Source organism: Cottoperca gobio, chromosome 2 (assembly GCF_900634415.1).
Source record: "Cottoperca gobio chromosome 2, fCotGob3.1, whole genome shotgun sequence".
NCBI lineage: Eukaryota > Metazoa > Chordata > Actinopteri > Perciformes > Bovichtidae > Cottoperca > Cottoperca gobio.
The window spans coordinates 6,417,731-6,482,617 of record NC_041356.1 but is presented as its reverse complement, the minus strand read 5'-3'; the positions used below and the strand labels follow the sequence as shown (position 1 = coordinate 6,482,617).

At 39.9% G+C, this 64,887-nt stretch overlaps 5 protein-coding genes, 1 long non-coding RNA gene and 1 other non-coding gene across 9 annotated transcripts; 3 read left to right on the top strand and 4 right to left on the bottom strand.

The window, feature by feature from the left end:
- Nucleotides 1-5,664: 5,664 nt before the first annotated feature.
- Nucleotides 5,665-8,000, bottom strand: smim11 (small integral membrane protein 11). The gene is made up of 3 exons (XM_029448919.1): nt 7,849-8,000; nt 6,670-6,886; nt 5,665-6,010 (listed from the first exon to the last, which is right to left on the bottom strand). The coding sequence occupies exons 1-2, from the start codon at nt 7,861-7,863 to the stop codon at nt 6,698-6,700; spliced, it is 204 nt and encodes a 67-aa protein (XP_029304779.1). The 5' UTR covers nt 7,864-8,000; the 3' UTR covers nt 5,665-6,010; nt 6,670-6,697.
- Nucleotides 8,001-8,477: 477 nt separating this feature from the next.
- Nucleotides 8,478-8,559, top strand: trnas-cga (transfer RNA serine (anticodon CGA)). Its single transcript has one exon. It is a non-coding gene; the product is annotated as a tRNA-Ser (tRNA).
- A 333-nt stretch (nt 8,560-8,892) lies between these two features.
- Nucleotides 8,893-14,501, bottom strand: gpr180 (G protein-coupled receptor 180). The gene is made up of 10 exons (XM_029448762.1): nt 14,134-14,501; nt 13,589-13,732; nt 13,379-13,473; nt 12,978-13,083; nt 12,472-12,652; nt 12,065-12,114; nt 11,788-11,945; nt 10,961-11,158; nt 10,802-10,879; nt 8,893-10,683 (listed from the first exon to the last, which is right to left on the bottom strand). Exons 1-10 carry the CDS (start codon nt 14,270-14,272, stop codon nt 10,528-10,530), a joined length of 1,305 nt encoding a protein of 434 aa, XP_029304622.1. The 5' UTR covers nt 14,273-14,501; the 3' UTR covers nt 8,893-10,527.
- On the top strand, nt 10,558-13,162 carry LOC115019430 (uncharacterized). Its single transcript, XR_003833482.1, has 4 exons — nt 10,558-10,698; nt 10,827-11,232; nt 11,773-11,999; nt 12,998-13,162. It is a non-coding gene; the product is annotated as an uncharacterized LOC115019430 (long non-coding RNA).
- Nucleotides 13,263-20,496, top strand: tgds (TDP-glucose 4,6-dehydratase). Of its 2 annotated transcripts, XM_029448789.1 has the most exons (13): nt 13,263-13,500; nt 14,945-14,994; nt 15,617-15,683; nt 15,768-15,836; nt 15,950-16,040; nt 16,411-16,559; nt 17,098-17,196; nt 17,498-17,557; nt 18,083-18,126; nt 18,258-18,423; nt 18,502-18,557; nt 18,688-18,785; nt 18,945-20,496. In XM_029448789.1, exons 2-13 carry the CDS (start codon nt 14,948-14,950, stop codon nt 19,097-19,099), a joined length of 1,101 nt encoding a protein of 366 aa, XP_029304649.1. In that variant the 5' UTR covers nt 13,263-13,500; nt 14,945-14,947; the 3' UTR covers nt 19,100-20,496. The 2 variants fall into 2 exon arrangements, with proteins under 2 accessions (XP_029304649.1, XP_029304639.1); XM_029448779.1 differs by lacking the exon at nt 13,263-13,500 and having other exon boundaries at nt 14,680-14,994.
- A 189-nt stretch (nt 20,497-20,685) lies between these two features.
- LOC115019215 (ATP-dependent RNA helicase DDX3X-like) lies at nt 20,686-38,679 on the bottom strand. Of its 2 annotated transcripts, XM_029448662.1 has the most exons (19): nt 38,324-38,679; nt 36,773-36,824; nt 36,047-36,103; nt 35,490-35,696; nt 35,268-35,370; nt 34,304-34,462; nt 33,644-33,743; nt 33,401-33,536; nt 33,169-33,266; nt 32,385-32,483; nt 32,142-32,302; nt 31,838-31,982; nt 31,458-31,602; nt 30,895-30,945; nt 29,195-29,376; nt 28,850-28,967; nt 28,547-28,700; nt 27,994-28,118; nt 20,686-27,885 (listed from the first exon to the last, which is right to left on the bottom strand). In XM_029448662.1, exons 1-19 carry the CDS (start codon nt 38,366-38,368, stop codon nt 27,806-27,808), a joined length of 2,217 nt encoding a protein of 738 aa, XP_029304522.1. In that variant the 5' UTR covers nt 38,369-38,679; the 3' UTR covers nt 20,686-27,805. The 2 variants fall into 2 exon arrangements, with proteins under 2 accessions (XP_029304522.1, XP_029304530.1); XM_029448670.1 differs by lacking the exon at nt 30,895-30,945 and having other exon boundaries at nt 38,324-38,677.
- Nucleotides 38,680-48,827: 10,148 nt separating this feature from the next.
- LOC115019231 (sodium/myo-inositol cotransporter-like) lies at nt 48,828-56,553 on the bottom strand. The gene is made up of 5 exons (XM_029448692.1): nt 56,529-56,553; nt 52,716-53,742; nt 52,416-52,611; nt 51,819-51,946; nt 48,828-51,725 (listed from the first exon to the last, which is right to left on the bottom strand). Exons 2-5 carry the CDS (start codon nt 53,350-53,352, stop codon nt 50,500-50,502), a joined length of 2,187 nt encoding a protein of 728 aa, XP_029304552.1. The 5' UTR covers nt 53,353-53,742; nt 56,529-56,553; the 3' UTR covers nt 48,828-50,499.
- Nucleotides 56,554-64,887: the final 8,334 nt, after the last annotated feature.

Genomic DNA, 64,887 nt, shown 5'->3' with positions numbered 1-64,887 from the left:
CAAAATGAGGTGTTAGGTATTTTCTCTTAATAGATCACTTTGTATAGATCTGGATGAAAAGGATAAAACTTGTATAGCACAAAAGAATAAGTGAAAACAAAGGTGTTTTTGAGCAACTGTTCCCACAATGTGAATCTGGTATAAGGGCAAAGAAATCAACTGATTTTATTAATTTATATATATATATATATATATATATATATATATATATATATATATATATATATATATATATATATATATATATATATACATATTAGAGTCAGTTGATTTCTTTGCCCACATTCCCCGTGAATCTCTTTGTTATATACTGTTTGTTAATGGGTTGAAACATCAAGACTGCAAATGAAAAAGAAAGTTTTTAAGCGCGTAATGTGACTGTTTACAAGCACGCTTATCTGTCTCATTCTGCCCCACAGCATAAATCCCATTGGTTGATTGAACAAGGAGCCATTTCCCATTTAATTTAAACCAACCAATGTTGAGCTGGGCTGCTTGAGACAATCAGAAGGGATTTCCAGACGAGCGTCCCAACACTTAAATTATGAGAGATGTTTTCCCTTTTGAGTTGTGGAATTAGATCGGAACAAAGATAACGCCACGCTCACTCACAGACCTCAAAATAAAATTTAAAAAGTCCGTCCTGGCTTTATTTTACTTTTGTTCCACCTTTACCTATGGCCACAAGGAAATGCATTCCTAATTTTATTTTCTAAGGATTAAATCTCAAAGTGACCACAAAATAGAGAATTTATAGGGAGGATTTTATTTGGTAAAGTGTAAAACAAAAGAGGAAAAAAACAAAAGAAGCAAAAGAACAAATATTTATTCCAGTAGAAAAGTAATAGATGAATATTTGCTGGCGATTATTTTTATAACAAATAAATGTACATAATGTCTTTGAGAGATGCTATTTGCTGTATACATGTGCTGAAATGAGACGACGACCCATGTGGGACACTTGGAACAACAGCAAGGTCCAGTATACAAAGTTTCAGTAATGTGCAATACAAAACGGCATGCTGTTTTAAAATGAGGAACTTCATGTACTGTACTATGCAACCGCAAACTGTGTACATCGCTTCATGCTGTGGCTTCTCCAACCACCCTTTTCCAAGCAGCTTCATCTGGACTTCTAAGGGATTTTTGTGTTTTATCTTTTTTGTTCTGTGGAAGATGAAAACCTAAGCGGCTAATGCGGTATTGCATGCATAATATACCATTCTAATTTATAAAAAGGAATTAAAGAAAAATACATGAAATTGGAGGTGATTGTGTTTAAGGCAAAGCTACAAGTGACTTAAAACATTTCTTTTTCAAAATAAAAGAGTCGTTCTAAAGTTGTCAACAGTATTTTTTCTTTTTTTTAGTGTAATGAATGTTGTACTGTTGTGTATTTTGTGGATGCTTTTATTCTCTTTATTGTCATTAACAAGGAGATGGACATATTTGGGGACTTGGTGGCACCACTACTATATAATCAGTGTATTTTAGCCAATTACTAAACTAAACTGGACCTTTTGTGAAACCTAATATCTGTTGTTTTAATGTATTTATTCTTCTTTCTATAGTCCAATTGGCATTTAGATCATATAATGTCATAATTCTGCACACTCCAACACAGTATGTGGCGGTCTGCACCTTTTAAAGTTGGTTCGCGATCCGGCAATAAAAACGTAGACGAAGTTATGTTGCTCATTTTCTTTACTTTTTTTGCAAATTGGCACAATTAAAAGTATGCCGAATAAGCTATGAGCGGTTCCTGTTTGGAATGTATACATGAATGTACAGTCAACTGTCACTGTATTACTTTAATACTGAGGAAAACTTAGAAATGTAATGAATTATCAGGTAAGTCCCGAAGTTCTAAGACGCGTCTTTTTAAAGTGATTTATGAACGTTTATTCGTAATGCACAGTCCCCATTTTGGTATTCACAATTCCCTTTAACTAAGGGGTTTGAAGTGCACATCCAAACCACATGTACCAACATGATGACTGATGAATTATAGATTTTGATAATACACCTTCCTGTGCTGGTAATTTCGCTGAGGCTCTACTTTGCTCGCGTCTGTGAACTGACCGGATGACGCATCCGCGACGGTTGACAAACACCTGAGTGGATATTTCGCACTGAAAGCTGCTTGATACAGATGTATGGAGGACGAGATGTAAAATAAGAGAGACTAGAGGTAAACAACATAAATAAATTGAGTTTCTTGTGAATTATGAGGTCAGTCAGAGGCTGAACGAACAAACAAACAAACAAACACGGGGTCGCAGCGTCCGTCTCTAGCTAGCTTACAGCTAACTGATGCTAACGGTTGTTCAGTTGGTACTTTTGGCTGTTTGGGGCGAATAAACAAACAATTCAGCGATGAAATTCACCCCAATGATGTAAGACAACAACTAGAGATTATTGTGATTAGAAACATGGCCTTTTATATTGGGTTTGTTATACTTTTCCTACTGTTGTCAGAGGTAATTAACGCCACCTGTGGCTGAGCTGTCGAACAACATCAGCAGGAAAACACCTGGTAATAAACACAAAACTCACAATTAGTGTAACAATAAAGTAAATAACAAAGCTCCTCGCAGTTAAATGGTTAGTGTGATAATGTATTGTACATACATGATTCTGTTGATATATTTAATACATCTTAGTGTGTGACATGTTCACATACCTGTCAACCCTCCCGTTTTTCCCGGGATTATCCCGTATTTTTCTTTCTATCCCGCTGTCCTCCCGTTTAAATATTTTACCGTAATTATCCCGTATTTTTAACCTTTCAAAAATTAAAATAGGCCTAATTTAAAAAAGTGTACAGTGGTAAAGTGGCCTCCGGTAGAGCAGGTGGCAGTATTATGTTTAACTTTAGCTGAAAAACGTTATCCGCCAGTAAACACACAGAAGAAGAAAACAGGAACAATAACACAGAAGAAGAAAACAGGAACAATAACACAGAAGAAGAAGAAGAAGAAGAAGAAGAAGAAGAAGAGGAGAACATATGATGAGAGTCACAGTGAACGGGAGATAGATGGAGACGCAGTTGTACCTGCCAAACAAGTTAAAACTTTATGCAAGTACCTGCCAAATGAGAGGAGACCTGCGCTTATTTAATAAATAAACATGTATATACCCGTCCTTTATGTGTTCAAATTTACATTATCTAGAGCAGGGCTATTCAACTTCATTAGCAAGTGGGCCGAATAGGAAAATCACTCGGGGTTTGTGGGCCACACAATACTTTGTCAATGAATCACTACAAATAACTCTTACTTACAGTAGTGTTGATAGTTACTAATACATGAAATGAACTAGTCACGTGCATCCCCTTTTTTCACTTTAATTGTAGCACCTTAATTCATTACAGAAAGCAACCAGTCCATTCAGAACAGTAGGAAAGCTATGGCTACAAGGCTTCACACAAAAGTGCAAAATGTTGCATCTTTAAAACCAAGTAGACATGAGTTGTTTTCCCAACAGCTCCATGTCCACTAATGTAGAAAAAAAGATGAATATAATAAAACAATATTCACCACATTACCAGTAAGTAGCCCTGTTTATAATATCCTCAACACTTCCAAACATACATAAGGTGCTTTGAAAACAAGTCCATATCCATAAAATGAAATACTAAATGCAAATAGAACATAGTAAAACAGTAGCATCAGACTCACAATAACATACATATCTTATACATTTTTACATAAAGCAAATGTGTCTTTGCATTTACACTAAGAATGCATTACATTAAGTCAGGTGATGTACTCCTACAGAACTACAAACATATCACGTCATGTTGAGCCTGTTTGAGTCAGTGAGAGAAATTACACTTTTGGGGTTTTTTTATATTCAGAACTCAGTTTTCACATTGAACAGGTCTTTTATTAAATGATATGTATCCTGTTTATGTGCACGTGTCTGTGTTTACTGCGTTACTTGCGCGTTCACATTCTCTCCTCTGCTTCTCGGGGCTCAGTCAGACACAGAGGAGGAGAGGAGAGAACTGGCAGAAAACGAGCCGTGACTTGACCTGTAGTGTCGCTTCACATTGTATTCTTTCATCACGGAAATACATTCGTTGCACGATAAACACACCAGTTTTTTACTTATTGCGGCTGGCAAAGTAAATCAATATGTGTCCGTCCATTCGCTCTGGAAGTGACACTTTTCAGAATCAACTCTAGGTTTCTTTGGCTTGGAGAGAAACATCTTTAAGCGTGTTGTTAGCGTGCCGAGCTAAAGTAAGGGAGTGACTTTCTCTGTGGCCCGCCAACACAGTGTGCAGCGTGAGCTTGACTGAGCCGATGGCACGTGCGGACAGAGTGCGTTTTTTTCCGGACGCCGCTGCAGCTCGGAGTGGGATAGAAACACCTGCGTTTTCGCCGCATTTGGTATGAATCAGGCTTTAGTTTTATTTATGCTATATATGCCAGCCCGATTTGCAGGCAACCTCTTGCCGGCCCAAAACAGTTCAGAAGGGCCGAAGGTGAAGGTACCCAGCTGTGCGTAAATTACGCATATTGGAGAGGTCTGAGTGTGCGCCAATGCCAAAGAGTAAAACACAAACAAACTGAAACAAATCAGACCAAAGTTACACCCACTCCTCTCCAATATGATCTTCTACCAATGATGACACATGTTTCCTGACTGATTATTGATACATGAATGAACTTGAGATTAAACTGAGCTTTGATACCACAAACATCCATAAACGCTGCCAATCAGCCATAACTGCTTTAAATAGCCTGAGCACACTGAAACAGACTGGTGTTCTTGTTTTGAATGTTTTCTGTACAGACTGAAACGAATGTCCTACATAGAGGATAATAAAGAATGAATCTGAATCATTCCACCACTGTATCTGGCAGAAACATATATTTCTTCTTGAGGCAATTCATAGGCAACAACATTTTGTTTTTAATGTGATACAAATGGCCGAAATGAAAAAAATTATAATTTCTCAGTGCAAATATCCACTTGATGACACATTTAATATTTATTTTGTGTTTCAGTGTATAGATGGCTGCAGCTGGACTGGTGTTGATACAGTCTGTGGAAACTGGAACTGCAATTGTCCATTTTCCAGTGTTAATGCTAACTATAAATTGTATAAAAGTGTATTATTGTTGTATGATATTTATTTGTCACACACTTGTAGATCTGCGGCCTCAAAGGATGACGTGTGAAGAGGAAGAACGTTTGACAGACTGAAGGAGCATTTCTCTTCTGAAGCTCTGAGGTAGGATATCTTTCTCATTAGCTGCTGTGTATTTTCTTTAGCGTCGTTATGAACGTCTTGAAAATTCATGAAGTTATAGGTTATGGTCTGTAACGGACCTTCAGACAACATGCAGTGTGATTTACACTAATATCATTGTCTGACGAGACGAGGTCGAAGACTATAAGAATATAAATGGACACACATCCCTATGATGGATCATGTAGTGAAACCAGAAAAATAACTTAGTAAGGAATATTTGTACAGTACTCACAATGCTGGAACACATTATTATGGCCCAGTTTGAGACTGATAAAAGCAGATGCAAGGTGACACTTGTGGCTTAAAAAACAAATAAGGACTTGACTCAACAACTAAGGAGCCCATCAGGGTTTTTTCCCCCTCAGGAATTCTGGGAAATGAAGGCAAAACAACATTGCAACAAGTGGAACAAACTATTTAATACAATTACAAAAGTTTGGCACAAAGCTGGTTCACAATTTACAAGGAATATTAAAGAATAAATACCGTGCTGTATTGTATATTACTGATTTAAGTAAAGTAGTTAATCTCTGTTTCAAAAGAGAAAACAGGCCCTCATCTTTTCTGCGGTCATTTAAATTTGATAAAAAAACCTGGTGTGGTTAAACATTTGCAGAATATATAGAAAACCGATATAGGAAACCAGTACCGCAAACAATTTCCTAAGGGACAGGAAGGCCCTGCTGTTGCCCCCACTCAGACATCTGGCTCATATGTGGAGAAAGTGGTCCGTAACATGTTCCCCTGGGGAAGAGAGAAGGGAAGTTAGTGAGACGCATCACATCGATATGACTGATTTACTTCATATGTTTATGACCCAACATTTCCGCAATTAAATTGTCTTAAAATGACCTATGCGATATATTTTCTCGAGTGTACCAACATTATCCCAAATGTTTCTGAAAATGTTCAAACTTTAAGAAATCCATCATTTTAAATCAAGGTAGCAGTTTGTTTCATTTAATGACGACACATCTCTTTTGCACATGCGTCAGCGTTGTGTTAGTCTACCAGAAGCTGTCATAAAGGTTTTTAGCAACATTTTTACAAAAACAAATGTTTGGAATTGATTTGAAGTTATTAGTGAAACAACATTAGCAGCAACTCGGCTCGCAGCCCCTCTGGGATGTTATTTGTCTGCAGCAACGTCAGAAAATGCTGATTTTAACGTGAAACCTCTGCAGATAATTTGGCTCCTTTTAATAATAATAATAATAATAATAATAATAATAATAATAATAATAATAATACATTAAATATTGTGCGTCTAAGAGACCCGTTGTCGTGGTAGCCGATTCATAGTAAGTAGAGTATAATGAATGAAATCACTACTGCCTGAAAATCAGCGGATCACTTTATTAAGCATCTTGACTTTTTAATTTATGGCTAGTCTAATGCAGTACCTGTGTACAGCAGGCTTCTCCTCTATGCTCAGTCATCCTTCTTGTTGTCTATGAGCTCCTGGGCCTGCTGGGCTATCCTCAACTTCTCAGCACGCTCCTTCTTCAGGGCCGCTTCTATCTTATTACTCTGGTAGATCTTCACCCCGGCGAACGCCAAACACAGCAGCAGTGTCTTCAGGGCCAGAATGTACAGCAGGACGGGGACATTGTCCAAAGCCTGAGGATATACAGAGTTTATGGTTAAGGGGGGCTTTGCATTTTTTCTGCCTCCAGACAAGATCAATGCACATTTCTGTGGAGGTTATTGCTGCTCTGATTTCATAACCGTTTTTAATTTAACTTGTTTATTTAATTATTTGTTTTTCTTCCAGACATACCTTTAACACTAACTACGGGACACAAAAAATAACGTTTTCTCCTTGCTAAAGTTGACTGTGACTGGTCAATAGGAATAAAAGGTGGAAAAGAAAGCTCTGGAACATTCAGGGTTCCTGAAGATGTCCTCCCTCCCCCCCCCTCCCTCGCCTCTTACCCACCAGGGGCCTCAGCTGTCCAAATGGGAGGTGGAAGTAAATTTAGTCACATAGAGAGGAGGTGGTGTGGGAAAGAGATGACAGCTGCAAACCATGTGCATTCTGGGCTTTTGGTTGTACCAGGCCATCTCCGCAGTTTTCGTTGCCCAAAGTTTATTGATAAAGATTGCTCACATTACTAACACCTCATGACGTTTCAAATCACATTGTCCAATTTACAGTACACCCTTTAATTCGGCACACGTATACTCCATAAAGAGCCATTTATTTAAATTGTAACATTTACAACTGCTTACCTGTCCTTAACTATGGGTTAGTGTTAACGCATCTCCAAGTGGAGTGTCGCAAAAGTGTCCCGTTTGTTAAATGTTACACATTCACTGCTTGCACACGAAAATAAATGAAGGAATAGAAAGACGGCATTACAGGCATAGACACTGTGTAACTTGTGGTTAATATTTAGTATTGTAGTTAAGTGTGTGACAGTTGAGAGTGAGACATAACGCGAAACACGCAAACTCACTGAGCTGTAGCAACGTTAGAATCATGCTAGTGACAGTTGAGACCACGTACGCTTTAAAACAAAGGAACCAGTTACGAAACATGCATCCGATATCTATAAAACATTAAATTAAAGTATATTTACCTTCCAATTGATCATATTGCGTCTGTAGTGTCGAAGTTTCTTGTTTACTGTGACAACCAGGGTTGACGTTAAGGTATTAACGCTCCTCGGAAGAAGGCGGGGCTTGACGTGAAGAGCCAATCCGTTGGACGTAAATTGTGCTGCATTCAAGAAATGCGTGGACTCAAGCGTTAAAAGTATATGAAGTCGTTTTTTACCAAATCCAAAATTCAATTGTAGCTATCTAAATAGTAGTACAAACACTAGATACATGCTTACCCTGCTGGTTGTTTTATTTGAATGCAGATAGAGTCCTGTAAGAAATGTATTTTGCAATACACTAAGGTCACTTTGGATTCCTCGGTATCCGGCAACAGTCCCTGCAGAAGGCCCGCCTCTCAATTCATCCGATTGGACAGTGGTAAAAAAAAACAACCCGCCGATGACGTTGGCATTTTTCCGTTACGTCAGCTCGTTTCTGCAATAACGCAAGGCTCGTAGAATGAAAAAACGCGACGCACTTTGCGACGCAACAGCAGCGAGCAAAGCTCTTCACTGTCAAATTAAAATGGAAAAGAGATAATTATCATACGCAGGTTGTGTCAGGAGCATATTTCATGTAGAAACATGACCACCTTGAGGCATGCGTAGTCACGGTGGCCGAGAGGTTAAGGCGTTGGACTCGAAATCCAATGGGGTTTCCCCGCACAGGTTCGAATCCTGTTCGTGACGATCATTTTTCGTTTTTATTTTAAATGAATATTGCTTTGACCGACAGTAAAGCAACACTATAGGTTTCGTGATGTACGTTTCACGACCCATATAAAAGTTTTCCAGACAGGGATTTAGATCTCCCCTAAGCACATTGCACCACAGATAAGATGGATAGGATATGGATATGGTTTATTCACTGGGTGAATGGGATACATGTAGATTAATGAAATAATTTCCTCCAGTATAGTGGGTTAAATCTAATGTGTCTATACATCTTTCACAGCTGTCTGGCAAATACATGTACAAACAGGAAGAGGACTCAACAAATAAAGAGAAAGGACATACTGCAAATATTTATGTTAATGTTTTAAAATGTAAATGTATGCAAGATTTTGGCCAGACCCAAAACAGAGCACTATAAACATACTTTTAGGATCAGCAACACTGTAAACTAGTTTAACATTGAACCTGGCTGCCCCACTGTTCCTTCCTCTCTATTTAAGGCTCTACAGACTGGTCTTGCTTTTTATAAGACACGCTAACTAAATCACTACAGCCATAGGAATTATGTTGTGGTAACACCCTCACATGTAATATGTAATGCAACCTTCTTGAACAATCTGGAAGTAAATGTTTAGTACACAATACAAACAGAGGCATCATATTTTGTTGTTTTGTAATTAGAATAAGATTGTCATTGTGAGACAAAGTAAAAACACAGTAGATGCATTCTCTTGCACCGACATACCATACGTACCATTTCCATACAAATGGAACATGAAAAATAAAAAAAGATGCAGTGCATGCAGTGCATCTCCAGCTACATATAGTTTATATGATTTCAAAAAAGGTGCACATGCTGTCAGCTCAGAAACACATGTTGAGAATGAAGAAATAACTTAAAGTACAGCTTGATCTGTGATGTACAGCGAGCACACACTGATCTTTTGGCTCACTGTGCATGTGCAAAGACAGAAGTCCACTAATCCTTTATATTTAGGTGACTGGAAATCAATTTCTGTACCTGTCTACTTACTGTAACCATCTGTCCAAACGTTATCCATCCATCCTCCATCTGTTTATCCAAAATAACATATCAATCCTACCACATACTGAACCCTTCACCTACACATATTTATGTATTCTCTTATTGTAAATACATCCCATGAAAAACTACAATGTATTTTCTGTGTAGCCAAAGTCAGCTATATCTTATTTATTGGTGTCATAGAGCTCCATTGTTGTCCAAATACTATTTAAAGCAACACATCAACACACTCAGTCACACATACATGTGCCTGCTGCCAGAAATACTCATGTGGATTAATAGTCCCCACTCCCCAATGTAATATTTCCTCATGTTTGACAAAAATCCTATACTCACTTAAATCTATCTGATAAGCTTTCACTTTGGCAATTTGATCCAAGTATAGTTCAGTGACAAGGATCCAGTAACATCCCTGCATCTCTAAATGTAACAGCAGTGGTGCAACGCTTCCCTGTGCTTTATATTTTCCTTTATAGTAATAGTGATCATGTATCCTCAAGGTCCAAACCACCATCTCAACCTTCGGCCTGCTGCACCGTGTGCAAGTAAGCTTCCATCGGGAGTCAATCTTTTCTTCATTTGCAGATCTAGAACCTTGATGCGAGCGATGCTTCTTCATCATGCTTGTGTCGGTCTGTTTTGAAATAGTACTGTTTTGCTTGTGTCCCTTCTCTGGGTGGTATTTGCATTAAATATCGTCCTGCCTGCGTTTCGTTTCCTGTCTTAAAGTATTTGCAACTAGAGGTAGGGTGTTGCTGTAAATATCTTCCCCTGTTCTTTTTGTAAGCCGTGCCAGTAACAGCAAAAGAGGACAGTCCCTGCAGCGTTACAGCACTTCCTGTCTTCATGCTCAGTGAGAGCAGTGAGAGGTTAAGGGAGGTGAAGCTTCGGTGTTGTAGCGTTTTCTCTCTCGCTCATAAGCGTGAGAGTGGAAGTGCTCAGTAGCGCCCCCTGTGGTTCGTCCTGGACATGGTGAGGGGCAGAGAGACGGAGGAGAGAGAGGAGACCTCCCAGTAGAGAGAGCGAGACAGGAAGAGCTGGTAGAGGATCACCATGGAGATGGACTGGCAGAGGATCACACCAATGGTCACCACCTGCAGAGAGGGAAGGTGAGGTCGAGTTACGTTATTAAATTATAATAATTGTCCAAATCCTTGTTGATTTTATTTATTATATATTCACTTCAATGCTAGAATGTTTGCGTGTTCATACCTTCTCCCCCTGGTGCGCGCTGAAGATAGCGGACGTGAGGAAGAGGACGGGATGGCAGAGGAACCACAGGAAGCATCCCTGCAGAGAACACAAGGGTGACCACCTGATAGGAACATATTCGTGTGTCTGGAGCGTACACTCGTGTACTGTGTGTTGTACCTTGGCGAAGCAGAGGTAGAAGTCTCTCTTCAGGGTGCTCCTCTCGGTGGAGATGATCTGGTAGAGGACAGACGCCAGCAGGAGGGCCAGGCCCACTCTCAGAGCTATGAGGAGGAGACCTGCCAGATTCTGCTGGGTGTGGTAGCTGTGATGTTGACTGTCTAACTCCGAGTACTGCTCCCACAGCAGCAACCCTCCCTGAAAATGACACAGTTTCATTCTCAAACGTTCCACTATCATCTGATCCTGATGTATTTATGTCAAAACCACAGGTAGGTTTGACCACGTTCTTACTTTTTCCTTAAATGCTGTCCTTCTTCTTCACTCATCCTGAACCATATCAGTGTTACCACATTTCATTTACACTCAAATTCTCCATCAAACTGAAGTATTAGTATAAAAACTAGGGCTTTACATTTGAAGCTTCTTCTAAAGGTTTTTGAATGTAGCTTAGAATGTGTTCAACAAAATCCAAACAAAACTTGATTCAGCGTAATAAATGAGTAAGTCTTTCTTTAATGAATGTAACTCGTCAGTGCATGCCCCTCTTTGTGTGCAGCAGTGGGAGAGTCAACAGTTTATGACAACAAATATGGATTGAAGCAGAATATTTGCTGAGATATTGGAAATGTTTGGATCACGCGAGTCGGAAACAATGCTACGCAGCCACCGCAGGAATCTAATTCTACAAATAGTAAAATACTTATATTAGTGTAGCCTCATTTTTATCTGCAACTGTGCAGAAAAAAAAGTGCAGCATTCGAAAGAGGATTACAAATTTGAACGTCAATGTCTTAATAATTACGTTTCAGTGTAACCCTGCGTACCTGCACAACGACTCCTCCAACAGCGACAGCCGTGGACTTGGGAGTCTGTTCCCACTGCAGAGGTCTGGACTGAGGCTTCCTTCCGCGGCTCAGAGTCCAGCCCACACACAGACTCAGTAACATGTACAGCATGGACACCTGGGACACCATATCCCAGACTGCACATGGAACAGGAAGTGGAAAAGAAGAGGGCACATAACATAACAAGACAGGTAAGTTAACTAAATCAAGCTTCAGAAGCATTTATAAATATAGAACGTATTTAAGTGGAACTTACACTCGGCCAGGCTGCCCATCAGAGGAATACCAATACCATCTCTGGAGTACCTGCAGAGCACAAGAGGAGCGAGCAGGAACTCGAGTACATAAGATAAATACAGAATGGCAAAATAACACACTGTAAATCACAAAGCTGAAAACATTCAAAGGCTACTTGCCTAGAAACTACATGTGTACTGGTATTGGCGATAAACGTGACATTTAATCGTGCAGTGAAAATCTGATATCGTGCCAGACATAAAATGAATATAATAAGAGGAGGATGAAGACTCTCCACTTCACCTACATTAACCTACATTTGGCTGAACTGCTCACAAGCTAAAAAAGGTTGGAAACGACGCTGCTAAATATTTAAATTGCAAGTCATTTTCATTCACACTTCCAGGCAGGTTTGTCAGATTCTACCTGGCCAAGTGGATGAAGTTGCAGAGAGCGGAGCAGCCCTGTAATGCCAGCACCATGGTCAGCACTTTGAGGATAGTGTGCATGGGGCCTCCTTTCCTCAGAGCCTGGTACAGAGGCTGGAAGTAGATACAGCAGGCTATGAAGTAGGCCAGCAGCAGGAGGAAGTAAAAAGTATGGAGACCTGGGAGAGAGAGAATAAAACGAGTTAAGGGGAAACATTTAGTCACACATGAATGATGCAGATCTCTGGAACAATCCGCACATCTTCCAAAGACTGACTTTTACATATTTGGCACAGCATGTTGCCAACCCTTATGCACACTCTACCCTTTAAATATTTAACATCTTTTTTTTATACAAGCATAAAGCAGTGGATGTGGTAACCTCAATTTAGACAGTAAATAAGGTTTAATAAACCTTTAATGCAGATTTGTGGAAAACAAACTCCCCACTTTGATGTATTAATGATTGAATACAAAATGAAAGTATTATTCGGGATGTCTGACCTGCCTCCTCTGCGCTAAAGTGCTCCAGAGGATTTCCAGCCGAGTCGGCGTTGAACAGCAAGACAGTGAAACTGAGATCAGCGTGAGAAGGGATCACTACGTTTTCCTGGAGACAGAGAGAGAAGAACAACAAACTCAGTACCAATATAACTACTGAAACTAAATAAAACTTTTGTCCAGCTCAATTTTTGTGCTTTGTGTTTATTTATTTGGAGTTAAAGTTTTCACACTGGCAGTTTTTATCATGTGTGTTTTCATGAGCTGCCAGTTGGATTATTACTACAAGGAGGTTATGTAGGTAATACACCCTCTGGGGATAAATACCTCATACAACCACACTTTAAAACATCCACACTATCCCTTTAAAGTGGGGTTAGTTCCATAGCAGTCTATGATGTTACCTGACATGTATATCTGTCAGCGTACAGGACCAGCCAGGCCGTAGGAGAGGCCTGGCGAGGGATCGTCTGGTTGTGTTCGTCTTCACTGAGAGAAACTGAAGCAGGAGGACACACACAGTGAGGTGAGGAATACAATACAGTACATTCAATACAGCTGCATCACATCCATGACATCAGCTCTGTGTGTTAGTGAGCGCTGGTTCTTCTTACTGGTGAATTCTGCTTTGACGAGCCTCTCAGAGCAGCTGAGGTTGTCCATGTCTAGGTCCATGTCCTGATACAGCAGCAATCTGGACTCCTTCTCTGTAGCCAGAGCAGAGTTCTCCAGCCTGCACACCAGCAGCCCATTGTAACCTGCAGACAGACAGAAACAGGACATATATTCATTTATTAGATTTCATAAGAAAGACTGTGTTTAATCCACTATGCTTTTCACAGATATAGTAATAGTTAAGTAGCCTGGTTTGTAATTTATAAGTCTAGTTTCAACCTCAAAAACACGTGTCCTGCAGCAAGTCACTAAAGCGCTCTCTGAAAGTGACACTAAAAAATCTGATGTTAACTGTGACAAAGAAAGAAACAGGATAAGTAAGGTTATTAAAAGGACTATCCCATGGGTGAGCCAGTGGCACAAAAAAACAGTGATTTGAATCAACACATCATCATTACGCCATGTTAACAACGAATACTGGATATCAGCTAACCCTGTCACCGCTGAAATGACACGTTAGCATCATTAGTATCGTTGACGTTACCTTGGTACATGAATTTAGTGATGAACTGGCCATTCTGCTGTCTCGCTGCTTCGCTCCTAAAATGTCCCGTTACACTTTTACCAGAAGCCCCAGAATTAAGCAGCACTACAGCTACAAGTGTGGCGAATAAATACGACATTGTTCTCCTTCTGCTGTTCAACGTTATCGAGAAATAAACGTTAGCTCATGAATTCAATGAGCCACGAAGCCAGAAGTGAACCAGCTTGACGTCAAGTAGGTCAACATTACCGAAGACGTGACTGGAAGTTAGGTGTTTCTTTACACAAATAAAAGCTCCATATGTCACACTTTGGGTAAGTGCAGAGTAATGTTAGAGTATCGACTCACTCGAAACACCTAAACGGCTCTTCCCAAAATATGCTTAATTTAGGGCACGTCCAAAATGTGTGACTATGGTTGCCAATTGGTGTCCCACAATTTCTTCCACATTTATTTTGAAAGTATTTTCCGGACGTTCCACATCTATTACAGCTCACTTGACTGTGTTGCCAGTCCATGTCGGCACTGTTGACAGTTTGATTGATTTGGGATTCACACAATCAAACAGCGCGTCATATAAAACAACCAATCAGAGAGCAGAAACCAGTTTATACGGAATAAATATCCCGCCCCTTTTCAACGTGTCAACACTGCCGTAAAACGTGCAGTGACTGTCGCACAGCACACCTTGTATCTAGTGTACTGAACTGTTCTTTTAATACATTCATGGTATTACCTGTTAGCTAGGAGGCGCGGCAACGGAAAATAAAAACGATTAATATGTCGTTATTATGTCTGTTGTGATGATCAGAAGATGGACTTCAGCATGACTGTTTTGGTGACTGGAGGCTCTGGATTCATGTGAGTTCATGTTATGAATTGAGAATGATAAAGATGTGACTGTTATCCATTAAAGAGTTATAATTATAAGGCACTCCCTCGCTCTTCAGTTACTAACGTTACACGACGACCCCTTAAAACAAACTATTACAGTTTTCTTCTATAATTTCTGTCTTTGTTAATGATTTTTCAAACTCTTCATACAGTGGGCTACACTGAGTTCAGTTCCTAAATGCGGAATATATGAATACTGTTACTATTGTAAATCATATTACTGGTGCATTAACATGTAAGCAGCAGTTTCTTGTACCATGCATCTGTACGCAGTGATGGGAAGTAACTAAGTAACGTATATTTACTTAAGGTACTTGTACTTTACTTGAGAATTCCCACTTTCTATTGTACTGATATTGTACTTTTTAGTCCACTACATTTATTTGACAACATTAGTTACTTGTTACTTTGCAGAAAGACATTTTTGATCTCAATGGGACTTCTTGGTAGAATAAATAAGATCTGATTCTGTCATTTTATATACTGCTGGGTGTTTTTTGCAGTATCAATACGGCTTTCTGGTGCGCAGTACAGTGCAGTATTGAACATAAGTACAGAAGGGTAAGTGTATCTCTCTCTCTCCCTCCAGTGGCTCCCATCTTGTGTGTTCGCTGGTCAACAGACACCCTGACTGGAGGATTATCAACCTGGATGATGTAAGTCTTCCCTGGTGTGTGTGGTGGGGCTATATATACCAAATATATAGATGTATGTATTTCAGTATGTTGTCTGTCCTGTAGCTGGATTACTGCTGCAGCCCTAAGAGTCTGGAGAGTGTTGAAGACAGAGCGAACTACACCTTTATCAAGGTGAGAGATACTGACAGTATTAGTAGATTTTAGTTTGTTATTCAGGGTAACAGTTACTATTACTGTTAGAATAACTAGAGGTTTAACTTCTATTCTACTCCTTTCTTCAACAGGGGGATGTGTGTAACTCACAGCTGGTAAATCACATTTTAAACACAGAAAACATCGACGTGATCTTTCACCTTGCCGCCAAAACACACGTCGGTGAGCAGCAGGAGTTTGATTGCGGATTTTACTGTTCTATTAATAATCAGCCTTTTGGTGGAAGAACTAATCAGATCCTTTACTTAAGTAAACGTAGAAATGTTATGGTCTTAAAATACTCCATAAAAATTAAAAGTCCCAAATGGAAAATGTTACTTAGGTAGAAGTATTACCAGCTAAATGTATTTAAAGTATCAAAAGTAAAAGTACACAGTATGCAGAATGGCTCTTTTTACAGTATTATAGAATATTATTATTCTGTTTTTATCACCAACACAAGTCATATCTTTTTAATGTTGTAGTTTGTACAATACTTGAGTAAATGTACTTTGTTACATCGTGGTCTTTTTCTTCCCCTTCCCTCGCTCAGAGTCCTCATTTGAAACTCCGTCTAGCTTCCAGCGTGTTAACATCGATGGGACCAGAGTTTTACTGGGAGCCGCCCATCAGGCGCGACACCAGCTGCAGCGCTTCATCTACGTCAGCACTGATGAAGTGTACGGAGCCAGCGTGGATCAGGTCCGTGAACAGGGATTCATGGGATGCCCTGTTGGGATGGTTTAGAGCAGGGGTGTCAAACTCATTTTAGTTCAGGGGACACATGCAGCTCCATTTGATCTCAAGTGGGCCGGACCAGTAAAATCAGAGCATAATAACCTCTAAATAACAACAACTCTACATTTTTCCCTTCGTTTTAGTGCAAAAAAAGTACATTCTGAAAATGTTCACATTTAATCTTTTTACAAAACATTATGAACCTGAAATTTCTTAAGAAAAAAAGGTGCAATTTCAACAATATTATGCCTCATTTTATCATTTACACATGTGCATTTACAGATCACAGTGTATCTACAAAGACACACAACATTTTGTCACAGGCATTCGGAACAGTATTTTACTTTATGATCAAAACAACTCATTTTTACACTTTGCAAAGACATCCCGCGGGCCGGATTGGACCCTCTGGCGGGCTGGTTTTGGCCCGCGGGCCACATGTTTGACACCCCTGGTTTAGAGTCAGCTAGTGATTTGGATATTTTGGGTTTGTTGTCGGCAGGTGTTTGATGAAAGCAGCCCGGTGAGGCCCTCCAACCCGTACTCTGCTACTAAAGCGGCTGCAGAGTACCTGGTCAGATCCTACTGGGACAAATATAAGGTACGCACGCACACAGGCAGGGAGGAAGCATCTAATGCAGGGGGGGGGGGGGGACAGATTCCTTACATGCTTTGAGATTAAGTTAAGGTGCAAACTAAATATTGTGTAGTCGTACACAATGTGTCAGTGGGACTTATTTGCTTCAGTAGGAACACGCTTTTGGTTTCAGAGCAAGACTATCTACAAAGTGTCTGATTGGAAATACACTGGATTTGCAATTTTACTCAGATTACAAACAACAGATCCAAATGTTGTTCCTCACAGTTCTTTGTATGTTAAATCCTGCTCTGTGTATTACCAGCTTCCCATCATCATTACCAGGAGCAACAACATCTACGGGCCGAGGCAGTTCACCGAGAAGGTACAGCGCCCTGACTCTCCTGATCACCGATTGGTCCATTTGTACAATTCTTTTTGTGAGGAGGCTTGTGTCTGATTTATGTTGCAAACAGGTGGGACCTCCGGTAGCATGAAAGCAATCGTTTGACATGTAAACCTGTTAATTGTAAAGCAAAATCTAATTATTTCAGCAACACTGACGGTATTTGGATTCAAGTCTGCTGATCATTTTTCACGACGCTTGATTGGTTGTAATTATGTTGCATCTGACACGACTCACCTGTTGGAGAGGTTGGACAGTCACTGAGCCGTTGTTACGCTTCTGCATTGCAAAAGAATAAAGAGGTGCAACTTTAAAAGGCATTTTTACTTTGAAATGTCGAGAATAAAGTCTAACTTTCAGTATATGCTATTAGTAATGCTAGTTTGGTTTATTCTCAAAAGTTCAACTTTAAAATGTAACTTTCTGAAATTGCAAAACAATGTTGTAATATTCGCTGCCTGTAACTAACTTCTAAAACCAGCAGACATCTTCTCGATCTTGCAGGTTATTCCGAGGTTTCTCACCCTCTTGCAAATGAACAGGAAATGGTAGGTTTATTTGAACTTTATTTTGAAATGCTTTTACTGATAAACCAGCTTCAGTTTTTGTTCGTCATTTAGAGAAAAACTAAACTGAGTAAATCTAGTTTCAACTCTTAAGTTTCTCCGCTCTGCCGCAGCACCATCCAGGGAACCCTCCCTAAATCCCGCCATTTCCTGTTTGTCGATGACGCCATCAACGCTTTCTGGCTTGTTCTGGAGAAAGGGATTGTGGGGGAAATCTACAATGTGGGAACAGGCTGTGAGATTCCCATCATGCAACTGGCCAGGGAACTTGTTAAGATGGTGGGTTTAGGTCATTTGTAATTCAACCAAATCACAGCAGGTAGCAGATGTTCAGAAAACTCAACGTTTGCGTTTCAGGTGAAGAATGTGCCGGACTCTGAGGTGAACGAATGGCTCGAGTTCGTGCCCGACAGGTGAGAAAACTAGTGCTGGCAAATAAACTGACATATATTGCTATTTTTACTTAAGTTAAAGATGAGTATTTTGTCCACCACTGCTTATTGAAAACAGTGAGCTAAGTGACCTTTGACCTCTGCTCTACAGGCCGTGTGTCGACCTGCGCTACCCCATCAAATGTGAGAAGCTGCAGCAGCTGGGCTGGAGAGCGGAGGTTTCCTGGGCTGAAGGGATCAGACAGACTGGTACAGAAACACACACACACACACACACATTAAACGCCCTAATACACAGCAGTTGGACGTTTTAGCCCAAATTATCTGTAAAAAATAAATACTCAGATTAAGAACATTTTTACACAATGGTTCCCTCTTTATAATGTGCGCCATGCGTGTGTCTTTTAGTGAAATGGTACCAAGACAATCCAGACTTCTGGTCTGACGCAAGCGAGGACCAAGAAGAAATCAGGATCCATGTAAATAAAGACAGCGGCAAAGCGGTGGGCTCACCTGTGCCCTGCTGCTTGACTGACGGGACGCAGAGAGACGCCGAGCAGTGACCTTTCTTCTACAAACTAATCATTTCAAACGACTGATTAACGTCAACAAACAAATACTGAAGACATGAGCACACGTCGGTCTCGCTGTACAGAATAGTTTATTATTCTCAATTGTTTCTAAATGATTGTTGGACCAACAGGACCTGAAGTGCCTGACAACAGGAAGCCTCCCTTTAACCAAAGCAACGTTTCCCCTGGAAATGAAGGCACTTTATTTAGATATTAATTACAGATTCAGCTGCTGTTAACAAGCATCAAACGTGTGACAGTTCCTGAATGTATGGTGACACTTTTTGAATGAATTGTGAACTTCACACGGTGCGTTTAAGGCTGTAAATCAGTGACTGAATTGGGGGAAAAGATTGATTGAACAGGTAGCTTGTAAATCCAATGACCGCATACTGTAGTGGTGGTGCGTTCAAAACAGGGGACACAAGTTTTACATGTACTGAAGGTCACTCAGGAAACTCAGGACGCCAGCGCTGCCAACATTCAGCAAAGTTAGGTAGCAAGTTGTAGCAACTGTAGGTGCAACTTTAGTCACTTTTTAATTTAAAAGATATTTCTATTTTGTAAACGCAGTCGCCTTATAATGAAAGGATGAGAAGGGAACTCAGTCTTTGTTTATACACATTCTAAAGAGTATTTTATACAATGATGTAAACTGTATTTAACTGCAAATAAACGTGATTATTAATAACTTCAAGGTGCTTTTCTCAAACATCTAAAATACAACACTTTTAAAAGACACAGAAGAAGAAGAAGTCAAAACCATGTTTACATTTGCAAATCCAAACCTTTATTTGTGGTAAAATCAGAATAGATGCACAATTATTTTTTTCTCTTCGTGCAGTGCTCCTCTTCGTGCACAACTGCTAAACTAATACATAAAGCAAATCCTACCTACCAGGCCGGAGGTGCCGTGTGTCCACATTGAGGGGTCTGGCCAGTCAGTAATGATGACAACACTGAGCTTTATCTCATTTCAATTCAGTCACTAAACAGCAATCATTCCTAAATACATCTACACGCTTTTTATTTTTTTGTAATAACCCTCTAATGTTTATTGAATTGAAAGTAAAAAATAAAGCTGCACGGTGTTGCATTTGTTTGGTGTCCCCACCTTGTTTTCCAGAAGAGCCCAAACTTATTGTCGCAAAATGTTTTGTTTATGCATACAAAAGGCGGTTAGTCGCTTTGCTTGGGCCGCATTGCATTCTGGTCCATTGAGGCTGTAACTGCAGAATGTCATTCTCATGTGAGAGCTGGATGAAGACTCACGGATCAGCTACAAGTTGCAATAAAAATTCATGTAAAAGACACCTGGATGGACGTCATCAGGTCATAGTTTCCCCATTTCTGACTGGCCAGAAGCTCCCCACATGAGCATCAACACACAGACGCCTGAAAATATGCAAATCACAACAACATAGCAATAGAACCACAGTTAATTCTGTGTTATGAAGACTTTAAAGATCACCACTTGCCAGACATTCACAACAAGGGTATTAACGGGAAGGAAAAGTGTAAAGACTCAAACGAAAATAAAAACAAAACAAAAAAAACAACATCTGACTTGGAGAGAATCTGGACACTTGTTTTTTGTACTGCATGTTTTTTTTTTTTACAAAATGGTCTTTGATCGTAACGTTTTTGTTATTTTTTTTTTTTTAATCCAAACCTTGGCATATATGGTGGTATTGTCTCAAATTTTGTTTGCCAATTCAAAATGGCTGTTTATGGTTGATTATCATTATTGGCAATGGAACCTGTCACACAAACAGGTTTTTATGGATCTGATACTGAGTCCAATGTGACTTTAAAGGTAACCCGTGTAGGATCTTTCTCTTAATATGTCACAGTCGCATCAACTGTAATACAACCGTCAGTGCCTGACTCTGGCCTCGTGCGACTCCACGTGCACATCTTTACGTATTGTTGTGGTTGACAGAAAAGGGACGAGCCCGTTGTGGCTACGACATGGGGTTAGTAGTATATTTAAACAATATTTCTACTGATAAGGAAGGAATATGAGGAGTACTGTCACCTCGTAAGAGGTATTCAAGGTCCAATCTTGCTTGGATAAAAGACAGTTTCAACTTTCAGAAAATGGACTGGATCAGCAAAAAGAGTGGTTAAACACGAGAAGCTGTGCGCGCAGCATGGGTATGCTTTGAGAATTGGTGTTTTGGGATTTCTAGCGAACAAATTTGAATCAGTCTGGGCACCAGTGACAGTTTTGGATTTTTAAAAGTTAGTTTGCATTCGAAACATAACCACAAGTTGCTGCGGTGACATATTCAAAGTGAAATCCCTACACGTTGCATCTTTAACATTAAAAAGCTCACACTACCCCAGAAAAATAGAAATTTTCACTCATACCAATGACATTCAACATTCAAGTGCCAGTGTTTTTGTTTACTGTCTTTTGGTCAAGTCACTTTGTAAAATATCAACTTTTGTATTAGGCTTATAAAAATAAATATTTCTCAGAAATGCTTGATAAATTACACAAACTAGCAGCGAAAGTAGACTCGAGAACTCTGTGTGCAAACAGCGGATTCCTACGGTTGCTGTTAACTACAACTCCACCTGGTCCCAAAAAAAACGGTTTCATATCTGGAAGAACCTTTCCAAACAACACGCACGCACACACTCACACACGCACACACTCTCTCACACACACACTCTCTCACACACACACACACACATGCACACTAAACTGTGGAGAAACCTCTCTTTTTGACACCTGGCTGCGCTACACTTCAAACACTCACTCGCTCCTCCATACCTCTCTGAGGTCATGAAGGACAGGTACTACAGAAGACTTTAGTTGAACATTAAACTGAGTAACTGAAGTGTTTCCTGTAAAACTCGATGGGATTTCTACAACAGAGGGGCCTGCAGGCCGCAGCAATGGGAGCATAGCACCATTAATTGTTCACCGACAATCGAAGCACTCCTGCGGGAAAAGTCAGTTACCGTAGTGACGGCGTGACGCAGAATCATTCGCCATGGTGACACCGTCAGTGTCTCTGTTGCCATGGTAATGCTGTATACAGTGTAACCAACTCCACTATCTGCTCCTTTAGGGCTGGGTATCACCGTGGAATTTAAGGCATCAAAAAAGGTTTTTAAAATATTCAAAAACTAAAGTGCTGGATTTCTTAAATGACAACTTTTCTCTCAGAGGAAATAACTTTTGATTAGTAAAGCTGGTGGCCCAAACAAATGTTACATTTAGGCTCATTTACTGTAGAGGGTATGGAGTTATTCACATGATGCCACCGCAAAACCAGGACCGCTGTGGCAAACAACTAACAGCAAGAGACTCTACACTCCACCATGTATGTAGACACAGCTAAATGCTAACACCAGCATGCTAACACGCTCATAAGAAAGTGCTGTTATCACCGTCTTAGTTTTGCATGCTAGTAGTTGCTAATTAGCGCTAAAGACAAAGTACACGAGGCTGTTGCTAATGGCATTAGTTTTGCAGGCATTTGACCATAAACCAAAGTGTTGGAAATGTTTTAATTATTGGTTGAAGCGATGTTTTAAATGCGTTTCGTCTTTGTGAACGCTACGACCAACACTTGCCATTAGGGGGCGAATGAGCGTGGCGACTTTCACGTACAGTGATGTCACGTGCATACCCACTACTGCAACAGTTTCTACATTTATACTATTAAAAGAAACAGTTTGGATTTTTCATCTGATATTGATAAAAAATACCCAGCCCTAACCAACACTTTCCAGTCTCCAGTCACTTCAAGGCACCGCGCACATATCGGACCGTGGGCTAATTTCACTTGTGCCAGTTTCTGCTCGAATCCAAACGGCGCGTGCACACAGAAAACGGCTCATGCAAAGAATCTTGGTGACAGCAAAGTGAAAGCAAGCCACAAGAAATTGATCTCTATTGCACTTACTGCAGAAGTTCTGTGCCCAGGGGACATTTTGATGAAGGGGGGGGGGATGGGGGGTTTTGGGGCACAGTGGTAGTTACGTGTTGCTCCAGCACAGTTCAATGGTAATTACAGCTGACAGATATGATCCGTCTGCGCTAGAAAAAGACCTAAATACATTGCATATATATGTGCGTACTCTGAACAACACTACTTGACATGATTGCTTTACAAACAAGATGAAAAGTGAGGTAAACTGAAGGTTTACCTTCCACGACTCCCTGCTGTATAACTCACAAAGTCTGCAACAATTGGCTCATATCTTACAATGTATCAGCAATGCCTAGCATCTTCATCGCTGCGGGTGACATGCTCAGTCGTTCCTTCATTTATTCCCAATTATTCTATCTGCCCTCTAGTGGCCGTTAGAAGGCACAGCATCGTGTACACACTGAACCAGATTTATTCAAAGTGGCTTTGCCGCTCACTGTACGTCCTTCTTAAAAAGGTTTGCCTTTGATTTGAGGCAGCAAGAACAGCGTTTCAGCATACTTAGCGTTATTACTAAAACACAAGAGCCCGCACTAGCTGCAAACTAAGTTTCTGGCTGGCAACAGCCATGGATTCAAGTAACAAATGCTGTAATCTACTCTCACACAGGGAATAGTTGACCATTCAGTCAGGCATTACAACTGTGTTGTTCAGTAAATATTTAAAGGTTGATTTTGTAACAAAATCCGAGTGTATATTCAACTGTAAGGTCATGAGCTTCAGTTTGGCATTGGTCTGCCTGTGCAGATCTGTCTCCATGATAGAGGACACAAGTTAGGTGTTTAAAATTTGACAGTTTTGAAACAACTGCCAACAAAACAGCTGGTTAAGAAAACTTCTACATGTAAAGGTGTCCCCAAGACCATTAAAAAAAGTGCAACTTAAAGAGTTGTGTTGATGTGTAAAAAAGTGAGTTTAAACTAAGCAAATGCTTCATCATTGATTGTCATTTGCAGTGTCAACTTATTGTCCTGTTACTGATTTTGTTTTATCCTCCTGCTGGTTATTCTTTCATACGGCAACAGCTCTCTCCAAGATGGAGGCTATCCACCATTGCTGCAGGAGAAATTAAAGTGTGGTATTATATCATGGCCGCATAAAAGTTTTCCGATTGGTTACCTGGTGGGACGCTGGTGCTGAATTTGACTGCGAGTTGAACAATAGCGACTACACAATGCTTTGTGCTGCAATGACGATCAATCAGAGTTGAACCACACAACCCCAAATATAATGCAAACTCATTTCCTGTATTTGGTTCCTTTTTACATGGCTATAGGGATCAGTTGGACATGGTGGAGTTTCAATTTTGTTTCTAACATTGCATCTTATGACAACGGTCCTTGAACGTAGCATCCCTTTAAACTGGCCCCTCATTTTAACTACTAGAAGGCGAACCAGGTTTAGTGAGATAACACTGAACTTATAAAGTCTGACACAAGAAGCTGGTGTCTCTGCACCGAGAAGCTTTAATAAAATAAAAAATCAATCTAGTTTGTTTGATGTAACCTGCTGTCTGCTTGAATCTGGAGTCCTTCAGCATTACTGAAACTCTTCAAAAAACAATGTCAAAACCAACTAGTTTCCCTAAGCTCCCTTCTAACTGTACTCGAGGGAAATAGAGCGACACAAACACAACCTCCGAATAAAAAAAGTGGTCTAAAAATCATAGATGACGGGAAAAATCAGAGTTTTAACATAACTAAAGCCTGCTGTAGAATTGTATTTATTTGCTTGGCATTTTTTAACTCCTTGACCAAAAAACAACAACACTTGCATATGTTTTATTGTCTTGGTCCAGCTTTGTCATTTGTCAAAGCCAGTGGGCAATTTGAGGGAATCTGCCTCGTGAGCAATAATTGTTAAATCAATTCCCATCGTTGGTTTAGGTTTGTGTAAACACACGGAATCGTCCATAAATAATATCTCTAAAGAATAAATCTGCCGTTTCAAATTGCCCACTGAGCTCACCAGACACCGCCTGGCCCAACGTCGAGTGATCAAAAGTGTTGTTCACTTGTAATTCACATTCATCTTCACTGGAGATTCTTCTCTTTTTGTTTTAAGAAGAGTTGAACTATTTACATTTAATCTATCTTCACTTCGCTAAAGTTGCTCATGTAAACAAAACTAATTAAGACCCTGATGAAAGTTAACAATTGTCCCCACCTGGGAGCAACAGAGCTTTTTGTTTTGGCTTATTCTGCTGCTGATTAACTCAGTGGGGGGGGGGGGGGGGGTGGGACTGCCACTTTAACGGCCAGATGTACAGTGGAGTTCCTTTTAGAAGTTCAATCAGGGATGAAACACAGCAGGGCCGAGTGGGGCTAACCAGGGAGCATTCAAAACATCTCCTTCCTGTGTCGAGCTGCTCGGTGTCTTTTGACAACCACACAGACAACGAGGCTCGCATCTGTCGAATTCAAATTAAAACTAGGTGTTTGATCATCTTAAGCAGAAGCTAAGTAGTTATATTTGTCGTGCTAATATTGGACGACAGAATGGTTAATGTGCTGCGGAGGTGTCGCCCCCGCTGTCCCTGCTGTGAAACGGGTTCGGCTAGATTATCCTTTACTTTTATCCATGACCTCAACAGATCCTAAAGACCGAACGAATAAACTGGAATGACTTATTTTAGAGAAGACTCTTCATGTAACTCTCCAGGATAGAGTGAGCGAGAACATTTTGAACTCTTTAAGCCTTTTCTTATTTATTTATTTTAAAGTTGTATATCCCCTTGAAAGAAGCTTTTGGCAAACAAGGGTTTCAATGTTTGTGGTGGAAGCGGAGCGCGTCTCTCAAGAGCACGTTGGCACTAAGAGTCAACTGAACAGCCACGGATAACGTGTGGTAACCTTTCAGCAGCAGCCACGTAGGGATTCAAAAACTGCAGTAGCGTCGCTTTCATCACTGCAGGATGTGGTCACAATAGTCTTTCCTGTTTCACAGCGAGATACCAAAAGCTTTTGCCACATGTGTATCTTACTAGTGGAAGGTTAAAGATACGCTTTACCAATTATTGTAACATCTCTCTAATAATGACTCGAGTATAGTGCGTCACGAGGATCTATATTAGGTAAGAGAAGTAACGTAACATGACTGCTGCTGCGTGGATGGGCCGAATTCTCTCTGTAACTGACGTAATATGACCCAACAATTAGTGACAAGATGCCTTTGAGAAATTCCAGCTCAAACCAGAGCTGTAGATGTGACATATAGGTCAATTAGTGGGACTCCCAAAAGCATAACACCACTGTCTTTTCTGCTCACTGGCTAGTAAAGCAAAGAAGTCTTTTTAAATGAATACAACTTCTCTTTTGAAAAAGACAAACGCGTCGTTATTTGACCCATTTCCGTCACTCTGGATGAGGGCGTATCAAAAGAATCTATAAATATGGTTACAGTGGTAATAAGCGTTTGGGAATCAGCTCATCAGAGACCTTCTCACGAATTTGAACTCCAATAGACAGATAAGGAATCGCTTTGAGTTTCCTCATCGCAGTTTTTGTTTTAGTTTTTTTTTTTTTGCCAAGGTTTGATTTAGTTCAAGCCTAGTTTGTTTCCTTCCAAATATAAATAAAGAAAAACATGTTTAAACCCATACATGACATTAAATACACATTTTTTTTTAGTCACAGTTGGCCAATACTTGTAGCCACTTACGTATTATGGCAATTAAAACAACGGAAATAAGAGACAAAGTTCAAATTCTTAAAGGCACAGTACAGAAACAAATGATCCTCCAATATGTTTTGTTTCAAACAAAGAAAATGCTGTTTGCAGCCCTAAGACTGTTTGCTAGCATCATCGCTAATGGGCGACAACGTCTGCTGGCGCCCAGTGGCTGGTGCTTGTCCAGCCCCTAGTACCTTCGGTCTCTGTTAGACATCTTTCTCAGATCTCTGGAAATCAAGACTTCAATATGTTTTAAAAAGGTGAAAATAAAAAAACGTTTTTCCGTTTCTGTGGCCGCTTTTAAGTATCTATCATGTAAATGTAGGAGACTTCAGCCAGTTCCCATTTTTGAATTTATATGCGGACATATTTTTGCTCAGATTTGACATCTTGCCCATCTCTGCGCTATATTTTAGAAAAGTTTTTGGCCGGTGATTTACAACATGGCCATGCGTTACATACAAAGATGACATGTGAAGGTACACAGGATGCCTGGCTGGCTTTGGGTGAATGCAGACAAAATCACAATGAAGCCAAAACTCAAATCTAAAGTGAAAAATAAACTGGATTCCCCCTGGTCTTCTACAGCCGTTTTGTAGGACTCACTCACTGTAAATGTTAAATGTCCATCTAATCTTAGGGGGTTAAAGGAACACCAAGAACTTTAATTCAATTGGTTATTTTTCTTTAAGCATTAAAAATAGTTTGAAATGTCCTCACTGAAACCAAACGATGTTGCTAGCTAGGGTTGAAAAATAACCAACTAAAATTTAAGAATCCCTTTATACTGTGGCCTATTGTAAGAGGTGAGATTTACCAGAAATGAAGAAATCAAAAGAAGAAAAGATGGGGGACTGTAAAGACAAAGGTGGAGAAAAGGAAAAGAATTAAAAGATATGAGTGCATATGGGTGGAAGGAGGGCTATATAAATGAGTATAAATAGTTTAATAACATGCACGTGGGTTCTTGGGGTTAATGAAGGGGAGGAGATGGATGGGGTGCAGACAGCAGTGTGGAGAAAGGAAGGAAGATGAGTGAGAAGAAGAAAGAAGGATGAGTAAAGGGAGGAGGAACCTAGTTGCCCCACCAGTCCACTTGAGAGTGTGAGTAGTTCCCTCCGTAGCCGTCACTGGTGTAGAAGTTACCAAAACCACCTAAGAGGGAGGAAACGAAAAAAGTTAACAGAAGACGTGTTCCCAATGAACGAAAAGTAACTTCCAGTTGTGTTGCAGTTCATTATAACACGCTAGTTATATCCTCACCTCCTCCAAACCCGCGGGTTCCTCCATGTCCTGCCTGGTTGCGACCTCCACGTCCTCCAAACCCTCCAGCGGTGCCTCCGGCTGCCGTCTGACGATAATCACGTGCTCCAAACCCTCCAGAGAATCTGGCGACAAAAAGGAAATACTTTGTTTGCATCAAATGCAAAGTGAACTTCACGAGGGCATCAGCACGTGGATTTAAAAAGAAGTACAGTCATCGGCCAGAAATGAACATTTACTCCGATATGAAAGCAGCTCCTCCTGCCTCCATCAGCGGTGCCTGCGACCAGCAGAGGGACGAGGACAGAGGACAGGATGAAGGACTGGTACAGACGGATGCCTGTGTTCTCCATTCTTTCTAAACCTCACTCAGTATTGTGGCGTCTGCATATGTCAGTAGGCCATCACGATAACAGTAGGCATAATAATGTTAATGCCTCTAGGAGAGGTGGAAATAAATATATTTGTGTATCGCCAAGCGGGCAAAATACATCGTGCATCCCTAGAGAACGCACACGTTTACCAATTAAGAGGCGACAGTGTGCATGTTTACCTCTTAGAGCGTCCTCTGTTGGTGCTCTTATGCTGGTGTTCATAAGCCAGGCTCTCAAGCCATGAGGGAACTTCCTGTTTGGCCTCGACCAGGATGTCCAGCAGGTCCTTAGTGATGTTCCCATTTTTATCATTGAAGAACGATGTGGCCAGTCCTACAGGGACAAAATGGTAAGTAATAACAGTAAATCACAGCTCGTTGTGGGGTGAAGCTCACACATCTTAGAGTCTATCCTCATGTTATATTATGTAACACACATGACAAGGGCTTAATACCACTGACTGACATCAGTTGTACTCTTACCCAGGTTTCCGACTCGTCCTGTACGTCCAATGCGGTGGACATACTCCTCTATGTCGCTGGGCAGGTCAAAGTTAATAACATGTTTCACGTTGGAGATGTCCAGACCTCGAGCTGCTACCTGAATATGTACAGAAGAGAAACAAAAAGGTCACACACACACACACAACTAAAATATCGATTCGATACCACAAGGAGACACAACATCAAATTAGCAGGAAAGCTGATCTCTAAAGCAATATTGACAGAAACAAAACATCCATTTATGATATTTGCTGCCATATACATGTGTAATTTACAGTGTGAATTATAGAAATGTAACCAGTGCATCTCAGACTTTTGACTGACCGCTGTGGCCACCAGAATGGGGCATTTTCCTGATCTGAACTGGCTCAGGGCCTCCTCTCGGTCCCTCTGAGAGCGGTCACCATGGATACTGGTGCAGGCGTAGCCCTCTCGATACAGGAAGTCCTCCAAGGCGTCGGCGCCTTTTTTGGTCTCCACGAAAACCAGAGTCAACGAGTCCTTACCTGATGAACCGAGAGAAAAGACACCTGAGGTTAATTATTAGAGGAGAGTGGTCGATGAAGATGAAGATCTATACAAAATGTAACGCATATGAAACGTCACACGGGTCTTTTCTTAGGGATCCATCCTCAATCCCTAGGGATTGAGGATGACATGGCAAGAAATACATTTCAGAATTTCTCATTTCACTTCGTGTTGTGGACCCGACTTCAAACTGAAGGCACAATTTAAATGTGACACTATCTGAAGTTTCTGAAGTCACAATATTTATCTGTGTCGTCACAGAACACAACATCTGGATTCCTACGGCAGGCAAAAACATCTTACTGCATCATATTCATTCATAAAAACAAAAGATGGCGGTACAAATGTTGCAGCATTCTGACAATCTAGAGATCTAAATCCTTCAGTGTCAAACTAAATCATATCAGTTACTCTTCCAGCCCTACAGGCAGGTTATACGTAGGACTGTCACGATAGCTACTCTTGTTGGACGATATTGTTCCACTAATAATTGCGATATTGTCATTTTAAGACCATTTTATGCCACTGAAATAATGATAATATAATAGCATAATAATGCAAGTTCATCCTTTTAAAGAGCAATGAAGTTCTTATTCTTTAGAATAATTAGACATTGTAATTGGAAAGAAAGTTTTAAGATATCCTAAATAAATAAAACCACACAACCAAAACAATAAATAAAAAGGACTCTCAGGCGCCGTTAACAAAAATACTAAATGTCTGCGCAATGCCCAGGTCTCATAATGGCCGTTTATTCTGGCATCACGTTGGTGACATTGCTATGTAAACACACACGCATGTAAACACAACGGGGAATATCGAGTTCAGCAAAAACGATGGAGGTCATGTCCATATATCGTACGATAACGTAATTATCGTGACAGACGTCTACTGGTAAGGCTGTTTCAGTCTCTGGTGTGACACGTAAATCTTATACGACATCTCTAAATAACATGCACCTTAATTAGCTTACATTGTTCACATCACAGTACGTTTTTTCTATGAACAGAATAGTAAAACAGGCAGTGTGGAAAAATAATAATAATTACAAGAAACAATAGCAAACAGTATCAGCAGCACTGTGTTGTTGTGCAGGCACTGTGACTGGAGCCGCTGATGGAAAGAGTTTGGTCTTCCTTAATGAACATTACTACCTGATTATGAAGGGAAGGGCATTGCCCACATTTGTATCCTCTCGCTAGCTGTTGAGACTACAATATGACCAGACTTTCTCCATCAACGCTTTGGGTCTGACATGAAGACACCACAGCAACATACTGTACATAAAGATACCACGAATAACTTGAAAACTAAGAAAAGATACAACAGGCATGTTTGATTTAGCAAACCGGACCCATGAAATGGTACACAGAACCAAAAAACAACTGAATAAACAAAAAGGATTCTCCGTCCACAGAGAAGAACATCAAAAAGGGCAAGCAAAATTATTTAAAATATGAAATGACAGATACGAGTGTCCCCATTGAGGATCTTACCAGGTTTCTCTATGTTGTCTCCAGTATTGTCCTGTACCTCGCTGGGGATGACTTTGGATAAAACCACACCAAACCACCAACATGTCAACTGCACTCAATCAGCAGTAGAAAACCAACTCTGTATGTTTCATGTTCCTGATGTACCCACGGTTTGCCTCAGTTCACAAAATCGGTGCTACTACCAGAAGAAAATGGCCTATTTTCCCCAACCACAAGCGTGTCACTTTAAATGGGTTTCTACTCTAAATGAAAAGGAACATCAAATATTAGTTGAAAGTTACGACGTGGGACTATTTCCTTCTATGGATTATCCTCACTATTGCCTTCCTGAAGCCAAAACAATAATATGTAATTGGCCGGAAACTGCTCGAGGTGTTTTGCTAATACACAAAATGACATATCAGCTGGGATGGGAGGACGACAATATGATGATGGGAAAAGGATTGGGGAAATAAAACCGCATTGTGTGTAAATGTGTGTTAGCAGAAGTTATTGTTTTATGTGTCGTAGACCTGCAGTGTTAGGACACATCTGAAGCTCTTATTGTCATGTGAATGTCTCACCTGTAGCGCTGAGCAGGTCCAGGAGGAAAGACCTCTTGTCGCTCTCCTCCACCCACACAACCTTCTGAGTGATGTTCTCTGAGGTGGAACCCACTCTGCCCACCGCCAGGAAGATGTACTCCTCCAGGAAATCCCTGGCCAGGATCTGTTAGTGCACCACAACATTTGCTTAATATATTTTTAGCTCTGGCTAGGCAAACAAATGTGCTGTTTATAATTCAGGTGTGGTTTAACTAAACATTCATGCTGATAACCCCAGCTTTGCTTTTCTCTTACAGTAAAACTTCAGTATTATGAGTGGCCCTGATAGTCTGAAGACTGTGGCCGTGGAAACCACATGCCAGATTGTCCCTTCTTTTTTGGAAATACTGCAAATGTACCTGGATCTCTTTAGGGAAGGTTGCGCTGAACATCATGGTCTGTCGGATGCCTTTGGGCGGCATGGTGTCCTGCTCAACAATGCGTCTTATCTGTGGTTCAAAACCCATGTCCAACATACGATCTGCCTCATCCAGCACCAGGTAGCTTAAGTGAAGAAGACAGAGGAAGATGTAGCCTTAAAAATAAAGCTAAAACTAAGATTTATAAAATGCACTTCCAAAAGACCAGTGATATTCAATTTAAATCAGTCCATGAAAGAAATCCCTCATTTAATCCATCCCCCTCCTCCTGTCCATGTCTTACTTGCAGAAGTCCAGTCCAATCTTGCCCCTCTCCATCATGTCCACCAGCCTGCCGGGTGTAGCCACCAGCAGGTGGCAGCCCCTCTCCAGATCTCTTATCTGCTGGCCAATGTCCGCTCCTCCATACACAACACAGGGACGCACTCTCGAGCGGTAGGAGAACTACAGACAAAAACAAAAAAAGGTTTAAATACAAGTAAATCATGTTTTGTTTTGGATTTCATGCTAATGTGTGTTTGAATACCTTTCTGGATTCGTCATAAATCTGCAGTGCCAGTTCTCTGGTTGGAGCCAATATCAGTGACATGGGGTAGTGCTTACGACGCCCATACTTTCCATTATCCTGTAATACAATGACAACACAACATTTCATTAACAAGTTGATTTCTAGCACAGTGAAGTAAAGGATTCACAGGAAGGCTGTTTAACTAAATGTGAGCTCTAAATTTCACAGTAAATATCAACACTTATCAGGACTTACTAAGTCATAATATACATCGACTACATAACATCTTTACAGCGCACACACAGGCTTTATATACCCTGACGAACAGCTTTTCTTTAATGGTTTACAATAATATCTGTGAGGTAATATACTGAGAATCATCTCTAAAAACAGATCAAATGGGTTCCGTTTGGTTTCAGGCTGCACAATATTGCAAAGACTGTGCATGCAGAGCCTGCATGTCTACACACAGAACATGTCCCTAACTTGTAATAAACTGTATCCAAGAACGCTTAAATCAGAGTTAAAGTAAGTAACGTTCCATCAGACACTTGTCTTGTAGATTAGTCATGGAAAACAAGAACCGTGCAAGTTTCACTCTTTAGTATCAGGCGGCTAAAAAGTTGTAGTATGACTTGCAATGCTGAAACAATACATTGTGCAGCTCTAGTTACAGTTTCTAGACATTATGCGCGTTAGGAAAAGGTCCCCATTAGAAGGGTGACCATCTCCTTTTTGTTTTATTAACCTAGCAGGTTTGTACATTTTAGTAGCTTGAGGAAATAAAGTATTGTTTTCTTACCTGTCCAGATGCTTTAGCTGTGTTAAGAGCTTCTCCTGGTCCTTCGTTGTAGATCTGGCTGAGAATCGGCAGCAGGAACGCTGCAGTCTTACCAGAACCTACAGGCACAAAGTCAACCTCATCTGCACGTGCATTCAGCGTCTTCATTTCACAGGATTATCTCAAGAATCCAACATATAACTTTGTTTTGTTTCTGGAGATATGGTGTCCTGTATGCATGTGCGTGTCCTACCTGTCTGTGCGCAGGCCATGAGGTCCCGCTTTGCCTTGACAATAGGAATGGCATATTTCTGGACAGGGGTCGGCCTGGTGTAGCGACTCAGAGCAATGTTACCCATGACAATCTCACCCATGTCTACATCTTGGAACTACACAGCACACACACAAACACATGTATAAGAAGAGCAGTGTAAAGTAATCATGCAGCAGATATATATAACGCAACATTGTTGGATCCATCGTTAGCACAGCTTACACTCTCGATGTGGTGAGGGCAGTTCTGTCCTGTGGCCTCGACAGGAATGTCATCGTATTTCTCAAAGTTAATCCCAGTGTTACTGGCAGCGAACAACTCACTGCAGAGGAGCAGAGCAGGAGAAAAGACATGCAAGTTACAACAAATACACTCAATACATGCATCTGAACAATATATGCCTTTGAATACAACTCTCACTTTTAAAACTGGTGATTATATTTCACGATCAACGAATCTGCCAATTACTTTCTAGATTAATCTTTTAGTCTATAAAATCAAATAAAAAATGTGTGACGAGTTTAAATGTCTTCTTAACCGTGAAGATAACAACGTTTAAAATGAATAAAAACATACAACATCGAACAGAGAAAAGCCTCACAATTGGTAAACTGGTAAATATTGTGTCGTTTTTTTTTAGAACATTCCAACAATATCAAAAATAATTGCCAATTGATTTTCTGTCGTTCAACTAATTGAAGTTTGCAGTTTCAGCTCTTGTGATTTTGGTCAATTTCAGTTGACATTCGGAGCCATAATAGACATAGTTAGAGGGACGCTTCAATATTGTCATGCAAGACTAGACATGTGCCTGGGAGTTTTGTTACTGTACAATAAGTTTCAAGCTTTTTCCTTTAGTAAAAGTGAAAGCTGCAGACTCACTTTTCAAGGCGTTCGTTGCGTGGTGTTGGTTTGGCCCACTCTTCTCCTTCTCTGGACTCATCCACCCAGCGGCTGTTTCCTCCACCACCTCCTCCTCCTCCTCCTCCTCCACCACCACCACCACCACCACCTCCTCCACCAAATCCACCATGATCAAACCTGAGCACAACACAAAGACAACGATACAAGATGTGTGATGCTATGATGTTTACCAGATTTTACAAATCACACTCATTTACATTTTTGTTAATGTATTTTGCATTTTTGGAATGGGCCCCCTGTTGGCCTGGGGCAGGCAACAGCTATTGATCAACTGTAATATACATTTAGTCACGCCACACTCTTCTTTTCATCTAGAATTGTACCGGATGTCTTTTTTTGTTTTTGACATCCAAAGCTTCTACTGAGGTTTGAGATTTTTTTTTTTTTATAAATCCTCGACAAAATCCTAAAAGTGATTAATCGGATTAAACAAGCCTTTTTTGATTAAATTAAGCTTTCTTTAATAAATGTAACTTGTCAGTTTCGTCATGTAGGTGAAGACTGGGCGGCGTGTATGTGTGTGACGGAAAGAGAAGGTGGACTATGCACACTGTTTCTTTACGTTATTAATATTCCATGATATTTTCTACCTGCGGGTCGCTACGTCACCACGACGCAGTCTCCACTGGAATCTAATTCTACAAATAGTGCGATACTAATAATACAAGTGTAGCCTAATCTCATCTGTAACTGAGATATACCGGGTTTAGACAGAATGAATAGGCATGCAAAAACCTTTACATTGTGATTTAAAATTCGTATGTCAGCGTTATGAACGAAGCGTAGAACTATTCGGCACGGCCCTGTTTTTATCCAACAGCAAAGATTTTCCGCAGGACAGCGTAACACACACAAAGGGTCACAAGAGGTCACGTTGGCACCGTAGCCAACAGCAGTTATTCCATTTGTCTCATCTCCTTACCTCCCCCTATTAGCATTGCCTCGGTCATTGAAGAATGCAGACTTCCCTCGGTTGTTGGCAAAACTGCCATAGGTGTCTTTGGCAGTGTTCCAGCCACCTGCATCTGAAAGAAGGATGAACACAAATCCAATAAATATCTAAATATCTACATCTGTATATAGTCTCCCCCCCCCTTACAGAGAACGCGTGACACGTTCAGTGTGCAGTAAAATCAAATCCTACCTTTATTTTCGTAGCCACCAAAGGTCATTGGCTGTGCTGGGTTGATGGGATTGAAGGCTCCGCCCCTGTTGCCACGGTAGCCTCCTCCTCCGACGCCACCTCGGCCCCGCTCCATGCGAGGCGGGCCTCGGTTAAAAGTGTTGCCGCCAGCCATGCGGTTGTCATGGTAGCCATTAACAAAGTTGTTGCGCCCTCCATCCCAACCATCTGCAGAGGGAAAAAATAACCAAACAAACAAATTTAATTAAAGTGATTCTAGTATCCAATAACATCATATGTGCAGGATTATTCCCCCATCCCTGCTGGGAAAGTGCTGACATTATTCTTTCAATTCTTATCCAATTCTAAACCCTTAATGAGTTGATCAAGATCACAGATTACTTAATACCCCTTTCTTCACTTCACTGAGAGGAGGTAACAAACCAGAAAACATACTAATCAGTGATGCTTAAATCAGGTTATGTTATGGAATAATATGAAATAAGAACAAAATAAACAGCAGTGCATGGAAGCAAAATGTAAATGCAGAGTTCTGTGGAAGTCAGAGAGGAACTTACAGTTTGCTGCGGGTGCTATGGTGTAGGCACCCTGTCGACCAGCAGCGAAGACATTTCCTGGTGGACGGAAGACAGTGTTACAGTTGTGGTTTTTATCAGTAACAAATGCACTTGATAAAAAATACCATGTGGAAATATTCAGAATAAATCTGCCTTGCAATTGTTTTACGAGGAAGGAAATGAACTCAAGGACTCATGTATGAATTTTGGTGAGTGACACTAAATGTAAACCGAACTTCACATTTGTGTTTGTTTACAAGAAAACGCCACAGGACAGTCAAGAATTCCTGTGGAGGCATGTAACGCCGTGCCGACAGACAGACTCCAATATCATTTAATGAATTATTAGACTTAAAGGATTTTAAATTATTAAAACCTTTTGAAGCACCCCCAACGTTCATTGATCTATGGTGCACATCTGAATATACAAACCATAGAAATCCAATACATATTTCCAAATTCATCACCTAGTTTTACTTGCGTCAATGACACATTTAAATTGTACTAAATTGTGATTATCAGGGAGTTTTACATTGTAGTTCTTCTGTCAATAAAGAAAATAGAAAAATATTCCCTTGTTTTTCTGTCTTTCCTAATTAATTCTCTGTGGAGTTCTTCCTCGTTTGTGGCCTTATTACTATAGGTTATTACGTGTGGAGGTAAAATGCTCAGGTTTGTGAGTGTCTATGCACATTCAAGAGGAAATTAGTTCAAACGGATGCTTACGATTGGCGCCGCCACCTTGTCCGTCTGCCGCACTCAAGTCTAGGACAGCAAGCTGGAGAAAGAGACACAAATAGTCAGAAAAACAACAAACCCAGTCATTTTCAGAAGAACAAACTATCTAGCATTCTACACGTCTCAAGTGTAGAGAATGCTTCTTGTTGCATCAGGTGAAACCAAAACCTGCTGCCTACTTGAAAACGACTACGATGTATTTTTTGTTTATTCATCAGAATAAGGATCTGAAAGTACACAATAACGCTGAACAGTCCAGTTTTAAAAAGAAGAGGACACAGAAATGGATACAACTGCACTAGTTTCAAAAATACTGGACTCTCAATAAACTACAATCAGCTGGTCTGACATAGTCACAACACAAGATAGTAATGTGATGAGGAAAATGATATTGATAGTGTTGGTGAGTCCAGCTCGGAGGAGAGAATCTAACTGCAGTTTAGGAAACAACTTTGGAACTTCAGCTGAAGTCATCACAAAAGTGTCACAACCAGTCTTGTATTTATTTTATTTATTATCTCAAACTGATGCACTTGTATGTATTGTGTTGTTTTGACTACCTGTCCAGGGACAACATATGCAAGTTAGCGTCTAACTCTGGTGCAATTACTTTTAACTGTCCCTGCCAAAATAAACAATAAAAGTAATAAATAAAATGAATTTCGGTCTTGGGGTGGGATGCTCTTCTACACTGCAGCACCATTTAGTGAACTAAGCTAAGAAGAGGGATTGATGTCTCCTTTTTTTTTTGTGCATCCCAACTGAAAAAAAATATATATTTTGTTTAAATGTTGTGCATCCAACGCTCTCGTAAACATTTTGCCATTTAGACCTTTGTAAAATATCAATTGAGAACATACAGTACTTTTCTGCTGCCATCCAACTGTCTGACCAGTCAGACACAACTAGACTACGTTGCTGGTGACGCAGAAGAAAAGAGCTTTTTTTTTTTTAAAGCGGGACGCAGGGAAAACAAACTATGTAATACTGCTTTCGAGCTGAAAGCTAGTGGGCTAAACTGTCAAACCCCGCATTATTGGTGTGTCAGACCTGCTAGCTCCACCGCTGCACACCTCCATTTTATCACTGTATCAAGCTGCAAGACAAACGCAGTGAAGATAATAGTTGATGGGTGCGTTTCATAGGTTCACACGGGAAAGCCGACGGAACCACTCGGGCGTAATTAGTAATTTTGCTCTCTGTCCACATCCTTCTAAGCTAACCATCACCTTTAACAGTATGACTACGGCTTTCTTAAATCGTGTTTGACAACTCTTTAATGTAGCACACATAGCTATAATCCAACAGTTTAAATGCGCAAGAACAAATCATGGTTTCCACGTCGTAATGTTCGTTCCCCGCTCCACAGCCACTCTTGGTCATGCGAGTGTTGAATTGAAGCGCACCCAACGCTAGCTAGCATGATAGCATCTCGTTAGCGGTGCTTTCATGCTAGCCGGTAAGCTAACATTTATCCCCACAGTTGTAACACTTTTAATCAACTAAAGCTTCAAGACAAAATAAACTAACGCGGCTTACCTGCTGCTCTAGACCGTGGACATTTTCGACGGCCACATGACTCATAACTATAGAATATGGAGGAAAAATGTTGTCGTTGAAAGAAGGACCTCTTTGTTAGCCGGGTTTGATGCAATGTTATTTCTCCTTTGCCTCTATCTTGTTTCTGTGGTTACAACGGATGACAGCTATTTAAGTGGTTTACCAGTTATACCGTAACGTTGTAAAATGCTAATCTTGAATTTTACGTGATGATAAATTCCTGTATTTTAGCTTCAAGGATGGCACTTCATGCAAACTCAGCTGATGTCGGTTTGCTCTTAGCTGAAGCTCAGATGAAGCCGTCATGCACTAGTTAAGCGAGCCTGAATGAACCCGAACAAACATCCGGTAGTGCCAAAATAAAAGTCCACGAAAGGGAGTCAGTCCATGTAACATTTGATATGTGCATAATATAAATTCATGTGTATGATATTAATATATCTGGCTATATTAAATGAAAATATATTTTCTTATGTTTCCTATGAGTGCAAAACCTAGGCAATGTAATCAAATGGGACTCCACATTGCTAGTTTTGTCGTTTACAAGCATTTAAAACTCGTAAAGACGAGTCAATTTAAAGGAATATCTAACTAAACCCTAGTGCACGTAGTCAATATGGTTATGGACTACAATTAATGGTCCACCATAATCAGGTAGCAGCTGCTTTTATATAACATTTGAACATTTTAATCTTTTGTGCAATTTAATTTTCTTACTTCCGGACTGTCGCTTGGCTGACACTCCCTAGCTTGACTGACGCATTTGAGATGTTATTAATCCAGATAACGCGAGACTTTAACCGTATTTTGTCGCGATAACACCACTACAGTAAAGTGCAGCTTATCAATTGTATAATTTCCATCTTCACTTGCTTGTACATTTATTAAATTACTTGTTTATATACTGATAGGTTATACAACTATTTTATTTCTAATATAATATTAATATTTTTTTAATGGAAATTCCATATAAATTCAGTCTGCACATATAGCCTAAATTGTATTCTAAACCCCATTTAAAAAGCATACAATACCTACAGTAGTGTGAACTACTTTCTTACCCTCCATTGGTGACCACTAATCATTTAAACAACAGTGACAAAATAAATGGGAAAGGTCAACTAAGAGACATCCAACAAAAACATTTTAGAAGGTTCTAGTATGGAAATACACACATGGCTCCGGGATGCTAGACTTATCCTCTGTGTGCAAAAAGCACTAACACCTGGCACAGTCCTGACGGAGTCCAGTTTATTAGACCGCATCCCTTGCAGCACAGTTGGTCTTTCAAAGTTGGAAAGACATTCGCTCCTGGCTGAGAAACAGGGTTGTGCTCAGGGTCTAAGTAATGGTTAACAAGTGGGCTTGTGTGTAAAATGGGAAAATTGTGTCTTATAAAGGGGAAATCAGCTAACTGAATGTGGGCTGAAAATATACACTAAATCAACGTCTTCAACATTTTTCAGGCCAAGGACCCCCAAACTGATGGAGAGATGGAGCAGGGACCCTCCAACTATATATATTGTATACAACTGTGTTTTATATTAAACTGGGCCTAGTGTCATGTATAGACATGGCTACCTTGTTATTGTGCATTCAATACTAAGCTATTCAATTAATACACAGGTTCATGTATTCATGTTTTATTTTAAACATGTGGTAGGTACAGGTGGCCGTGCCACTGCCATTTATAAACATACATCTTGCATACAACACTGAGCTATTAAAATAATTCACAGATTCATGTTTTGATGGCACACATACTCCCATGTTTTGTTTTTTTATACATACATGTAAAAGGGACAGTGAATCTGTGGATGGCACACATACTCCCACACTAGTGAGATGTCTGACCCTGATCCATTTATCCATTCGCTTCAATATGTTGGATTCATGTTATGTGTATTTAAAAATGGTCTAATCAACCAAATGTTTCGCGACAAACCTGTAGTATCTTCACGGACCCCCTAGGGCAGGGGTGTCAAACATGCGGCCCGCGAGCCAAAACCGGCCCGCCAGTGGGTCCAATCCAACCTGCGGGATGATTTTGCAATGTGTAAAAATGTGTTGTTTTGATCATAAAGTAAAATACTGTTCCAGATACCTGTGACAGAATGTTGTGTGCCTTTGTAGATACACTGATCTGTAAATGCACATGTGTAAATGATAAATGAGGCATAATATTGTTGAAATTGCACCTTTTTTTCTTAAGAAATGTCAGGTTGTTCATGATGTTTTATAAAAACATAGTTCATTAAATTTGAACATTTTCAGATGTACTTGTACTTTCTTGCACTAAAACGAAGTGACAAATTTGGAGTTGTCGTTATTAATAGTTAATTATGCTGTGATTTTACTGGTCCGGCCCACTTGAGATTAAATTGTGCTGTATGTGGCCCCTGAACTAAAATGAGTTTTACACCCCTGCCCTAGGGTATATAGCCTATCTATATATAAATAAAACTAATGAAAGCATGTGTTATTGCATCATTAGTGGTACAGACCTGTTGATGTCGTTACACAGAAGGCCGATCCTTCCGACAGACAATAATAGAGTTTCAGAGCCTGTTAGCAATGTACCAATGAAATTTGTATCAGCGGTAAATTACATAGTAAGACTTTCATCCTTAATAATATATTTTGAAAAATCTAGATACAAATAGAACTGAGCTGTTTTTTTTATGGGAACTTGTGGGCTGCAGGTTTATCAACATGCACAGAGGACGGCACGTGATCAATGTAGGCCCAGCATAAAACTTTTCTCTGGGTCTCTCAACAGGTTAATGTAACCAGGACTGCATGTGCTTTACACAGATCTTATGGAAAAGATAAAACATGTATCTCCTAGAGAATGGAGTAATGTGGAAGGAAGGTCACTTTCTCTTTAACACTTGTGGTCCCTGTTTGGAGAAGCTGTTCTCCATCAGGATGTCGTAGCACTCATCCACCACCCGAGGGTGCAGCAGAACACACGATGTCACACAGAGAATAACATTTGGGAGCGCAGATGCATACCTAACTTGATGAATTGTTTCAGTGGAAGTTATAGGAAAAGCTTGACTCGTGCTGCATTGTGTCAACACGTGTACGTAGGAGGAGGCAAAGTTAGGTTAGGTGAGGTCTCAGGATCAGATGTTGGTGAGCCCACAACAATAAAACATCAACATTCAAAGCAGTGAACATCTATGTTAAATCTCAGGTGTGTCATTTGACTGAGAGAAGATTTAAGTATTATGGTCTGAATCAGTGCAACTATACAGGGGCCAACAGTGTTGTTGTGTATAAAGAGGTTGGTGGGTTAATAACACACAAATAAACATTTGACTGTTTTTGTGAAACTTCCATAATTATGGAAGGAAGCTGAAGAGAGTGAGTGAACGTTAAAGAGGCTGCCACAGTGAACCGTGACAAGAGAAAAGTTAAATGATATGTGAACCTTTTGGTCAGCGGAGTCCCACCCACCCAATTCCATCTCCCCTCTGTGTCTCGATCAGTGAGTCCACACATGCTGACGGAGACTTGTTATGTAGTCCTTGATCTAGAGAGAAAAGACATCTACATAACTGCAATACAAACAGTTTCATGCTGTCGTCCACTTCAGTGACATTGCATTCGATCCATTTTTCGCACTACATCTCTAAAACACTGATTCAAACACACACACACACACACACACACACACACACACACACACACACACACGCTCTTCTCTGCTGGTGATAATAACCTTTGCAAACAGTCATCTCTGCTTTCTTGCCAGGACTTCTCCAGTGAAGACAAGGAGGAGAAACTATCGCTGATATACACCCATCCACACTGATCTGTTTAAAAAAAGACCCAAAAGTGAAATAATTAAGCTGCAGATTGTCAGTTTTCTTAACACTAGTTTTAGCTTTCAGCCACCATTAGAATCACATCATTTTGATCTCTGTGATTGGATGTCTTTAATGAGTAACTCCACCAATTTTACACATCAAAGTCTGTTTACGGGTCTTGTGGATTAAAACTAAATATTTGGATAAAGTTGTATAAAGCGGGTATAAACCCTCAATCAGGTTGGTGTAACTGCTCTTTAATCGGGCTTGTTGTTTGGTCAGGTTGGTGCAACTGTTGTGTAACAGGACCATTTCCATTTTCCACTCAGAGTTGCTCTTGGTGACTGTGTTTGACACATAAACAAATAAAAGAAACACGGTCAACCAGTATCATCTACTTAGTGTTTTATCATTTTGCAAACCAGAGTTACGAGTCCAGCCTGAAGGACAAGACACATCAGACGCAGACACGCTACAGCAGCTCTGCAGGAGCTCTTCTTCACTTCTTCAGCCCCTGAAGGTAGAAGTCAGTATTTATCATGTGTTTGAACCTCAACGTGAAATCAATTAAAATCAACTAATTCACATATTTGTGTTCATGTTTTAACCACAGGAGAGGCAGCAGACATCATCCGAATGACTTTCCCTGATTTTCTTGAGCCACCAGCATTTATGAGCAAATACCTGCACCTGTACTGTGTGTGATGCTAATTAGTGAGGATTTGTAATTCATGTTTTATGTTTGCATGTAATCTTAAAGGTTATTACTGAAGTACTGAGCTCAAACCACCAATGACAGCAATCCAGCCTCTTCTTCTTCTTCACTCTCTTGCTCTTTGACCTTCACGTTATTGTTCCTGATATTAGGCTTTGTTTTAAAAACATATATTATTTCCTGTGTTAGTGTGTAAAGTGTCGCATGAACCGGCAGTCAACATCCTGTTATAGTATGTGAACACATGACCTGTTTGAAAGTGTTCCTTACCTGAGAGTGCAGGTCCAGTTCTGCTCCAGAGTTATCCAGAGAGATAAACACATTTTCGTAAATACTTTCTGAACTTTTTGACAAACTCTTACTTTTGCCAAGACTACCTGATGGTCCCTGTTCATTGACATATATGTCCATCAGTTGATCCATGTACACTTTGGTCCTCGACGTCCCATGTACACATGCACACAAACACACACACCAGATGAACGTCAAGTTTTTGCATCGTCAAATCTGAACACACCTGAACAAACTGAAAGTTTGTTTACCAATACTATAGGTTGCTCGCTTGGATGGAGGTGAAGGTGGAGGCAGCAGAGGGAGGCTGAGCGCCGGGCCTCGACCCATGGAGCGGGGAGTCGAGTGGAACTGGTCCATCTCCATCTGCCATAAACCAGAAGTGCACAGCTGAACGTTTCAGCCCACATAAAACAAAGCAACAATGTTTGTTAAAACTTCAAAGAACAAGTCATTCATTTCCAGTCTCATACGTGACACTGATATATCTAAACTGCTGCAGGTAATGATATGTTTTCCTTTCCAATTGATTTGCCATTATTTTCCTAATTGATTAATTGTTTGGTCTATAACATGTCAGAATGATATAGAAAAATGTCTATTGCAATTTCCCGGAGCCTTAAGTATTGTAATGTAAAACCAAAAGATTTACTATCATTTTAGAATAATAGGCAAATCCTCACATTTGGGACCATAAACATTTGGCTTGAAACTTAATTAATTATCAAAACAGATGACGATTAATTTCCGGTCAATGAAATAATTGTTTCAGCTCTACTGACACACTCACATTTCAGGGCTCTCTGTATTTGATAGAAAGGCTCTTTCTAACCATCACATCTAACATGAGGCCAAACTGGGACTGTAAGCTTCAACTTTGTTTTCCTGGCTACTTTGATTTTGTAACGTGTGCAGTTGAGGACTGAAATCAGGGGCAATTAAATTGTATTTCTATGTTGATTTATAGTCATCTATGAATGTGGTTGGTGAGCTGAGTCTTCCTACAGAATACAGATTACTTTATGGTGTAGGTACAACTGGCAAATAATGAGAAAATATAATACATTTCCCCCTTTACACATTTCACAGTGAGATGAAATGCGTCGACACAGTTTGACATTATCATAGTCTGCATGCGTTTGTTACAATGCATCTATTAAGCACTTTGGCCTACTGATTTCACACTACACCACACACTGAGCCAAATATTTAAATCCAGGATGGTATTGCATCATTTCACACGTACGACACTGTAATTATACATGAAGAACAAGTTATTATTTGACACCTGTTGGGCTGAAGAGGTTAAACCTCATGCTCTGCCAAACATTAGTCAAACCCACAGAAGTTTATTTTAAAATCTCCCAAAGATCTCAAATGTGTCAGGTTGAATTGGGAAAAATGTGTCTAAAATGAAGCAGCAGAAATACAGAATATTTCCAGTGGATTAAATGTTATATAACCATCCTAGTTTAAATTAAAAGCTGCCACGAGGTAATAAAAATACACTCAGTGCTACAATCTGATGTGATCGAATACAACATAAAGTCTACATTTATGATGCCTATAATGTTCAGCAATTTTAACAGAGTGGAGAGGTGTTGATTAAATGATCCTGCTTTTCCAATCTTTGTGATCACTCAAAGCGCTTTACAACACCTGTCAGCATTCACCCATTCACACACATTCATACAGAGTCAGAGGCTACCATACAAGGTGCACATCATCTCGTCAGTACTGATGACCATTCACACACACTCACACATCGTTGGCCATTGGGAGCAATTTGAGGTTCAGTATCTTGCAGAAGGACACTTCGACATGCTGACTGCAGGGGCCGGGGGTCGACTTTCGCCAACAGCTCCTCATATTGTTTCCTCCAGTGTTCAGAACTTGACCTTTGGGAGCGGTCAAGTAGGTTGAGAATCAGCAGTATTTTTATCTCCCCAACATTCCTTATTTAAACCAAGGAGTGAAGTAGGTAACACAGAGACTGAATGTTATAACGGTGAGACTCGAAAGTAGGAGATATAATTCAAGATGTAATTGTGTGGTGTAACCATTGTAACATATGATACATGCCATTTTATGAAGTAAACTCTGGAATACATGTTCAGCTTAAAGGCCTTATCACTAGGAACATACTTAGGATGTAAATGCTCACCAAGTGCGTACATGATGGGTGCCTGGAAAGAATATGTATAGATAGAAGATAGGAGACTCTAGCAAAGCTGTATATGGACAAGTGATTGAGGTACATAGTAGAACCTTCATTAAACAAATAAATACAAAATCAGATAGACATGGCAGTTATGCGTTAGGGATTTATATTATAGTTAATCAATTCTGATAATCATGTTATATGTTGTTTGAATCAATTTAAGCTGTATGCCTTGCCCCTGCTATATAACATCTCAAAAGTTATGTTAATGGTTGTCTCAACGCAGTACTAGATTAATAATAATAATAATAATAATAATAATAATAAGCTTTATTTGTATAGCACCTTTCCTACAATAATTACAGCCCAAAGGGCTTCACAGACATAATTTGACAGAATAAGAGCATTTACAGTACAATAATCACAGTGTTGCTGTAAATGAGTCTGAAATAGTATAAAATAGCAGAATTAAAATAGTATAATATTGGAAATCCCCTTCTGTGTCGCACTTAACGACCCAACACAACACTGAGCTATTAAAATAATTCACAGATTCATGTTTTGTTTTTTTAAACGCACATGTAGAAGGGACAGTGAATCCACGAGCATAAGTGTTTATATAATTCCCTGCTGGCTAACTGGCTGCTGTATTCTGATGCTGGCTACATTTCTGCATATTGAGTCATTTTAATCTGAAAGCTTTACTTTATTTTACATAAAGGACACTGAAAGGGACCACCTGGTTGCATTTGGCCTTTCCCTGACCAACACACGGTTATTTCAGTGCACACAACCTCTTCTGCTCGCCCTGTTTGTATGTGTTTTGGTGTTGGAGCATATGGGTGTCCTGGTCCTCCATTCTTTGGCCCTGAAGTAAACCACATCAGCTTGTGTGTTTTTTGTACTTACTGGCTCTCTTCATGGAATTTAACCACATTTATCCATTGAATGTGTCATGTGGGGGATCTTTATAAACTCACACTCCGCAGTCCTGAGCCTTTAACATTTAAACTATCTATAGTTTAGCACCGTGCCGTTTATGAATGGGAACTCCCTGTTCATGTCAGCGCTGCCCGTGGTTGTGGGTTTGGAAAAAGGTTTCCCACTTGTGGTGGAAATGAATAATGACAGTTTCCACTCTGTTGCTTTGCCCTCACTTTTTGTGTTTTATATTGCATTAATTTACTGAACAAATTCTCAGTTCAAAGAACACGGGACACACGTTGTTGTTGCAATCATACTTTAAAGACCGCTTTAACCATTTAAAACTCTCTACACTCTCTTTAACAGACTCTCTAAGGGGATGGGGCACTTAAGGTTAATGTCTACCTTAAGATCAGACACTTCTTTAAGTTGCATATTGGACCATAATTAGCTTCTAAACTCATTAGTACATGTCTTCACCTGGAAATAATACACAGAATCAAATTAATATCGCTGTATTTAATAGTTCTTCAAATTATGTTTTTGCTTTCCAACCCCTTGTGTCCCCTGACAGCACGTCCGTACCTGTATACCTGCTCTGTCATGAGTCCAAGAACAGCATGTTCCCAAACAGTAATCCCATCATGTTTGTTAATGTTTCGTAATGTCTGTGTTACAAACTGGGGGTGTGAAGTAATAAAGTAAGAAATGGTGGGATCAAGCATTTTTGAAGCCTCACCATATTAGGGACTAGAAGTGTCTCAGCCTCTGCTGTTTTTAATTCTGACGGTTCTTCTTCAATCTTAAAAAGCAGACGACCTGCACTCAAATTGTGCTGGTGTTTTTTTCCATTATTTGCATATGTGGTGGTTTTTCTGACACACTTCTACAACTCACACTCGGACTCGCAGTCTCCGAGATGTTTTTTGATGTCAACAACAGGCTCGCCATATTGGTTGGGTCAGTGGTTGGCTACTAAAATTAAACACTAAGAATCTCGAGCGTGTTGTAGGTTTTAAACTGTGCTCCATAAGCACACACATATAAATCTCGGTGGTTTATAGTCCGTTCCAAAGTGTATTCAGTGGTTTGGTCAAATTTAATACAAGAGCAGGTTAGTATTCACATCGTTAGAGACCAACATGTCTCTTTTTAACAGTTGTGAAGTTTAGGAGCTTCACATAGACAACCACCTTAACCTTGTTTTAGTGTGTAGAATTAAACTGGGGACATCTTGGCAAAATGGACACAAATAGAAAAGCTCTATAGGCATTGATACTCATTCAGCAGCACAGAGTTATAAAACATTGGATGGTGCGATACAGATACTATGATAACAACCTCCCTGGTTTTCCCCTTTTGCACCACATTTGCCTGTCAAAGATTCCAGTTTGAATTTTTCAGTAACAAGTTCCTGCTGCTCTGTGAAGCAATGTTCTCTTCAGGCCTTTGTTCTCCGAGTGTTGATTTACATGTTTGGCACAGTACAGAGAAGTAACGTGGAGTCAGCTTTCATGACTTTTGGAAGAGGGGTCACAATGTAAATAGTTTACACCATAGGTCTTCAACAGGGGGTCCGCGGAAGTACTGCAGGGGGGGGGGGGGGGGTCGGGAAATAGTTTGTAGATAAAGCAACCAAAAAAAAAATTAACGTTTTTTTTTTTGCTTTGCGCATTCACATTCCCTCCTCCGCTGTACTTCGCAAAGGGCAGCGACACACACCTACACACACCTACAGTCAGACAGAGTGGAGGAAAGGAGAGGGGTGAACTAAAAGAAATTTCCGCCATGCCACGCAAGTAAAAACTGTTTAAGCATGTCTTGTCTTGTTTGATTATTATTAATTTATCAAGAAGTGACATTTCCTGAAACAGCTCAACTGTGCAGCATCCTGTAATGTATCGGATTATGAACTTAAATACACCAAAGAAAGAATGAAAAAACCCTGTGTGGTATGTGTCTACCCAGTAACTTTCCGTCTGTAACTTTCCACTGCGGCAGAGGCTGTTGTTAATGTCACCTTATCTGACATGATTGCTGCTTGTTGTTGTGCTTTTTACTAGAGAATGTGTCAGTCTGTTTTACATACCATGGGTCACTGTTCTTGCCTCAGGTCTTCTTGTGCTGCATTTTATTTTGAATACCGGTAACTAAATAGCAACAAATGCAGCTGGTAATGGGAGCAGTTTCCAAAATATGCCTTACAAATGGCAAATGACTGTAAAGAGAACCAGTACTGAATATATGACGAAGTACATTATTTAAAGTAATCTCTTTAGATAAATGTGTTTATAACACAGCCACTTTAATTATACTATATTAATATTTTTGGGGCATTACAGCCTGGTACTGGGTCATGGATACGCGCACTTTGTCCGAGGTAAATGGGAAATATTGTGAACCTGTTGGCCAATCAGAATCAAGCAGTCTCTGTAGTAATAAAGAATCCTAGAATAAAAGCTGAAACCCTGTCGGGCATGACGCTTCAGTAACGGACACAAAGAGATAAGACAGATCGAGAGGCAGCCAACATTTGCATTTTGGAAAAGTTTAATAAAAGAAGGCCAGTATTACAAAGCGGGGGAACAATGGTCCCACCATGATGATGCTAACATGCTGAGCTTTAGCAGGACGTCTACAGAATCAACCATTTTCACCATCTTAGTTTAGCGGGCTTGCATGCTAACATTTGCTTATTAGCACTTAAAGTAGAGGCTGACAGGAATATCATCAGTATTGCAGATATTTGGTTGTAAACTAAAGTAGTTAGTTTGAAGAAGAAATTTGTTCAAATCCATCTTGTTAAAATATTTTAGTCTGAACCAAACGACCAAAAAAAACGTTGGGTATGTTTACAGTTAAAGTTGACGTCTTAAATTATGCCAGTGGACCAGAAAAAGCAGTTTGACTTGATGCTCTTTTTCCGTTAAGACATTACCCGTGAGTGAAGGTATCAAGTTCAGCAGTGAAAACGTCGGTGCTGTGCAGTTAAGGGAAGAAAGAATCAGTTGGCAGGAGCACATTGCTAAAGTCATGACATCTTAAAAAATGCAAAAGTAATCCCACAATGAAGCTTTACAAGCACACTATGAAACGTTAACAGAAATCTTCACAATAGCCACATTGAGAAAAATAAACCTCGAGTTATTTTGATTTTTTTTTACAATGACACAATTCTTTGGATTGATCCAGGAGAGAACTCCCTTTCACATCTACTATTACAAATGAATACAATAACACCATAATTCACATTTATGTTCATAAAGAAAAGAGTGGAAACCCTTTGACTTCTATAACAGGGTTAGAAAATAAAATATAAATATCACAAGCTCTCGTTAAGTGCTTTTTTCCCCAACACTTCCTCGTGTGCAGCTCAGAACAAGTTTCTTACTTTTTAACTTTTCGTTTGAGCAGAACATATGTATCATGTGCATGTGTTATGACAACATGGCGGAACTCTCTAGCACTCTCCGATGTGTTGGGAAGAACTACCCTTTGAGATATAAAAGACTGAGAAGAAAAATTAAAACATAATAGGATCATTAACAGTATAACACACAATGGTGTCGTATAGCTGTATGGCACCAAGTGTATGTACACATCCCACACAGCAGAAGGACGTACAAACGTCACGTTGTGAAGTAAAACATTTAAAAAAGGCTTCAAGTTGCACTCTTGTGCATTCCCCACTAATTGATACAATGTCCTCGATAAAAAGATCAATACTATTTCAGACAGTGCTGTTTCCGGTGTCTGAATTAGGGCGGCTGCATCCATAAACTTTTGCATCTTTCCAATTCATCGTCCACACTAGATGGTCAGTTCACAAAGTTGTCAGGTTTGAATTAATGTGCAATTCCATCCACTCCTGAGTGGACACGTTGTAAGAGCTAGCTTGTTTAAAACAAACTAAACCATATATAGTGTAGAAAATACATTTTATAATGCTAATTTGTTCTATTACAAAACAAAGCTCTTTTCAAGAGTTGGGTCCTCAGCTTAATCCTGATCATATTTCAAATCTATTGGGTTTCTAGATCCAATTTAGCTGGAAACAGACAAAGGACGAACAGAAGCCTGTACTGTGAATACAGGAGGCCTTAAAATTTGCAATTTGACTAATGAAAGAAAACAGTTTTCCTGTTCACAATGCTCTTTGTTTTATGAATTGTTAATAGAAAACTGAAAGATAGCTTACCTGCAGTTCATTCCTGGAAAATCGTGTCCCACTGCTTGGACTTAAACGAGCCTATAAGGAGAAATAGATAAAAAGAAAGATCCCGACAGAGCAAATCACCACCAGTCCTGTGTTCAGGAGGATTTTGGTTCGTGTAGATTCATGGAGAAGCTCATCCACGATCTTCTCATGTTCCTGGACTGTGAGGACCTGAGCTTCAGACGGCTTCTCCTGGAAGCCGCAGAAAAACTCTAAAGCCTTCAAACACCTCCCACCCTCCACTCCTCCTCCTCCAAGGCAGCATTCCTCCTCCCCAAGCCTCACTCCTCTCCCTTCTCCCTCTTCTACAATTGTATGGTCAGAAATCGATGAGTGACAACCACTCCGGATTGGATTGTGGGATTCTATGTCGCTGGCAATGACTGCCTCACTTGGCTGGGTATTTTCATGAATGGCCTCAATGCCGTTGAGATGGTCTTGGCACTTTTCTTTAACGAACGAACTGTTGCCATTTAGGATTGCGTGGTTTAGAGGCTTCAAAGCAGTGATATCTTCTCCAGCTTTCTCTTTTTCTTGCTCTTTTAGTCTCTTTCTCCTGTTTAACCCCCACAGGGTAGTGGTTCTGATTTGTTCTTTCGTGGGCGGAGGAGTGCAGAGACTCACAACCACAGTCACCAAAGCTGACACCCAAAACAAGATGGCTGCCACATACATGAAATGAATGTCTTTGATGAAAGATGGCCGATCATCAGGCTGGTCGCAGCTAGGCTCGCGGTAGACCAATGCCAAAATCAGACGCACTGCTCCGAGGACAAACCCTACCAACGCACCCCAGAAGGCACCCGTCTCATTGCAGCGATGCCACAGGATCGCAAGCAAGAAGAGAGCAGCTATGGGGGGAGTCAGGTAATCTGTTACCTCTTGGATGTAATAGAACATCTGGCCTCCCTGCATCTCGATGATGACCGGCACCCAGGCAATGCTGATGATCACCATGAAAACCACAAACAACCTGCCGACTATCACCAGCTCCCTGGGTGACACCTGCTTTCGTAGCATCTTGTAGATATCCAACGCGAATATGGTGCTGGCCGAGTTGAAGATGGAGTCCAAGTCGCTCATTAGAGCTGCAATCATGACGGCCATCATCAGGCCGCGGAGACCAACGGGCATCACTAACATGACGAGCCGCGGGTAAGCCACGTTGCTACAGCCGGACGCAGACCCGCACACTTCCATGCAGTGCTCAGGGCTGATACACGCCAACTCATTAGCAAAGAAGATCCTGGAAATCATCCCTGGAATCAAGATGACAAATAAATCAATTATTCAGCGAGTCCACAGCCAGGCTTTTAGGTGTAAGTTACTCAAAAAGCAATTAATGGCCCCACCTGGGATGACAATGATGAACATGGGGAGGATTTTCAGACAGCCAGCCATGATCGTAGAACCTTTGGCATGGGCGATGTTCTTCGCTGCCAGAACCCGCTGTACAATCACTTGATCTGCACACCAGTACCTGGAACACATGGGGAGGATGCTTAGCGGTAACAATTAGTCCTCTGTAAAGTATCAGCTAGCATTAAATTAATGACATTAGTTCACACCCCGTTACCAGGACTAGCATATTGTTGGCTAGGGATACTTTTAAACTCGTGGCTCCAGGGATGGCAATGTGAATGGGTCGGCCCACCACTTTGGACCGTACTGAAAAATCCCAACAACTGTTGGATGGAAAGCCATGAACCTTGATTAAAGCGTATGGAGCTCTTCTGGGGAACATGGATGTGCTCAGAAAATGACATGGAAATCAACCAAATATATTTTCACTGTTTTCCACAAGAGCTTGACACCATCTCAAAACGAAATGCAAGGTGGATTAATAATTATCTAACACACACACACACACACACACACACACACACAAACACGACATATAAATTAACCAGTTAGGGAGTCAGTATACGTGGAAAGACTTGGACAAGTACCAAATAGAGGCAGGAGTCTGGCCCAGTAAGAAACCGGGCCAAGGCAGGTCTGGATCCCTCGGGCCCCGAAGCATCTTCAGAGCATCTGGCTTCGGGTGGAGGTGGAGATGGCAGGATGCAGAGTACGTCAGGTTTGGTGAAGACAGCAAGATGGCAGTTATGTTTGGAGTAGCCTGCATGTACTTGGTCCTCATCCCTTAAAATATCATGGCAGAAATGGTTCAGCATAAAGCGTAACATTGCAGTTGATTACAGGGTATTAATGGTTTAACTTCATGCATAAAGGAGATTGATAAAGACCTTCAAATCCTCCCACTTTGAAGAGGCTGATGCCTGTAAGGCAGAGTGCTCCGGCGATCATGAGGAATGCCTGGACCGTATCCGTGTAGATGACAGCAACCAGTCCTCCAGTGATTGTCAGCAAAGCTGTCATAGCGATGAGGAAGATTATTGACAGATAGAGGTTCCACCCTAAAGATTCCTTAATGAACAACGCCCCGGCATAGAGATCCACGGACAGCTTTGTGAAGATGTACAGGACGAGAGATAACGCTGCAAAATACACTTTTAGTCGGTTCCCGCCGAAGCGTTTGGTCAGGTACTCCGGCATGGTGTAGACTCCGGAGTGAATGTACACGGGGATAAATATCCAGCCTAACAACTGCAGCAACAATAGAGCATTTATTTCCCACGCAGCCACGCTGAACCCGCTAGCAGCACCCGATCCAGCGAGTCCAATGAAATGCTCGCTTCCTATGTTGCTGACGAATAGAGATGCTCCTACAGTCACCCAATTCATGGAGCGACCAGCGAGGAAGTAGCCGCTCACTGTGTTCTTATTTGCTTTCCGCATGGCAAAGCAACCGATCGCTAGCACCAGCATGAAGTAGATTACTACAACGCTGATGTCGGCCACTTCCATGGTGGCGGAGGCCATGTTTGAGCACTTTTGTCCCTCTTTAACAGAAGGAACACTGTTTTGTCCAGGTGCAATATCTATGCACTTTATATTTAGTTATGAAGTGCAGATACACTGAAGTAACACTGGAATTGCCACTAATTAAAAAAGTCACAGATTCCTATTTTAATCCCTTTTAAAAGGTTCTTTTTTTTTAACTGGGCAACAAAATCATCATATACAGTCGTCTGCACATTGCCATATATAAAGTATAAAGCAGTTATCAAGCAGACGTGTCAGATAACTGTCTCTTGTTCCTTTGAAGTTAATCTCAGTTTTGGGAACCAATGCAGGTTGTAGCTTGACAGCTTGCAAAATGGCGATGTATTGTCACTGGGTTTCGACTGCAGAAGCTTAAAAATCTGGATCCTGCAACAAACACAAATGTACAAACAAGATCATTATTTTTTTCTAGAGCAATGCACAACATACTGTAACCAAGTTTGAGAATTCTACCTAGATCAAAAAACAGTGCATCCTACGTTTCCCATAATGCATCTTCCATTAGATCCTACCTTGCACGTTTAGTTCCCCCAAAATCATCATACAACTGTTTTCCCAGGCTGAGCAGTACTCCAGCAAACTGATCATCTGCACTCTAAGTCTGCTGCTCATTTCTTTGACCTTCTGTTTTAACTATTATATCACTTGTATTTTTTATATGGCCTAATGCTGTGAAGTTATATTATTTTTTAAATGTCAACAAATCTACATGAATGCTTTTGTACATGAAGGAAGTCTTGATTAATGCAACCCCTGGTTATATCAAGACCCCTGCAAGCTGTGTAAACACTGAACCCATGTTTCTTTTCTTTTCTGCCTCGTCTTTCCGATGCACCTGCACAGCAGAGCCTTTCATAAAGCTTTTTGTTTCCTCGTGTTGTAACTTTTTCAGAGGGTGAAGGAGCATGACAAACAGTTGTCTGAGTGACATAGCTTTAGACTATATAAGAGCCCCGAAGCTCAGTGCTTTCATTCAGACTCACTCTTCCAGTTTGCAGACTGGCTGGTTAGACCGCTGGTTAATCTCTAATCACATTTTCATGAGAAATTTGCAAAGGAAGTTACAAATCTTTCACGTCTCCCAACGCCAAATATATTTCATTTCTATAGTGTGGTGCTTGAAAGAAGCGGGCGTTTACCAGGCACGGAGGATATCGAGTACTTTTTTTAACAACATAACTGAAGCATGATTAGCACTGAGCATGTCTGCATGTTGGTGCTGCTGTTGCGTTTTTTAATAGGGTATAAGGCTGCAGGTACCTAATATTTTTATTATACTAATTACGGTAATTGTTTGGTTTAAGAATGTAAGAAAATGAAAAATCAGTTTCTCACAACCTAAGGTAATGTTTTTAAATGCAACACGCCCTCATCCCTAAACAACAGAATAGGTCGATTGCCAGTTACTCCCAAAACGACATATGACCGTTATTAAATACGTGACAGTTAATCATGTGACAGTTATTTACAACGTTGTGAAACATACTTGGTTATGTTTAGGAAAAGATCCAGGTTTGGGTTCAAATAAGTACGGGACGCTACATATGTGACGGAGTACGTGATGTGGTTACGTACTAACGTAATGACTTTACGTATTAAACTTAAAATAACATGACGACATTTAGTTCCCCACGGGACACAAACACCTCCTGGGTGAGAGTCTGATCCACCCAAATGTCTTGTTTTGCAGTTGGTTTATTATTGTAGAAGACTAAGAATACAATAATTGCCAACTACTATGACCAAATGCTTTGGTAGACCAAGCTGGTAACATGGAAACTATGGGGAATTTGCCAAACACAAGCTGGTTTATTGAAGTCCCATCTCAGCTGTTCTCTAGTAATAACTACCTGTATTTTCTGCAGTATGAGGGTCCTGCATCAGGGCTGGTGTTTATGTTTGTTGCAGGTCGGTTGAGGGCAGCTGGGGTTGACTGTATGAATGTGTACAAGTCTTTGGAAATATCTCCACACAGCTTCATTCGCTTTATTTTCGCTCTGTACGGTCACTATGAAAATGCTTCACCAGCGTACACAGTTGGGAACAACAGTATCAGTGACATTTCCTCACCAGACGTATATTTCCACTTCAGGTTTACTCTCGTCAATATTGATATATAATAATTTGTAGTAGGTTACTTGCGAGTGTAATGTTGGGTAAACAGAGGTTTTATCATTTCAAGTTTCAAGACATCTGGGGTTAATACAAAGCCCTTAAGAGTTTTATTGTCAAACAAGTTTGGGAACTGCAGGTTTCATAGCAGTTCTATTTTATTCTACTACATTGAACAAAGGGAGTCACTACTGCTATGCTGTCTCAACCATAGGGTTTCAAATCAAGATATGCAATTTGAATACATTTTAATCTTCATTTTGCATTTTGTCTATTGTAAAAGCTCAAATGCACTAAATGTCTGGCAGCCACAGGTGTCTTTAAATACAGAAAGACTTTTTTTAATACCACTGGACTGTTGTTTCTGGATAATTCTGGATTACCTTACTGCCCCGTCACCTAAAGGAATACTTCACCCACACAATGATACCCTGTGGTATCTTGAATTCTTAAAAATAATTTTTTTTTCTTCTCGCATGCCTTCAAAATGCATCAGAGAAAAGTCTTGAAGGATTTAAGTAGATGGGGGCTGCGTTTAACAACATTTTGTCATTTTGTGGATGAACTTTTTTGTGGCACTGAAAGTATAATGAAAAGTTTTCTATTTCTATGAATTTCCTGTAGTTTTTATACAAAATATGGTTTATGCAAAAATACGGTAGAACATATGGTTGGTTTTATTTTCTATGATTTATTTTGTATTACTGTAATACCTTCTGTGGAACTGCAAGTGAGATAATAATAAAACAGTTTCCTATAATATGCATGTATAATCTTACACAATGTTAAAGTATGTGGCTTTCCAGCACATTACAGTACAGTGCCTACTTTCATATTTTTCTTAATATATTTCTTAAAATTCTTGTATCCGTTTATTTTCTGCATTACTACAAGATTCAAATAATATGTTAATAAATTAAACAAGAGTTTCACAAACATACGAGACCCAACTCTTATTATTTAAATACAGAATGAGACAACACGCGCCCGTTTGAATGTCGCGATATTTAAACTTTAAACAGTTATAACACGAGACTCACCTACAGCTGCTCTCCTCCGTGTCGTCTCTCAGACTTTGTGTTTGCTGCGGAAAGTTTATTGTTTTAGTCTCGGACCCGCAGGATCCTCAGCACGAGCAAGAGCGCGAGCCTCCGCCCACAGCAGCATCATCATCATCACCTGGGTGGAGGCGGGAAAACATCTGATGATGAGGACGATGATAAGTAAATAAATTAAGAATTTATTACATAGTTTATATTCTCACTTATATTGTGTGTACATTGTACATGATAACATGGTATTTTAAGAATATTTATTAAGGTAGTTGTGACAATTGGGAATTGTATTACAAAAATGTGTAGCCGGTTTGCGACTGACACCACGATGGACTCTGCGTTGATGTTGTGTTTAATCAGGAAATAACGAGGAGATTTTCTGCCTTTTCAAGCATTTATTGTCTCTGACCGTTGGTTTTCTCCGTAATTTGTCCGTAAATTACCGTTAAATCAGAAGAAACACATTAAAGTCATCATCATACAGTAACATCACTGTCAGGGTTTTTGGACATGCTCCACTCTCTTCAGCGGAACCTCCACCAGTCTCCGGAAAGTGCCGGTTTCAGAGTATCAAAATAAAAGCATATTTAACAAAATAAGACTCCTCGAAATAAATATACAAAAAGGAGTATTATTACAACAAAATATGAACAAATGGATGTTTTTGAAATATAAAACATGTTATCATTTATACATCGGCTACACATGGTCATGTTATATGCCGCCACAAAGTTGCAGTGTACTTTCAGGTCCGTCCAAAATGTCATCACTTCATAATTTTATCCTGTTAAACATTTATGGTGAAATTGTCATAATTAACATTTGAATCCTTCAGTTACAGCCAAACTGTTTTGTGACGTCACAGTGACCTTGACCTTTGACCACCGAAATCTAATCAGTTCATGCTTGAGTCCAAGTGAGCGTTTGTGTCAAATGTGAAGAAATTCGGACAGACGGACAACCTATGGACTACATTGCGTTTACCATGATGCCTTCAGGTACCTAGCAAGTACTGAGAACAGTGCTGAGAAACTGTGAGTCTTATAATAACAGCAGCGCTTAGATCAGTGTTTCTCAACCTTTTTCAAAAAAAGATTTATTTTGGGCCAGCGCCCCCCTATCCATTATCCAGGTCCCTTACCGCCCCCCATCAAATAAAATGTAGGCTTCCTGTTTGTCTCCCCTGAATTCTAATGTTGATTATTATTCTTTTTGTATTATTCTAATTATTATTCTTAGTATTTATAATTTGTATTACATATTGATTATATTAATTTAGTATTTGAATTCTTATAATATTTTTGTAAATCTGTGAACAAGATTATTATCCATGCTGGGAAAAATGATATCTCATGGGGAGAAACGGAAACACTAAAACGGGACTTTACTGAACTGCTAAAAGTTCTAGGCTCTAAAGACATTGAAACATACATCAGTGGTCCCATCCCACCAGCCAGGTCAGGAGTAAATCATTTTAGCAGAATTTTGGGGCTCAGCAGGTGGCTATCAATTGCCTGTCCCCTGCACAAAGTGAACTTTATTGACAACTTCAATCTGTTCTGGCAGCGTAGAGGCCTTTTCAGAAGAAATGACTTTCTCTCAATAGATTTGGAGAAAAACTGTTCGCTTCCAACATGGACTACGCCATTAGCCACCCAACTTTGGCTAAATGCAAGGAGATACCATCCCCCACATCACCAGATAACCACCATAATGACATCCAAATAACTGGAGCGAGTGACCTTCCTGCAGCACCTGCCACAACAAGCCTGCACACCAAGGACCCCAGTCCTTCAACTCCACCGCCAGACATGGATGAAGTTGGAATTCTGTGGAGTAACATTGAGGCATCCTACCCCCTCTCCTCCCCCTCCTCATCTTCCTCTCCCTTCCTCCTTTTTAATGACAGGATGAACAAATTGGTGAAAGATGGTCTTAAACTGACACCTCAAATACCCCCCCGCTCTAAACCATCATCCACCACCATCATCCCCCGTTCTTCTCCCCCCTCCCAGACATCCCCCGCACCTCCCCCTCGGCGTATACTAAAAGCACACTCATGGACATCACCCCCCCCCCCCCCAAACTGGTCACCACAATGTTCTAATATGTCATGCCGTTCCTGTTTTGATTACTACCAGACAAAATAATCAGCGCTCAGCACACACTACGTCTGGTCCCAAGACTATTGAACTTGAAAAGTTACTAGATAGCTACGATCTAAAACAAAATATCAATGAACCCATCAGCATGGTAACACACTAGACTTAGTGATAACGACAAGGCTGGATATCGATAAGGTCTCAGTAATCGAATTACCAATATCTGACCATCACTGTGTTTTTTAATGCTAACCTAATCTCAACAAAGACCAAAAGAGAGACAGTAGTCAAAAAAAGAATGCTAGATGACACAGCAGAGGAAACATTGTGTACAGTCTTCCATAGCTACACACAACTGTACATCTCTGCTGAACCAAATGATGCTACAGCTGTTAACTCCATCACCACCTGTGTGTCAGCAATAAATAAATGGATGAGCAATAACTTCTTAAAATTACATGAGAACAAAACTGAAATCCTACTAGTAGGTCCTGTAGCAAAAAGAGAGATGATGCTGAATAACATGGGGAAACTTACTCCTTTGATTAAACCTGAAGTCACAAGTTGGTGTTATCATAGACTCAGATCTAAGCTTTAAATCCACATAAACAAGGTGACAAAAGCATCATTCTTCCACCTTAGAATCAGACAATTTATATATCAAAAGGATGCTGAAAAACTAATCCATGCTTTTATCTCAAGCCGACTCGATTACTGTAATGCACTCTTTACCGGCCTCCCATAAACAACAACGGAGAGACTTCAGCTCATCCAAAACGCTGCAGCGAGGCTGCTGACTAGAACCAAGAGGAGAGACCACATCAGTCCAGTGTTAGCCGCTCTACACTGGCTTCCAGTAACTTTTAGAATTGACTTTAAGGTCCTCCTTCTTGTATACAAAGCCCTAAACAGGAACCGCACCAAGTTACACTGCCAACTCTCTAATAAACTATGTGCCCCCAAGAACATTACGATCATCCACTACTGGTTTATTAAATGTTACCAGAAACATCCAAAAGAACATCGGGGATGCAGCCTTTTGCACTTATGCACCAAAGCTATGGAATACTTTACCTGCAGACATTAGGGAGGCAAGCTCGCTCAATATCTTCAAAAGTAAACTGAAGACATATCTCTTTACTTTAGCCTTTTAATAGTGATATTTTATATCTCTTTACTTTAGTCTTGTAATGGTGATATTTTATATCTCTTTACTTTAGCCTTTTAATGGTGATATTTTATATCTCTTTACTTTAGCCTTTTAATGGTGATATTTTATATCTCTTTACTTTAGCCTTTTAATAGTGATATTTTATATCTCTTTACTTTAGCCTTTTAATAGTGATATTTTATATCATTTTACTTTAGCCTTTTAATAGTGATATTTTATATCTCTTTACTTTAGCCTTTTAATAGTGATATTTTATATCTCTTTACTTTAGCCTTTTAATGGTGATATTTTATATCTCTTTACTTTAGCCTTTTAATGGTGATATTTTAATCTCTTTATCTTAGCCTTTTAATGGTGAAATATTATTATTATTCTTTGTTTAATGCTGCTACTCTATGCCACTTTAAACTAATTTAAATGATTTCATTAATTTTTGCTATACCTGGTTTAACATTGAATTTCAGAGTGTGTATTTTTGAAAAGCCTGAGATCAAATAGACTGTTTTACCACGGGAAAAAGAGGAAGTTTCTCTAATAAATGTGTATTGGAGAAAAACTGGCTTTAACCGAAGGGAGTAAACCAGTTGAAGGGCCACAGGGGCCCATTGTTGATCTCATGCTTTTCAAAATATGGCCCCGATAGTTTAAAACATTTACAAGAATGGTGTGATGAATGTGGTTTCCCGGCAGTAAGGTCCTTAAGTACGGCACAGATATGGAAACTAGGCATGAATTCCAATGTTATTTTATACTATTTTAATTCTGCTATTTCAATTCTGCTATTTTAATTCTGCTATTTTTATAATGGTACTTCAGACTAATTTACATCAACACTGTGATTATTGTACTGTAAATGCTCTTATTCTGTCCTTGTACTAACTGTTATGTTTTTGCTGTGAAGCACTTTGGGCTGCAATTCTTGTATGAAAGGTGCTATACAAATAAAGCTTATTATTATTATTATTATTATATTATTATTATATTACAAGAAAGCCTTTTTGGACGGAGAGGTCTTGAAAGGTGCAATGATGGTTATTGAAAACACTGTTCAAAGACGAGGAGAAAGGTTCTGATGTGATCTCCACTCTCTGATGTTACAAAGTTAGTGGTTTGTACAAACAGGATATGATTTGAAGATGTGATCTGGTGTGATTTTGAATAAAATGCTACAAATGTGCTCATTCATACAAAACTGTCAATAAAGATATTTACAGATAGAAATGTGATAACTCTGACTTTCAAATGTTGAAATAGAGTGAGAACATAAATAAATTATGTTGCATGTTTAAATATATCCTACCATGGTAAATCATTAATAATTATTGTGAGGAATAATTAACATTAACATGTGACAGTCTCTTCACATATATGAATATTTATTATTAATGATAATATTATCATTAAAGGTGCAACTATGTTATTCAGGAAGTCTGTATCAAACAAGTAGCCCTTCGTATTATTCAGTACCTTGAAGTAGCCCTCAGTATCAAAAAGGTTGGTGACCCCTGCTTTAATCTGTCAATTTATTTGTACCATGGGATGTTAGAGGCCTCACTTTGTCAATTTGAAAAGGGAGTTATGTTTTAGAGCCTAATTCGCAGCGACCACATTTAGCCTTGGTGGTTGGATCTGCTCAGTACGCATGTATGCACCTCCTCATTTACTGACAAAAATGTTAAACTCAAGCATCGACATATCCCTTCATAAAACGCATGCCAGGCACAATGCTTCTTCTATCAACATTAACTTGTTCATGTTGATGTTACTTGTCTTTAGTTGGAGCCTCTGAAACTGTAATTCGTAGAAATGATGGCCTTTATTAAATCCTTATCAGAACACTCTTCTAAGACACATATTATATTCAACAAAGATATCTAAAAATCACCTTTTCCTGATGAGAAAGTATTCTCATTATTCTTCAACATGTTTTTGTCATGTTTCACTCTATTAATTTCAGCACATGGATTGATGAGTAAACCAAAGATCACTGACATTTTCGGAATCAGGACGAACAGCTTGTTGGAGCTCAAATACAGGCACACACACTAATGCCCTCACAGTTACTTATAAACCCAGCTGTTCAGCTGTTCAACGTAGATGCTGACTTGGCACAGAAAAACTGTGTGTGTGTGTGTGTGTTCTTATTTTTATATATAAAAGTGTGTGTTGTTTACATATGTATGCAACATATCACATACTGTATCACGACTAATATAATATGAAATGGTGCACAGCAGTGGCGTAGCTAGGCCTATTTCAGTCCACCTAAAACTACCGTCCAATTTGAAGTGTACATGATGTGTGAACGGCTGCTGTTGCTCCATTCAGCCACTAGATGGAGCTAATGCATCTAATAAAGTCTGAGCAGACACAAATGTCAAACTCAGCTCAAGGAGTTCAGAGATCCTTTTTTCGAAAGAGACATATTTCCACAACAGAGACAATGTGGGTCCTCGCTGCACTGAAGTAACATTGAAGCCTATGGCCTCCTCTCAGACACAGAGACAGTCCTCTGCACAGGAGGACGAGTTGAGCCTTGACTTTGTCTTTCTGTATGTTTAAGCTCATCTCACTGCAAATCACATATGTTTTGCATCACTACTAACTAACAGAGCAGAAGCTGCTCTCATGTCAGATGCCAGTTTATTATTATTTATCGTGGAACAGTGTGCTGTTTAAAGTCTCGGACTGTGGATGGCGCCACTCGCCCACTGAACAATCAGCACCCTCGGTTGTTTTATTCAGAAACGTCTGTTCCATCCAATGACTTCCATGTATTAAACTGACAGCATCACACACTGTTACAACTGAATAGCCCTATAGTACTGCAGACTTTTTGTTTTTGACCATGGGATGGAAATCATGAGCAGATTCAATGTCAGTTCTTCTTCTCAGCTGCATCGGAGTTATACAATGTTTTTCTGCTCTCCCACTTCCCTTCAAACTTGAAATCTCTCCTCACAAAGACTATAAGAGATAGAAGCGGGGCTCTTTTCTTCACCCATCAAATATTAATAGACCATTTTTGTGGTGAAATACTGACTTGAAATTTCAAGAACCAACACTGTCAATCAAATACACACAAGCGGGTGTCCCTACTGAGGGAAACCGAAACATCAGATGAAAGGTTTTTACAGACTATATTTAATCTCATCCCTCAGCATCCCCGCAAGTCCACGACACTTCTGCATTCAGCTGATTGATAGACAGAAGAATCCGCTGAACAGGACTTTTCGGCTTTTAAAACAGTATTTTGAGGCTGAAGAATTTATGTTGCAGAGTTAAAAGTATCACCATCTGCCAGCGAAATGTAATGAAATAATCCTGAACAAAGTCACTAAATTACTCAACATTGCTCCTGTGCTGTACGGCACTGAAGTACAACTTTAAGGCACTTGAGTATATCTTATGTTACTTTATACTTATAATGTAGCAAATAGTACTTTTTACTCCAACACATCGATTTGATAACTTTAGTTACTTTGAAGATTCAGAGTAATAATGCAGAATATAATCAACAGGGAATGTAACATGCATAAATTATAAGTTATTATAGGAACAATCGATCCCTTGGTGAAGTTCACAAGCTACCCGGTAGTACAGTAATAAAAACACCTTTACCAGCTAAAATATTAAAGTGATGAACACATTAATGCATCAATATTTATAACACAATATTATGAGTAGCCTACTTTGTTACTTTAAGTAAAGTTTTGAATGCAGGACTTTGAAGAAGAAGAAGAAGATGAAGATGAAGATGAAGAAGAAGAAGAAGAAGAAGAAGAAGAAGAGTGTTATTCTTCTATTCTTAGAGTTGCTGGCGATGGCAGATGGTGGAAGGAAGGAAAGGCAGATGGAAAAATCACTTCCAACATGTTTATCATCGTCAAGAAGCGTGTGTGTGTGTGTGTGTGTGTGTGTGTGTGTGTGTGTGTGTGTGTGTGTGTGTGTGTGTGTGTGTGTGTGTGTGTGTGTGTGTGCGTGTGTGTGTGTGTGTGGGGGGGGGGGATGATGATTCCCCGGGGTTAAGGAAAAATGTGATTGAATTTTGAGAAAAACTCTAGCACTAAAAGTCTAAAAGAGAGAAGCTTCATATTGTGTTGATAATGTATGTTTTTGTCTCAGTATAAATAAAGCTTTAGGGAGTTTTTGCAGAGACCTGCAGAACACGTGACATCAGCAATGTTTGTTATTTGGATATAAAAAGGCTTTTTTTGCTGTTTGCTGTGCAAAACACATCCTGTTTGATTATTTTATGTGTATTTTTGTTCATAGATCGATTCATCTAAATAAATACTCTGCTAAATATTTGTATATTGGATGCAACTGTTTAGGAATTATGTACTATAACTATATTTCATTAGCACAATCAATATCAAGTTGTGGGAACTATGATGAAGTGACTTATGTTTATGGTTATATTTATGATTATGTTTATGGTTATATTTATGTTTATGGTTATATTTATGGTTATATTTAGGCCACTTTAAGAGCTTGGTTCAAGTTAGAGAAAGATTTTGCTACAATGTTGAGAAAGTCAATAGTGTCTTGAAGTAGGACACAAAGATGTGAGTCCTGAGCTGCTGACACGTTAATGCATATGTACAGTCTGATGTTGCCATGGGGAGCAAATGTAAGTTCACCGCTGTTGCTATGGTGATATGTATGTGTGAGGTCGTTCAAAGAGGCGGCTGAGAAACTTGAGAAACACATGACTTTGTGACCTCTGCAAACACACCCCTGACAGCATGAAGCATGTAGTCTGATGAGTGTGTGTGTGTGTGTGTGTGTGTGTGTGTGTGTGTGTGTGTGTGTGTGTGTGTGTGTGTGTGTGTGTGTGTGTGGAAAGACAGAGTTAATTAAAGAGTGAGAAATGCTATAGAAAGTTCTTTTTGTCTAAATTCACGCTCCTTCTCGAAGTTGTAAATCAATCAAATCTGCACACACAAACATGATCCACATATTCTTAGAGTCGGTGTGACTTGCACGTCCTGAGAATATCCTAGTAGTGAGTTACTATCTTTAAATCAGCTTGTAAATACAAGAAAAAAGACCCTCCTTGTACAGTAAC

Excerpts from the sequence above, each read along its gene's own strand:
- tgds (XM_029448789.1), top strand. The coding sequence starts at position 14,948 with ATGGACTTCAGCATGACTGTTTTGGTGACTGGAGGCTCTGGATTCAT. Across the intron at positions 16,041-16,410 it reads TGCCGCCAAAACACACGTCG|AGTCCTCATTTGAAACTCCG; the intron begins GTGAGCAGCAGG and ends TCCCTCGCTCAG. Across the intron at positions 18,127-18,257 it reads TTGCAAATGAACAGGAAATG|CACCATCCAGGGAACCCTCC; the intron begins GTAGGTTTATTT and ends GCTCTGCCGCAG.
- LOC115019231 (XM_029448692.1), bottom strand. The coding sequence starts at position 53,352 with ATGGCCTCCGCCACCATGGAAGTGGCCGACATCAGCGTTGTAGTAATC. Across the intron at positions 52,612-52,715 it reads CAAAGTGGGAGGATTTGAAG|GGATGAGGACCAAGTACATG; the intron begins GTCTTTATCAAT and ends TGATATTTTAAG. Across the intron at positions 51,947-52,415 it reads CAGACTCCTGCCTCTATTTG|GTACTGGTGTGCAGATCAAG; the intron begins GTACTTGTCCAA and ends CATGTGTTCCAG.
- gpr180 (XM_029448762.1), bottom strand. The coding sequence starts at position 14,272 with ATGTCGTATTTATTCGCCACACTTGTAGCTGTAGTGCTGCTTAATTCT. Across the intron at positions 13,084-13,378 it reads CTGACAGATATACATGTCAG|GAAAACGTAGTGATCCCTTC; the intron begins GTAACATCATAG and ends CTCTGTCTCCAG. Across the intron at positions 11,946-12,064 it reads GATGGGCAGCCTGGCCGAGT|TCTGGGATATGGTGTCCCAG; the intron begins GTAAGTTCCACT and ends TTCCATGTGCAG.
- LOC115019215 (XM_029448662.1), bottom strand. The coding sequence starts at position 38,368 with ATGAGTCATGTGGCCGTCGAAAATGTCCACGGTCTAGAGCAGCAG. Across the intron at positions 34,463-35,267 it reads GGCAATGCTAATAGGGGGAG|GTTTGATCATGGTGGATTTG; the intron begins GTAAGGAGATGA and ends TGTTGTGCTCAG. Across the intron at positions 27,886-27,993 it reads AACCCGCGGGTTTGGAGGAG|GTGGTTTTGGTAACTTCTAC; the intron begins GTGAGGATATAA and ends CCTCCCTCTTAG.